At 46.2% G+C, this 72089-nt stretch overlaps 2 protein-coding genes across 2 annotated transcripts; both read right to left on the bottom strand.

The window, feature by feature from the left end:
* Nucleotides 1-3763: 3763 nt before the first annotated feature.
* Nucleotides 3764-12690, bottom strand: LOC123087478 (putative receptor-like protein kinase At4g00960). Its single transcript, XM_044509493.1, has 7 exons — nt 11831-12690; nt 10663-10791; nt 5554-5666; nt 5223-5427; nt 4893-5130; nt 4595-4748; nt 3764-4509 (listed from the first exon to the last, which is right to left on the bottom strand). The coding sequence occupies exons 1-7, from the start codon at nt 12660-12662 to the stop codon at nt 4156-4158; spliced, it is 2025 nt and encodes a 674-aa protein (XP_044365428.1). The 5' UTR covers nt 12663-12690; the 3' UTR covers nt 3764-4155.
* A 16682-nt stretch (nt 12691-29372) lies between these two features.
* Nucleotides 29373-48067, bottom strand: LOC123087477 (cysteine-rich receptor-like protein kinase 15). The gene is made up of 7 exons (XM_044509492.1): nt 47151-48067; nt 31029-31157; nt 30835-30947; nt 30512-30716; nt 30163-30400; nt 29901-30054; nt 29373-29818 (listed from the first exon to the last, which is right to left on the bottom strand). The coding sequence occupies exons 1-7, from the start codon at nt 47965-47967 to the stop codon at nt 29495-29497; spliced, it is 1980 nt and encodes a 659-aa protein (XP_044365427.1). The 5' UTR covers nt 47968-48067; the 3' UTR covers nt 29373-29494.
* Between the last annotated feature and the right edge of the window lie 24022 nt (nt 48068-72089).

Raw genomic sequence — 72089 nt, 5'->3', positions numbered from 1 at the left:
GAATAATTTTTTTCTTCCGTCGTAGCCGGTCTTATTAGTTAAATTTATGGTCAAAATTGGACTTTGGGAAGCACGAGCGCACTATATTCTGAAATGGAGGGAGTATATCCGAATACCCATGTAGCTATAGAGCCAGCCAATGAGATGAGTACCAGATATAGATCTGAGTTTAAACGTTAAACTAAGTATACTTATCATATATTAGCTTGCATGTAATTATTTCATAAATTATTGTTTATCTCAAAATAGATAGTAATCACAAGAATGGTTTTTTCGAGAGTACGCCTAGGCATTGTCCGCAGCGAGTGCTACTTTTCTTGTAATCACAAGGATAGTCATTTGGATAATTAGTCAGACTGACAGCCAGGTCCCACATGAAATCACCCGGAACCCAACGGTCCGACGCGTCTCCTCCAATGGACCGATGGCGCCACGTGTTGGCGCTCTGGTGCCTGTGCAAGGCCCCTAGCCCAGCTATTTAAGGCGAGCGCTGGCACCGAAACCCTATCCATCCACATTTCTCCTCTCCCGTCCACCTCTATATTTCACTCGCCATCACTCGCCGTCCGCCACCACAATCAAGTAGTCACGCCACCACGCCGACGGGTTAGGAGCTACCCTTATCTAGCGTCGGAGCGTCGGTTGTAGCTCCTTGATCAGATCCGAGTAATGTGCAAAGTCTGGATCACCGTGGGCTTACCTTCAGACGCGGCGGATCCGGAGGAAGAGGGGGACACTGTCCGCGAACGCGCCTGGTCGCGTCCGCGGGCGTTTGTGGGGCCGGATTTGGTGTTCGCGTCTGCATGCACTAGTTGATTTATTGATCAGCGTGCATGTACATGCATGTCAAAGGTGTTTACTTTTTCACAATAGTTGCATGTCAATCGCCTGAATTTCGAATTTGAGTTAATCGATTTTGGTTGAAGAAAGAAATTTCTGGAGGGGAGGAAGAAGCTCGTTGGGCAAGCTACCACATTATCTATCCTAGGGTTGAGGGTGGGGCGGTGGTGGACGGCGGTAGTGGGGGGCTGTGGTGTCGTGCTTCGCCGAAGAAAAAACTCGGTGTGTGTGTGGGAGGGGGGGGGTAGAGGGATGGCCGAGGGCGGCGGAAGACCGGGGGGGGGTGGTTTCTGGGAGGGCTGGTCGGCGCTGGTGATGGCCGGCGGTTCGGTCGGTGGAACGCTGGGAGGAGGAGGAAGAAGGAGGGCTGCGAGCTGTTAGATCTCCATCCAACGTCCAGAATGAATTGACCAACCTAATTTGAAAAATCAGTCGAGCTACCGATAGCCACTCCCACTTTTTACTAAGTTTGAGTTGCTTAGCACATGTGTCAAAGGTGTGTACTCACTCCCGCCGTCGCCCCCGCAGTTGCCCCATGAGTCGCCTCCATGGTCCCCCCCCCTCCCGCAGTCGCCCCCAGAGTCGGCGGAGGGATAGGCTCGACGGTCCAGTACATCATGCAAGTGAAGGGCCTGTTCTTTCGGAGGGTCAAATTCCTGGTTGGCAATGGGATGTCAACAAGGTTTTGGAAGGATACGTGGTTAGGAGAGACGCCCCCTGGCCGTACAATATCCCACCTTGTATAACATTGTGCAACGTAAGGAGGGTTACGTAGGCACAATTTTACATACGATCCCCTTAAATATTCAATTCAGACGAGCTCTAGTTGGTGAGCGATGGAATGCATGGATGCACCTGGTTCGGAGATTGATAGATGTTCAACTCTCCGACCAACCGGACTCCACACAATGGAAACTAGCTAAGAATGGGATTTTTATGGTAAAATCTTTCTATTTGGATTTGATTAATTCTGGCCCAGTCTCGAGATCATTGCATATTTGGAAGATTAAGTTTCCTTTGCGCATTAAAATCTTTATGTGGTTTGTCCACAAATAAGAAATTCTTACAAAGGACAACTTAATCAAGAGGCGATGGGTAGGTAGTCCACGATGTTGCTTTTGTGATCATGACGAAACAATACAACATTTATTTCTTGAATGCCCACTAGCCAAATTGCTTTGGAGAACGATTCATATAGCCTTCAACATTACTCCTCTAGTTGACATTGCATCGTTGTTTTGAATGTGGTTAACTGGGGTCGAACAGACTACGGTGGCTCGTATTCGGATTGGAATATGTGCGCTCTTGTGGGCTATATGAAATTGTAGGAATGATTTGATATTTAACAGACAATACAATTTAACTTTCTTGCAGGTCATCTTCAGAGCTACCGCTTGTATCTGTATGTGGTCCTTACTCACTCCTATGGAATCCAGGAAGCCTTTGGTTACTGGGTGCAATGAGTAAGAAATGGTAGCACGGGTTATATTCAACCGATTCGGATGGCAGTCGCATAACATGATAGGAGTCTAGGGAGCTTATCCTTCTTATTGCCATTCCGGTTGTGATTGTCAGCATGAACTTTCATTTATTTTTATTTTTTGCTCCACTTGTGAGCTGTAATACTTTGACGACTTTGTGATACTTTGTGATCTCTTAATAAGATGGCTGCATGCATCATTATGATGCAGAAGCCGGGGGTAAGCCTCCATTTTCAAAAAAAAAACATCAAGATGATGGAGTGCTATGTATGACAATGAATGCATGCAATGAGACACACTTGCAATCGAATAGAAGCCTACCGCCACTGTGGCTGGCGGTATGCTACAACTAGCTACCGCCACCAGCTATGGCGGTAGGCTTCGCGCAGTCAGCAAACAGTTGTTTAAACGTTGATCAAAACCTATCGCCAAAGTCAATGGCGATAGGCAGTGTAAACCTACCGCCAAAGACGGCGGCGATAGAAAAAAGGTCAGATTCAAAAAAGATTTTAAAACAGGGTCAAGTCGTATTAAAGTTTGACAAAAGGGTCAGAGCAGTGAATATGGCTCATGGTGGTGGGAGCACACAAGAGGATGATGAAGGAAACACGGGAGACGGGGATCTTCTCCTCTTGTCCTTCTCATCTTGCTCTTATTCATGTCTCCTCTTCTTTTTCTTCCTCAAACTCAGGTCTAGTCTGCATTAGGAGGTGGGGGGAGGACAAGCAAGGGCATCGCAAATGAGGGAAATGGAGTAGGTGAGGCGTTGGTGGGGGCTGCTCGTGAGAGGGAGTGCTGCAAGGGTCCCATTGCATGGAAGATAGACAAGGGATGGAGGTGCTTAGGCCATGTAGGGGAGCACGGTGTGAGGAGGAAGAAGGGAGTGAGGACACGATGTGGGAGGAAGGGGGTTGCTATGGGGTTATCCAAACCAGGCCACCAATTCATTTCAATTAAAACATTTTTGGAGTACCAAATAAATCTAGCCACTGAATTAGAATAAACCATGGAAGATGCTTCCGGAGTGCGATTCGCGAAAATGAGTAGTGAATTTTGACTAGCTCAACAAGCCTGGCGGAGCCATGGTCTCAGATCTTTCGAGAAGAAGCTTTGTTTTGAAATGTTACATGAAGGTGACTACGACAGGGGGAATGACGAAGCCGTGGAATCAATTTCACGGTACCGTGTTTGATATGAATAAAAGAGTACTCCAAGATTCAATGCCTCTCAGAGTTGCCCCCACGGCCGTCTCTGATTTGAAAATCAATAAGGGCAAAAAAAATGGCCGTCAGTGGCAATGAGAAGAACCGTTGATGTATGAGAACACCTGTTAAAATTACAGGGTGTTACATCGTCTTACTCATGGGGCAATTGTGGATTTGAATCTTCAACCTTGCTCGGATATCAAATAAAAAATATCACAAACACGCGCACGCAAAAGGTTTGCCAAAGAGACCTGACATGCATTGTTTTCTTTATTTACAATCTCTCGAATACCAAGACGTTACAATACTCACGCACCTCCCCATGCTTATATACACAGGCAGCCGATAGAAACAACCTGGGCCTACACAGACATGACAACCGGTCTCAGCTTGCTCCATATGATATGCAAGCCAACAATAATCACTCGGCTACCTTGATCACTATTAGCTTAAACATTATTGAATACGACTAGTATCACTAGACCCACGTATGTATCTATCGACTCACTCTTGATCAGCTAGCTAAAGAAGCATGAACGAGCATCTTGTACATTTCCGGACATGACTAAAGGCAATTATTTTTAACAGTTGGTATTCGCCTTACTGATGCAAACTTGTTTGAAATCATCCTACCTAGGCTCGACATCAGAAATCGTCACGTCATTGCCTGAAACGGGGGTAGGCAGTTGTTGGCTGGTGATAGCACCCCGCGGCCGGCTGCTTTGGTAACTGAGCGTGGGGTTGCTGACTCCAGGTTGTGTGAAGCAGAACGCTGGCCTGGTCGGAGTCCGCATAGTCATGGACATGGAGGGGCTGTCGAGCATGAGGACGACCTCCCACGCGGCCGGCCTGGCGCTGGGATCCTCCTGGAGACACAGCAGCCCGATCTGCACGCACTTTAGCACATCGTTCTTGGGGTAACCTCTGCCCAGGGAAGGATCCACCACCTCTTCCATCGAGCCTGCGCTCCACGCTTCCCATACCTGTACGTAAAAGATAAATAAGTAGCAGCTAGTCGGCAAGTTATCTCCACAAATGAGTGAGGTACATTATGTGTGCGGATCTTACCTGGCTGAGCAGAGATCTGGAGGCAGTATCATCGTCGAGTGATGCATTGTTCCTCCTACCAGTCACAATCTCTACAACTACGACTCCGAAGCTATACATGTCTGACTTGGTAGAGACTTGGCCGTGGTACGCATATTCCGGAGCCATGTATCCGCTGCATGAATTAGTTCCAAAATAAGCACTCTTGCTCAGTGTTGCATTTACCATTTGATATCGTATCACTCAAACGGTCATCTTCCGTTAATTTGGCTAGAACAGTGTGCATTTGCAAAGTACGTACACAGAAGCAAAGACTTACAGTGTACCAACAGCACGTTTTGTTACATCCATCGATTGATCTCCACCGAAAGCCCTAGAAAGACCAAAATCTGAGATCTTGGGGTTCATATCCAGGTCCAGTAAGACGTTGCTTGGCTTCAGGTCACGGTGGATGACTTTTAGACGAGACTCCTGGTGGAGATACAGTAGACCTCGAGCAATCCCAGAGATGATCATGCTTCTTTTCATCCAATCGAGTTGGTGTGCCTTCTCCGAATCTGCGACACACATGCACCACTCAAACTAAAAACAGCAGAATAGCAGACTAGTGGTGTACTAAAGTTTTGACAAGATGAGATGGGAGAATTACTGAAAATAATCGTGTCTAGGCTTCCATTAGGCATATATTCGTACACCAGCAGTTTCTCTTGCAAGCAAACACCGAGAAGCTGCACCAGATTCTTGTGCTTAAGTTTGTTAGCTAGCACTAGCTCATTTTTCAGCTCACCAAACCCTTGAACAGAGTCCTTTGACAGCCTTTTGACGGCTATTTTCATTCCGTCCTGCATTTCCCCCTATGTAGACAGTAGAGGCAAGTTTGCTCTTGGATTAAATTAAATAATTCACCAAATATTGTCTCTGGTACATTTAGTATAGATTTGTATTCTCATGTAATATTCATACCAAAGCACAATACACACCTTAAAAACCTCTCCGAATCCTCCCTCTCCCAGTTTGTTGTTTATAGAAAAATTGGATGTGGCAACCCTCAACACTTGGAGACTAATATAGTTCAAGCCCTCTCCTGCATTATCTGCAATAAGAAACATGCGATTTAGCTATACCTTACCTTGAGTTTATCTGTATACAAGAGACAAAAAAGAAGGATCTTATTGATTCCTGGCTGGCTACAGTTATTTGGTTCTGGCAGCCTTCTGATGGGGCTTTTGGATGTTCACTTATGGGTGTTAGACATGATCTGTTCCAGGTAGATACATGTATGGCCGAGAGGTTTATGACTAGAATGGTCATAATGAACAAGTGATCAGGATTCAAGTGAATCCTAATCAATGTGTACGGGGATGAGTTTTAAAGAGCTTGTGATGTCATGTCCGAGCTACACATGGTCTAATAACCAGATGGACCCTCTGTTTGTTAAATTACATACAATTTTGGTTAGCCCCTCCTGGGAGCAAAGGTTTCCTTTGGTTACTGTCAGAATCCTGGTTAGAGGGGTTTCTAACCATGCTGCTCTTCTTTTACATACTGTGATAATCCTGTTGCGATAAATGCATCTTTTAGGTTTGAATTAAGCTGGTGGACTATGAAAGATCTCTCCGATATAGTTAACAATGCCTGGTCGTCTATTGTTCGCTCGCAGAGGCAGTACCTTGCATTGACTATGAAACCTTTCAAGACAAGCCTCAAGGGCTAGAATCTTAATGGTGAGGAGGCTTATAGGAGGGATAGAGAATGCATTACTAATTGGCTGGATGTTGTGGATAAGAAATGTGAGCTTTTTGGTGCCTTAGAAGCTGACTATGGCTTAAGAGATAAACTGGAAAATGACTGAAATAAAATTCTTAGGGAGGAGGAATTTAAATGGTACTAACAGTATAAAGAGAGAGATATAAGACATGGAGATAGTAATTCTAAGTATTTTATGATTAATGCTAGTGGTACAAAATGTAAGAATAAGATTTTTCAGATTCAATCAAGATGAGCGCATCATTCAAGGAGGCGAACAACTCATCAAATATGCTACTACCTTTTATAAGAAGCTTTTTGGAAGGACGATCTTCTTCCTTTCTCTCTTATTATTCCTTTGCCCGGTTGCCTTTCCGATGTAGATAACAGTAGGTTGAATGACAAGTTTACACATGACGAGATTAAAACTGCAGTTTCCCCACGAGTCACAATAGAGCAGCGAGCTAGATGGCATGCTTGTTGAGTTTTACCTAATCTTTTGGCGTCTTGTCTCTGGTGATTTTCTTAAAATTTTCCAGGATTTTTATGATCGCGTTATTGACATTTCTAGACTAAACTATGATATAGTAACTCTGACCGCTAAAGGTCAAGGGGCTGATAAAACAGATGTATAGGCCCATCTTCATCCTTATTGTTCGATTTAAAATTGTTACTGAAGTTCTCAATAGTAGAGCCATGTTGACTGTAGACAAGAGTGTTCACAAAGCTCAATCTGCTTTTACCAAAGGTCAGTTTATGTTAGATAATGTAGTTGTTTTACATGAGACTTTATATTCATTGCATACTCTGCTGCCCTTTTTAAACTAGATTTTGAGAAAGCATACAATAAATTCATTTTGGAATTTGTGCATGATGCGTTAAGCATGAAAGGATTCCTGGTTAAATTTGTACGGTGGCCTAATTGTTTTTTTAGCGATGGTAAAGCAACTATTACCTTGAATGACATGTCAGGCTCTTAGTTTGTTACTAGGAAAGGCTTGAGGCAGGGGGAGTCCTTTCCCCACTCTCCTCTTTAATTTAACTATTGATGTTATTGCTTCCTTGGTATAACCGAGGTTTCACCATTCTACAATACGCAGACGATACCATCTTTTATTTGGAAGATGACCTTGAAGGTTATCTTATATGTTTATGAGCATTGAACATGGCTAAAATTAAGTTCTGAAGAGCAAGATCCACTGTTTTAGCGATGCGTTGCTGGAATAGAATGATTATGCTCAAATTTTTACTTACATAGTAGGTGATTTTCCTTTTAGATATTTAGGGATTTCTCTACATTTTCAAAAGTTATGTAATCTTGATTGGGAGCCACCTGAGGACAAATATGAAAAATGGCAGCTTCATGGCAAGGGATCTTTCACTCCATGGGGCCTCGTTTATTCTCTGTGATACTTGTGTCAGTAATATTCCTATTCTCTTATTGTCCCTTTTTCGTTGGCCTAGAGGTGTTGGTAAGAGACTTGATTTCTTTCGTGCTTGTATAGTTTGTTGGCAAGAGAAGGATGGAGTGTAAAAGTATCGGTTGGTTATCTGGTTGGATGTTTGTCGTCCTAGAGATCGAGGGGGTTGGGAGTTACTAATCTTGAAGCTAGGAATATTAGTCTCCTGTGTCAATGGAATGTGGTTTCTGGGGCATTGGGTAACCCCATTTTTTTTAGAAAAGGAGGATGACCCTGGCCTCTGCATCTGGAAGATGCATGCGGTCATTTTATTGATTATTCTCGAGGACCTTACAAAGTAGTATAACAACAATATGCCTAAATCCACCATCTTGACAACATTTGCCGCTACTCCTATCCATATGATGAAGGGGTGCAAGCTGGGCCACAAACCCAGACCTCTCACCTAAGCCTAACATCTAAAGCCGGAGGCCCCAACCCAGCCATCTACCGGGTTCGGGGCACAAACCGGTCTGAAGCACTCACATGTGTCGTCGCTGTCATCTTCCACTAGTCCATCTTCAGAGTAGATTGAGGTGTCAACCTTAGCAGGTCCTTCGCCATCGATGCTACCACGACGCCAAACGACGACCTCCACCTACGCAAGCCTTGGAAGGTCTTCCGCCATGGACGCCACCACGACGCCAAACGACGACCTCCACCTACGCGAGTCCATCTCCAAGCAACAGACGTAGATCCATGCTAGGATAGGTCCGCGCCACCACCGTCGCCCACCACCCACAAGCGCTACCCAACCCCAAGGTTCCCAAAGCGGCGCCTTCAAGGAGGTAACGGCGCCGTGAGTGCCGCCGCCGCCCAATAAAGTTAGGGCTTTCACCCGGGAGACCTAGGGGAAGGGGAAGTGAGGAGATCAGTCCATACCGACGCCTCCAAGGAGGGGAACGGCGCCCTAGGCGTCATCGTCGGCGCGGCCGGGCATGGCCGGCCAGGGTTTTCGCCCGAATAGATCCCCGCCACCACCAGCGCCTCCTGTACAGAACCGGCGACCACGGGAAGCGCGGCCCGACCAGGCTGGCCCACACGCCGAACAGGGGAGGAGGGGAGGCGCCAGATCGCGCGCACCGACCGCCGCAGAAGCCGCTGCCAGCCACCAACGACCACCGGGATCCCGCCACCCACACGGCCAGGACGCCAGATCCACCGCCCACACGGCTGCTCACCGGAGCTTGCCGTGCCTCGCCAAAAGGAGCCGCCGCTCCAGATCTGAGACTCCCCACGCAGAGGCAGGGCAGCCGAGACCCCGCCGCCACCATCCTTGGCGCCCCGGGCTTGCCCGGTGGCGGCCTCAGGCGGCGGCGAGGAGGTGGGATGAGGTGGGGAGGGTGCCAAGGCAGTGCGGCTAGGGTTCCCCCGCCGCCGCCGGGGGAGGCGACGCGGGGGTTAGAAACCATATATTGTACTTGAGGTATAGTCAACGCCCACATCCTTCTTTGGTCTCTATCAAAATTGGCTGCCGACCTATACTAGCAAAGAGTAGAGCCGTTGTATCTATTGGTTCTGGTGCTTTATTATGGACTGTTTGCAAAACAAGGAATATATCCTATTTTTTCCATATGCGTCCTGCTCAACCTACTAATGTAGTTTTCTACTTTGTGTGCACTACTGGTCTCGTAAATTATGCCTTAAGGAAGCAGCTGAAAGGCTCACCTAAGTAGCATATGATATCTTCAGAAGGGCACATGGCTGGGGACGTAAATATCAAAGACTGTGCCAATGATGCCTGCTTAGCCTCTGTTTGTCCTGGATTTGAGCCATTTTGCTTATAATCTCTAGATGTTTACCAGATTGCCGGTTACTGAAGTGCTATGGTTGCATTTCTTAGATGTGGTCCAAATGTCTAGGAATGTAGCTATTTTTCCTTCCCTGATGCATGGTATGCATCGATGCGCGGGGGGGGGGGGGGGGGGGGGCTTCTGCAAATGATGTGATGCTATGTTAAGAGCATCTCCAACAGATGCTCAAAAAAGCGACGCGCTAAAATAATTTTACAGCGCTATTTTAGTAATTTTAGCGCTTCGTGGCCGATTCAGTCCAGCAGACGCACAAAAAGATAACGCGTAGCGAACGGCGCGCAGCAGTCCAGCAGATGCACTAAAAAAAGTGTCACAAATATATCACAAACAGGTCCCTAACATTTACAGATAAATTCATCTGACCAAAACAAAAACGCAATTAGCTTCCCAATTGTTGGATCGTTGAAATCGCCGGCCACCGTACGCGAGCTAGCTTGATGCACAAACACGAGCTAGCTAGCTTGGCTTCCCTATCAGCTGGCTTGCAATCGATCGGAAACCGCAAGCTCCGCATGCAACGCTAGCCTTCGGCCACAGGGAGGCTGCGAACAGAGAGGCAACGGCGGCTCCCGGCCGGCGAACTCGAGGCGGCAAGCTCCAGCCGGTGAGCAGAAGGGCAGTGGCGGCTCCGCCCCATGCCAGGAAGAGCAGATGACGAGCACACAGAGGAGTGGCGGCGGCCGGCGGCCGGCGGCGGCGAGCTGCAGGAAATGGCGGAACGAGCAGAGGGAGCGAAGCGGAGCGGAGCAGCTGGTCTTCGCGCGTCATTGTCCAGCGCGCTGTACGCCGCGCAGCAAATATCTCGCGTGTGATGCAGAAATTCCCAGCGCGCCGGTTGGATTTTACAGCGTGTTGGCTTTTGCAGCGTCTGCTGGAGATGCTCCGTGCGCTAAATTAGCGATTTTTACAACGCGGACTACTTTTAGCACCTCTGTTGGAGATGCTCTCATGACTCTATTTTCATATAAAAATGGGGGCCATGTTGCCCCTATGATCGAAAAAAAAACTATTTCTCGCCTTCTCTTGTTCCGTATGACCCATGTGCTCTTCTGTAGGAATTATTACATACCTTGTTGTTCCTTGTCTGCCTTGATCCTTTTCCTCTGCCGACGAACACAAGCAAGCACAACGACTAGGACAAATAGTGTCCCAACAGAAATGGCGACAGCAAGGATGACATGCTGTAATCTTGTGTTTCCTGCATGTTTTTAAGAAATTTATCACCATCAGCATTGGTCATTGCACAAGACAATTAGTCGATCATTAACAACTGAACTGCCGTGCACTAGCTTCCGTCATGAGAGCCAGAAATGGCAGCAAGGGCAATAGTAGCAGGGGCGTCCGCATGTGTTCTTGTGGGTCGCAAGGTTGCGCAACATGAATCATTTGGGGGCATAACTGAAAGCTAGCTTGTATGAGGTTAAACGCGGCTTGCTAGATATATAGTTTTTTGGCCGGTACTGAGCGTCCCTCACAAAGGACAGCCAAATAAACTCTGTCTATTCTTAAATTTTTTCATGATAAATATCCTAAAAAAGAATTTACACGATAAAAACCTGATTTTTTTTGTTTTTAGAATTTACACGATTTGTAGAAAAGTAAAAAGGGAGACGATATTTCTTATGATAGGCAAGCATGTCATCTCATCATGTAACATGCATGAAAAAAAACCCACGTAACCTGTAACCATGCATTGGAAAAATTCCACCTTAACACCCAAATATGCATGACAATTTCCATTCTAATAAGTTATTTATAATTAGTAAATATTTTGTAACTATACAATAATCAAACAAAACAAGTCATATGTATTATCAATTGTTTTTACTTCTAATATTAATGTTTCATGCAATTGAATCCAATTAAACTATATTGCAAAAGATTCCCGCAATAACGTGTAGGGCATCCTCTAGTTCTAGAGACACTGCATCCCACTAGATATTCCTGGTTCTTATGAATTGGTTGGCTGCAGATTAAGGTTGTGTCAGAGACATATTTTAGGGTAACGCATAGCCAAATAAACGTGTACCGAAAAAATAAATCCAATAGGCCTGTGGTCTCTTCTAAAGGAGAGGTGGGGGAGAGGGAAAGCTAGAATTTTGACGAAGACATCATGGCCCCTGCCCTGGCACACAGGGCACCTTCATTTTGGGTAAATTCAAACACCCCTGCAGTCCTGCACACACGGCGAAAAATACGGAGGATGAGGTTAGGCAATGATGGTCCGGGTTACTCACGGCGTGTTTCGTCGGGGGATCCCGGTGTTGGAGCAGCCGGAGGCGGAGCATCGAGCGCCAGGTCGTAGAAGGTATATATTTGAATCCGAAGCAGGCAGTTGAAGTTTCGCGCCACCCCTCCCTGATATCCGTAGCAGCACGTCGGCAGCACTGGTACCAAGGACTGCAGGCACCAGTCGCACTGCGAGGCGCTGAGGTCCCTCATGCACTGCACGAGACCGTACATCGTCCCTTTGGGATCGCTTGGTGCGTACACCGCCTCCCCGGTGGCGAACATCGCCGAGGTGTTGCCTCCTTCGCTGGCCGCCCGCGCCACCAGGCGCTTCATCAGCACGTTGTACGTCCGGTCGAAGCTTTCTGGGTCGGACACTGTGAGGACGTCGTACAGCGCGTTAAGCGAGCGCTTCTCGTAGTAGAGGTTGATCGTGTCGTTGGTGTCGGCGAAGGTGATGTAGGCCTTGTCGTAATAGGCTGCCGCGCTCCGGTTTGACGCGCACCTGCCGCGTAAGTCGATGACGCTTGCTTGCATGTCAGCGAGGCACTGAGACGGCGTGGTATCGCCGCGGCAGAGGCCGCGGACGAAGGCACGGTCGCGGCCGGTGCCCAAGGAGAGGGAGGCGAAGCCCGTTGGCGCTACGGCCTGGGGGAGGGCGTTCAGGAGCGTGAGGACGTTGGTGCGGAACGCGCTGCTGTTGGTAGTGTTGGACGTTGGTGGCGCTGGTGCTGCGGCGGAAGAAGGACGGGGGTCTATGCATACCCCCTGGGAAGCTGCTTTGCTTGCTGCGAGAAGGAGGAGCACGAGGGCCAGCGCATGGGATGGCATGGTCGGCATGGCAATGGCTAATGGCTGTGTTCTGACTTCTGAGTGCCGCGTGAATGGCGGGTCTGGTCACTCGTGATATTTGTAGGCAGTTCGATGGGTAGCCAACGTAGGACACTTGGGGCGATAATACTACACACACGCGCAAAACAGACGGACTTTCACGAACCCTGCCGCCTGGCCATCACTAATTGGCCCCCCTGATTTTAAGTGGTGGGCCCGTCTCACTCTATCAAATCTAAGCCAATCATATCCTAACCACCCCGTAAAACCAAGTAAACCCTCCGTGTGTTTGGTTTGTATCATGGAGTGGAACGTAACGGGTCTGTGCCATGACTGGGCCTCGTTCTTGTGTTTGGTAGCAACCGAGGACAGGAACTCACCCATTCCCCCGAGCGGCATATTCCCTTGAGATGCGGAATGTGCTCGTACCTCCGAATCGAAGGAATTACACGAAACGCCTCGCTCTCCCACCTTTCCTTCCCCGACTCTCTCACCCCGCGACCCCTTCCCATCTGCGCCGCCAGTCCATCTCGATCCGTCACCTCGTCTCTCCCTCACGAACGGCATATATCTTCATTACCTAATATGTATTATAATTACAGATGTAAAATGATATATGTGATATGTAATCTCATCATTCATGTGTCAAATGGTGAGTTGAATCAAATTCATTACATTTGGTCTCTCTAAGCAAACATCAAAATAGAACCGTTCCATTTCACAAAATTTCTCTACCAAACACATGAACGAAACCGACCAATTCTAGTGAAATAGAATGTCATGGAACCATGACATTTCATCCCATTTTGTTCTCGAACCAAACACACCCTTGAATGCCTTTGGTCCTTCCGCTGAGTAAATATACGAGAGCGAACTAGCCAATGTGGGACAGTCAAACCGTGTCCGGCTTTTTTTTTTGAATTTTCAGGAGTTCCTACGTGCGTAGACCGCACATGCACAAGCGTGCCCGTGGGGAAGGATGTGCTCTCTTGTGGCACACACCGCTCGTCCGGCTAACGAGTGTGACTTAATGTTTGGCCTTCTGCGGAGAAAAATCTTCCAAGACCAGACCATCACAAAACAGTTTCAAATAGCAAACTACGATAAATAATTAAATATACAAAGTCTTACAAGACTGGACTGGCCGATGTGGGACAGTAGTACGTGTGGTTGGGGCAGCTACACCGTGCGTCACCTTATGGCTAAGGAGCGTGACTTCCTTTGGCCTTCTGTGAAAGAAACTCGTATAGAGAATGGACTAACGACCGTGACTTATTCTGTGACCTTTGGCCTATTGCAGAGATAATTCTTTCGTTCGTACTATTATAGAGAGAAGAATGATGGAATTGTTTTTATATTGCTTAAGCCTCGTGGGCATATATATACAAGTAGATGATCAATTTGAAGTACAAGATAAGGTAGAAATAAATCCTAATCTATTCTATACTTCCTCCTAATCAGGATGCTTAACATCCACCCGCAGTCATAACCGTAGCCACCCAAACATTGACACTAGACCGTTCCGGTGCCTAGACCGTTCCCTTGGTGATCATGTGTCTGGCCTAGTATGTGTCATGTCTATTTTGGCATACTCCACGATGCATTTATATATTTGGCAATGGATTATACGTGTTCGACTCAAACATCTAATCTTTCACATACTCCAAGTCCAATTGTCACACTGTAGCCCTATACACTTATTCGGCAGAATACGAACTGTCGTTTTTCTAGGCCCAGGCCTGCAGGGCACAAGGTGTACAACCAAAGAGGCTCGACATGTCGAGATGTAGATTGTCATCGATTTTAGAGTTACTGCAAACTTTAGGCCAAAGTCCAGTCCTCACTACCCCGTCACCCGCGCCTTATTGGTAGAGTCTTTTTAACGGCATTCTTTACTCTTTTTTTTGGAAATTTTCTATCTATTCATTTTCAATCAATCATGGCAGTACATCGAATATCAGAAATACTAAAATTACATCCATATTCATAGACCACATAGCGATGACTACAAGCCGAAGGCACGCCGTTGCCGTCGCCCCTCCCTAATACGGATTAATTGTCCACTGTGCCGATCTGACGATCTAGATTTAGTTGTACTAATACATGATCGTAGCAGATTGGGCATATCTTAGTTAGAGGGGTCATCTCATAAAACGGCCGGCTTTACATTACCATTTGCCACAAAATACACATTTACTTTGACATGTATATTATACCCCGCTCTACTTTGCCCATTTGATAAGAATTTCATGTTTCAGCCTTTTATATGTTAAAAACATTTACCCAAGGAAAAAAAAGAAAGAGAAGAAAAGAGGAAAAAAAGAGAGGAAAGAAACAAAGAAATGCTCCCTCCGTCCCAAAATAAGTGTCTCAACTTTAGTACAATTTTGTTTCAAAGTTAGTACAATATTTTTTTACGGGAAAAAATTAGTACAAAGTTGAGACGCTTATTTTAAGACGACGAGTCGGTGACAGTACTAAACAATTGAAATACCAAGCGTTACTGCACCAGCCCATGTGGGGCGCCACACGTGAGCGAGCTCGCTCGCAATAAGCGATGCATTGCATAGTGTGCATGCGAAGTCAAAAAATCAGTCATTTTATATCTAAAAAGCTAAAAGAAATAGCTAGTCCACTAACATATAATTTATTGGGATAATTATATTCGTATATGATTAAGGGCTACTTTTGGGGTTTATTGGTGGCTCTGTTTAAATATTTTGGTTCGGCTTCTAAAATAAAAATTTAGGTACGGAACAAACCAGGTCTTTATGAGATATTCTTTCACCGTACCTAATATACAAAGCTGGAAAAAAGCCAAACATAAAAGGATTGGACCCAATTGAAATCTAAAGGAGAGGTGGGGGAAAGGGAAAGCTAGAATTTTGACGAAGACACCTTGGCCCCTGCCCTGGCACACAGGGCACCTTCATTTTGGGTAAATTCAAACACCCCTGCACACACGGCGAAAAATACGGTATACTTCTAGGCAGTTCGATGGGTAGCCAACGTGGGACACCTGAATGTGTGGCTGGACTACAACGGTCGTCTGCATAACGACCGTGACGTAATGTTTGGCCTTCTGCGGAGAAAAACCATAGACATCGGACTGACAACCGTGACACATACTGTGGTCCTTCTCCTGAGTAAATATAGAGTTTTACGTACGAGACCGAACTAGTCAAGGGAAACGTTTTCCGTCGGCGCACCGGCCGAACCGTTCCGCCGGTTCGCACGCCACGCTGCCAACGCGCCCGCGCGATCCCCGTGCTCCTTCCTTACATGCCTCCATCCCCTACCTTCAGCCTACGTGCGCGCACCTCCCCTCCCCCGAGCTGCGACTGGGCCTCCACGAACTCCATCGCCGGCGGCCAGGCGCTCCCTCGCCGGCGGCCAGGAGCTCCCTCGCCGGCCGCCATGGCTGCCTGCTGCCATGGCCAGATCCATCCCTAACCTACAGCCTTCAAGGGCGCGCATCCCCTCCCCTCCTCCTCCTCCCGGGCAGCGACTGGGCCACCACAAGCTCCATCGCCGACGGCCAGGGCGCTCCCTCGCCGCCCACCATAACTGCCTGCCCGCCATGCCCGGATCCACCCCCGCGTATAGAAGTGTTGCAACCATCACCTAAAAAAGCTTCAACGGCCATTCAAAAAAGCTTCAACCATAGACATAGAAAGCTTCAATGGCACTGCACAACAAGGGGGAAGCTGCAACCATAGTTGAATTTTGCTACCACCGGCGAAGCTTTTTGCTACATCCATCAGGCGGAGCTCGGACCCTCGCGACGACGACAACGATGTTTTGCTGCAACCGTAGCAGGATTTTGCTACAACTAGCATCGTTTTTTGCTACCACGGCAACCGGCGGAAGCAGCGACCAGCAATGCTTTTCCAGCAAATGATTTTTGTCCCGGCAAAACCCAGAGCTGGAACCAGCTTTTGTTTTTGCTACAACCTGCAAATCGAGAGCTGGAACCAACAACATTTTTTGTTGGAATCAAAAGAAGCAGGGGCTTCAACGGATGTACGTCAGAGCTGCAACCAGTGCTGAAAAATGCTACATCCGGTAGCCACGAAAGCTACAACCAGCTTGAAAAATGCTTCAACTGGATATGAGGTAGTTGGGGGTCGGCATCTCGCAGCGACAAAAAGCTGCAACCGGCTTGGAGGAAAGCTACAACGCGCTTCTAAAAAAGCTTCAAACCGAGAACGGCTAGCTAACAATGGTGAGCGGCGGCGACGGAGCTGCATGGGCGCGCGGTGCTGCGACGGGCACGCGGCGAGCTATGATGGCGGACTGCGACAATGCTGGAACCCTCACCCGGCGGTGCTGCAACCAGAGGGAGGGAGACACGCCCGGCCCGACGGAGCTGCATACGGCGAACCCCCCAGGTGAGCTACGACGGCGAGCTGCGACGGCGAGCGGCCCCGGTGAGCTGCGACGCGGCGTCCAAGGGCGAGCACGAGGAGGCTGACCCGCGGAGATCCGTTTTTTTCCTGCGTTTACGCGTGCGTGCGGGAGGAAGAAGAAGCCGGGGGCGATTCGTTTTTTTTCCTGGATCCAACGACCCGCGCGGCTCACATCCAACGGCCTGGGCTAGACCGGCCGAAACTTTCGGCCGGCGCACCGGCGCCTACCAGCGCCCACTAGTCAATGTGGGATAGGAAATCGTGGTTTGCCTACATCGTCCATCTGGCCTTTTCTTTACCCGCAAAAGAAAAAAGAAACCAATTCTTTAAATTTTCAGGCAGTTGCTACGTGTGCAGACCGCACATACATGAGCGTACCCGTGGGGAAGGATGTGCTATCCTCTGGCACACATCGCTCGTCTGGCTAACGAGTGCGATTTAATGTTTGGTCGTCTGCGGAGAAAATCTTGGGAGATCAAACCACAAGGAAAAGAAGTTTCAAATAGCAAACTACGATAAGAGCAACTCCAATGAGAGGACTCATTTTGTCTGTTTGGGTCATCCGAACAGAAAACTTGGCCCAACGGGGCGACCCAAACGGACGTCCGTGTCCGCCTGCTGTCCGTCCCCGACCCAAACCTGACCCAAATCTGGGAACAAATGGGTACGAAGCGGATGAAAGCGGACGCTCTCGTCCACCGCTGTCGCCCGCTCGTGTCCGCCCCTGGTCCCATATGTCAGCGACTGCAACGCCCGCAGCAAGGCCACCGGTGCTGGTCTCCACCGCGCGCTCGGCTGCTCCTCCGCACCGCAGCAAGGCCGTCGGCACAGGTCGCCGACGCGCGCTTGGCCGCTCCTCCGCACCGCCGCGAGGCACTACTAGGGAAAACCTTATACACAGAATCTTAGCAGCAGCGCGGTCTAAAAACAGACGCTACTGCTAATTAGCAGCAACGAGCTTTAGAAAAGAGCGCTGCTAATGACTGAGTAGCAGTAGCGCTCTAGGTGAAAAGAGCGCTACTACTATAATTGCCACGGTGTTGCCTCCAGAAAAGATATAGTAGTAGCGCCCTTCCCGTGGACGCGCTACTGCTAAAGAACTTAGTAGCAGCGGTTTTGCTCAAAACTCGCTGCTGCTAAGTATGACCGCAACTAATTAAGTTTAGTCCCATACTGCTAAGCGAACAAGGTGTTTACCACCTTAAATATGTTGCTTCTCAACCTATCTCGAGCACTTGGTCTTCATTGAACTATATGTGTATGATTTGTGGTTGCAATATAAATCCTCGCCTGTACCTATACAGGTACAGTGAGGATTCATGTTGACTATTTAGATTATACACAAAAAGATCAATGATGATCAATGTATATTTTTGATGTTTTTACTAAACAAAAGAAATAACTGCTTCCATTAGCAGTAGCGGTTTTCCCCAAAACACGTTGTAGATAAGTTAGCTATAGCGCGTCTGTACGTGCGCTACTGCTAGTTCGAGTTAACCACCCCCCGCATCAAAATTTCGCTAAGTCCTCCTTTCCCCCTTCCCCCACCAGCCTGTTCCCCTACTCCCTGTCGCCGCCGCCCGAGCCCGAGCGCGCCTGCGGCCTCACCGCCGCCGCCCGCCCTCAACCTCACCGCCGCCGCTCTCGACCACACTGTCGCCGCCCTCGACCTCACCGCCGCCGCCCTCGACCGAGCCCGCCGAGCCCGCCGCCCAGGACCGCCGCCCTCCCGATCCCGAGCCTGCCCTCGCCGCCCCTCCGTCGCCGAGCACCTCCCCGCCACCGTCTCTCCCTCTGTAAGCCCCCCACCCCTCCCCAACCCCCTCTCTCTTTGCTTAGTTAGTAGATGATTTTAGTAGTAGTAGATGTTAATTTAGGGTTCATAGATAATGATTTTTAGAAGTAGTGGATATTAATTACTAGTAGTGATGGTAAACTAGTTGTATAATTAGCAGTAGTACATGTTAATTAGTAGTAGATGTAGTAGTTAGATGTTAATTAGTAGTAGTAGATGTGCTAGTTTCTTTCTGTTTATAGTAAGTTTATATTTAGTAAGAACTAGTTGAATTAATAGAACTACTTTAGTTTTAGTTGAACTAGTTAAGTTTTAGTTGAACTAGTATAGTAAGTAAATAAATAACTAGTTGAACTACTTCATTTTTAGAAAGAACTAGTTTTTTCTTTTTATACTAAGTTTATATTTAGTAAGAACTAGTTGAATTAATAGAACTAGTTGAATTAATAGAACTAGTTGAACATGCCATATTTGGTGTTATTTTTTAGTTTAAGCAATTATTTCATGTTTTGGTTACACCTCCGAGTGGCCTAAGTTTTGCCGGAGTGTTGATTAATTTTCGTTCCGGCAAATTTCAGGCGCTCCATATGTCCTTTTTTAGCAAAGGTCATGCCAGATTTTTTCGTGAATTCTGGCATGACTTGTGCTAGAATATGTACAAGTTTAATCTTTGAATTATGAACGTAGGAAATGTCGTACTCGAACGACGACAGTCTCTCGGAGGAGTGCAGTTGGTGCCACGATGATCGAGGTATGTGCGACAGGTTCGTTCAGCTGGATGAAGATCGGCGCTTCAGCATTAAGCTCGAGGAGACCTTCGATGTTGAAATGGTACGCAACAACGACAAGTGTTTTTTTCGTAATTAAGCATGACTTCGACTATTTCAACGTTTAATTTTCATCTTTTACAATTCGACTAGCTTATCCCATGCCATGCAAGACGCTATGTCTTGGAGAGGATGGGTTTTGAAGACCATGAAAATTTTCAAACAAAGAAAATACACCTAAGGACCCATCATGATATCGATTTTGAAGTAAATATGTACAATTCTCAGAGCGTAACCCATTTTGATTGCCAAAATTGGGAAGCACTTTGCAAAATGTATGATTTTTATGAGGGTATGATTGTCAGCATGGATCTTGGTGATCCTGACATCGAGCAAGACAATATGGACATTTGGGTTCTTGTTGATACACTTCCGATTCTACCGCAATGTGAGTTTCTCAAATATAGTTATTAACTAATTTATATTGTTTATTTCAAAATAGTTGACAGCTTATTTCCATTGACAGCTTATTTTGAATCTTCAAAGAATGTGCAGAAGATGGTAGACAAAACCCACTACACTGATGGCTCCGAATTAACTTATAAGGAGAAAAATCATCTGATTGCTTATTGTACTTTTTTTGAGAATTACAATACCTATTATCGAACTCCTCCAAATTATGGTGAATACATACCACTAGTGCACGTGTTGAACCACGATAACTTCTATGGAGATACCCTGTTAAGATATTTTACTATTACGACATCCGTGCATCTTTTGCGTACTTCTAAAACTAGTACATCATTGCTAACTACGAAGTTATTACTATGTTTTTCAACAGAAAATCCCGATGGATTGTGTGCCTCATCTGATGTATTACAATGGTCGCCTTGAAGTTCTGAACCTACAGCCAGGTCTGTGCATATCGAATTTCTGAAACCGGTGAACACATGCTAATCAAAAAGTGGAAAAAATGTTTGGACATTCGTAAGGAGGTTCTTGGAAGCAACATTAAGCGAAAGGCAAGAATTGGAGACAGGATAATCTGCATTCTCCATAATGGAGAGCGAGGGGCTATCTTGTTTTTTTGCTATTTTACCTTAGATAATATAGTAGGTCCTAAGAGAATGTAGTAGGTCCTATGAGGTACAATATGTTTATTATGTGATACAATGTGTTAGAGTTGAAGATGTGAGGAGTACTTGTGATTACGACTAGTGACCAATGATATGATGATGATGATGATAAGTTGTTAATGATATGATGATGATGATGATATTTATTATATCATTGGGTGAAAGAACCGCGGATTAGTTTCAAGTGGATGTCCGTCCACTTGAAACTAGTCCACACGGTTCTTTCACCCCGTGATGTAATAACTCATTATGATGTAAAAACAATTTGTAAATTCCTGTTGTATGAAAATTTGTGTAAAGGTGTACGAATACAACATGAAATAAAAAAGAAATAAAATATGAAATAATAGTAGCAGCGCGGGCAGAGAGAAGCGCTACTACTAATTACCAGCAGCGCTCTTCCTGGAACTCGCTGCTACTAAGTCGATTTAGCCGTAGCGTGGGTGGAGGCACGCTACTGCTATTCGTTAGCTGTAGCGCCTTATCAGTAGCGCACCACCCCGCGCTACTGATAGGTCTAAAACCCGCGCTGCTGCTAGCCTTTTCCCTAGTAGTGAGGCCACTGGAGCAGGTCGCCACGGCGCGCTCGGCCGCTCCTCCACGCCCCAGCGAGGCCACCGGTGCAGGGCTCCTCCGTGCGCTCCTGCTGGGGCTCGAGGCCCGGAGGGCGGCGCGAGCAGAAGGTGGCTGCAGCAGAGGCGCGAGCAGAGAAAAATCTTGTGGGGGAGGGGATCCGCGAGGAGGAGAGGAGAGGCGGCGTGAGGGAGAGAGAGAAGGGGGCGGGCGGCGCGAGGGAGAGAGGAGGGGGCAGGCGGCGCGAGGGAGAAAGGAGGGGGCGGGCGGCGCGAGGGAGGGAGGAGGGGGCGGACGGCACAGAGAGTTTGGGTCGTCGTGCGTTGGATATAAGGCTTGTCCGCCCCATGTCCACTAGGCGGACAGGTGATCCAAACGGACACGAAACGGACAAAATCGATGTCTGTTTGGGTCCTTGCGTTGGAGTTGCTCTAAATAATCAAATATATAAAGTTTTACAAGACCAGACTAGCCAACGTTGGACAATAGAGCGTGTGGTTGTGCTAGCTACAGCGGCGTCACCTTATGGCTACCGTGGCTTGACTTTTCGATACAGTGGTTATTCACATGTGTATATTTAGTGAAAAATAGTTATGCTCATGTGTTTATGTTCGGTGAAGAGAGTGTAATTAGATCCTAACAGCCGCACTGTCACTCGTACACCCTGCACAAACTTAACTATCTTCATAGGTTTTACAAACCTGCTTGAGCGGGCCATCTAAGAGGATGAGAAGTGGTAAACGTTGAACGTACTTGAGATGAAGATGATCCCTCTGGTTGTCGAACGACATGACCTTCACCATAACGCGGAAACAAGAACTTCAATGTCACAACGGATTACACCAACGATATCAATAACGAAAAAAGAAAAAGAAAAACCACACTGACTCATCAGATCATTAGAAATGAATCAGTAACGGCATGAACCTAAAATCCATAAGATTGGACACACCAAATCTCCATAACTACGTTACACTACCTGTCCAATGAGACACCGCCAAAGCATGAAAAGAACCAGAGTACCAGAAAGTCCTTTCTCAGCTCGAGCTCAAATGAGCTCGGGTGAACAGTAAAATCAAAAAACATTTTTAAAATATTCAAAAGATTCTGAATTTTTTGTGGTAAACTTTGACAAATATTCTAACTGCTTGCAAAATTTCATTTTCAAATAACATTCGTACAAGGGTTTCTCGTCAGCACTGCGCTAATCCTAAATCGGTAGGGGATGTGGGTGGGGTGTGCGGCATCGCGACGAACCTCGTGATGCGAGCCGCCGTCCCCCACCTCTTTACATAGTGCAGGTGACAGGGGCCCGTCATCCATAGTGGGCTGAGCGCCCCCGATCAGGGCGCGGATCTAAGGGCCCGGTGGGCCGTTGGACCCACACGGTGGAGATCATCCTAACATTCTCCCCCTTGATCTCAACTTTTACTTTTGACCTTATACTTTTACTTTACTCGTTTCATAACAGATCAATATATAGAACATGTTTCATCACCACAACCCAATTGCCGATGGAATCAGACAGCCACAATGTACCTCTGTTTTGAAACAAATTCTTTATCCTTGGGCCCTTTTATTGTCCGGAAATCTTAGACTATACCATAAAACCCATGTCGACTGTGTGTTCTCCGAACACACTGGGCGGTAAGCCTTTAATAATCAGTTCTGCAAATACTTGTCTATTGCTTTTATGCTTCAAGCATTTCTACATAATTCCGGACTTTCTCCTTTACAACGCATAACTCTGTGTCAGTGTGTTTGGCATCAATACTTGACTCGTTGTCATAGGAGAGAAAAACTTAAAATGGTTATCGCTGTTGTCAACCATTATCAACTCCGGGTACCGGTCTCCTTAACCATTTTGCCTATCCCTCAACCTTATATCAAGCTATAAAATATCTTTGCATCACATTCATGATAATTGTTTCATTCTTTGGAGCTTTTCCACACAAAAACCTCCAAGTATGAAAGTTAGCGACAATTGTGAATTTCGTTATACATTTCGCAACTCATGTCTCTGTACTCACAATCTTTTGAGAGCACTTATTTCTTTCAGCATGAGGCCGATGTCTTTGACTCCATTCCAGTGATCTATATATGGACTGGACATTGCCAAAACAACCCGGATATGTGAACTGTGTCAGGGTAATGTAACGAGCTTCCAACAACTGAAGCATATGGTACCATATCCGTTTTCAATCTTTTCTCATCAACTCTTGGAACACCATAGTTTCCATTTCCATTACCCTTGACTATAAGAACAAGTGTAGGTTTTCTCGCATGCATACTTTAGAGACCTTTCTTAGCATGTCTATTTGACATCCCTAATACCCCCTTTTATTCTTTTCTTCGTGAATCTCGATACTTATAACGAGAGACACTCTACCGAGAACATTCTTTTGAACTTTGAGGACAAGAACTTATTTTCTCCTCCTGCAGTAGGTTGACATCACCACTAGCAAGTAGGATGTCATCCACATGCACAGGATTAGAAAATGAATTTCCCATTCTATAACTTTGCACGAATACAATTGTCCTCTCATTTTCTTTAACCCAAAATAACATATGATTCTTTTAACTTTAAATGCCACTGTCTAGAGACTTGCTCTAGTCCATAAAAAACTTCTTGAAGCAGTATCCCTTGTGTTCTTTACTTTCATCTGATGTAACTCAGATCATGCACAAAACTTTCAATTTAAGTCGTGCTTTACAGCTTTACATATTTCCTTTGGAGTCACATTGACCTTGTAGACCCTTTACAGCCTACTGTTTTGGTTCCATTGGAAATTACTCATGAGTCTCAAAACTCGATTGAGCGCTTTAAATGAGGCGGGATCAACCTCCATTTGAATTTCACTAACATAGACTTTATAGTAATCAGAAGTATCTGACCTTCTCATTCCTTAAGACCATCTGTGTCTTAGGTACTAGCACTTCTTTCATATGGGGCTGTTGTTGCTCTGTCGTTGCCAAGAGGCAAATTAATTCTATAGTCTTTGATATTTTCATACCATGCTCCCCCAGATTTACTCCATCTTCACTAAAATGGGGTATCTTTAAACTTTATTATTTGGGTTTATTCTGTTAAAACTTTCTTCTTTATGGCACTTTTAAGCACCGTCTTAGTATTCCTTAGTCTACTGTTGAAACTATAAAAGATCCAGGAATACAACTATTTCTGTTCTTTAGAGGTATTATTATGACCATCGTACTCCCCCAGACGATCACATTCTTCATCAATGGATCACTTTAGATGCATAATATGCATCACATTATCTAAAGTATAGGGGAGTTTCATCATTCTTAATTTGTCTAATATTTCTTTCTCCCCCTCGAAATGTGGCAAGAAATTTTCTGCCACAATTTCGAAAACCATTCATGACTTTTGTGAAATGAGGAAACTTCAATTATCTATTTCATTCATCTGATTACTTCATGCGAAATGAAGTTATCTGTTAACTGGTATGGGAGTACTTTCTCCTCATTCCATTTCAGAAACTCAAGAGAGTTCTGTATTATTAGTACTTTTGCAAGTCACACTTGCATATCAATCTTATCTTTAGGTTCGTCTTTCACTTTTATTCTCTTTGGATTTATTGAATGCTTAATGACCGTCACACATAAGGTGTACGGTCGATACTAGGAAAGCATAATAGCTACTCCATACCTTTCTCCCAGAGTGGGACACATTAAACGCACATGAGTCATCATATCTTTGTGCTGTCATACATGATAAGTTCTTTGCCAAAATTTCTCCTGCCATATAGGATTTTTGACATAATACTATGTCAACTTTACCCAGTGACGCAGGTATTTTCCCAGACTTTCCCCGCCATGCGGGTATTATCATAATCCTCTTTTCCCGCTATGCTGGTAATTCCCTGTAAGGAACATAAATGCCAGAATTGGCTCTTTTGACTGCATACGCAATCATCAAATTCAAAAATAAATCCGAACACTCTTTGACACACATGCTTAATCCGACGTTGGTTAAACATGCATGTTGCTTGTCTCATCTCAAATCATGTTGACCGAAAAAACTTCTTCATATAGAATACATGAAAGCCATTCGTCAACCAAGACTCTCAATGTTCTATCTATTTTCTTTTCTTGGATTAATATCCAATAATTCTTTTCTTTTGAAGCCATTCTTTAGAGAGAACATACTCCCTCACGTTATGACCTTTCTTGGTCATCTTTCGGGTCACAAGTACCCAACCATTCGCTTTCACGAATGAAAGCATGTAAAACTTTTAGTCTGAGAAAACTTAGCCAATATTCAACAATAATGAGCATAAAAAATAACCCCATGTTGGTTTGATTAAAAAAAATATGCACATTAAACTTTGAAAAACTTTCTTTTATATTCGAAATCACCGTTGGGCAGAATTAGAATAAAACATCATCCTTCTACATTAATTCCATATCACCGTTGAGCGGAAATGAGAATAATGCATATAACTCTTAAACAATGTGATGATAGTATTTCTATTGAACAACTTTGATAAGAAATCATCATCATCATCAACTTTATTACAGCAGGAACAAGAAATATACATTTCTCCAGCTTAAGAGCTTTTATTGATCTTTATCTGTTCTCTGAAAATTGATCACTTTGATACAAAATTTATCAGAGATTTAAGCTTTGAACATAGGACTCATAGAACTATAATACTGTTATCATCAACGTTGGTCAGAAAATAACAATACCATATTTTCACTTTAAAACAAATAGCTTTCTTTTGTCATATCGAAAACTATCTGCATCTTATTTCACCCACAGGGGAAAAACATTGCTAAAAACAATTCTTCCAATTAAATTTTCCCGTTGGTTCCAATTTAACTGGAGGACAAAACTTTTACTTTGCAGCGGAAACTTTATAATATCCTATTCAGAAACAATTTTGTACTATTTTAATCTCTAAGCAACTCTAACCGATTGGTTCGAAAAAGCATTAGAGAAGCAACGATTTTAATCTTTTACTTTAGTTCTATTCACTTTTAAAAAGAGCACTTTTATTTTTATTTGCAGCGGAAAACATGAAAAAAAATTCATGATCTTTTTATTTTCCGAAACATTACTTTTACGTTTCTATTTTCTAAACGAAATTTTTTCTTTGAATAATTTTGTATAGCCAAACTGTATTAAATTTGTCCAAAACCTGGACAAAAACAGAAGACAGTTGCGCGCTCTGGGCAACAACAGCTGCGCCTCCTCTCCTTTTGGCCCAAAAGGCCCGGCGCGGGCGCGCGCCTCTCTAGCCTGGTCCGCCGGCCAACGGCCCATCAGGCTTTCAGCCCAAAAGCCTGCAACCGTTCTAGGGTTTCGATATGTGCCGTTCAACCTGATCGTGTGGTCTACCTCTTTTTTCGCTTGAAGAAAACCTGGGAGCGAGACCCTTCGAACGAAACCTAGCCCCAATTCTTTCTCTCCCGTCGTGCTCTCTCTCTCGATGGTGGAAGCACCGGGCGGCGCCCAGGCCGCCCGCTCCGGCAGCTGGCGACGGCACCAAGTGGCCACCGCACCGCGTTCGGCCGCCGGCTCTTTCTCCTTCCCCGTTCCTTTCTTCATCCGCGCCGCTCGCTCCTCTCTCTGCTGCGGCTGGGGCTTGAGGCCATCGGCGACGGCAACGATAGAAACCACGCCGCGCGCGCCACCCTTTCCTTCCCCCTTTTCCTCCTGTCCTCTCCTCTCTGTCTCCACCACCAGCGCATCCTCTTTCTCGATCTGGACGACGACTGCGGCGGAGATTCTGACGGCGGCAACGTGGCCTTCCCCCTCGCCAGATGCACATCCACCTCGCGGTGAGCGCGCCACCGCCGAGCGGTTTGGCGGCGGTGCCCCCCTTCTCCTTTTCCGGCGAGCCCTTGGGCTAACTCCGGTGGTTCTTCTTCCGGACAGCTCGGCGTGCCGATGCCCGTCCGGATCGAGAGGAACGGCGCGTCCTTGCGGCGACGCTCTTTGCCGGCGAGGCTGGAGGCCCTTCGCCGGTGAGGTGTTTTATTTACCCTGTAGATTAGGGTTCTGTGGGAAGGGCTTGATTCTTTTGATTTCCACCGAAAAAACTCAAACCTAATCTGGCTGATACCATTGATAGAACTCTGGATCGATGTAGGCTAGATCAATCGGTGATTTACCTTCTCCTTGGCTCGGCGAGCTCGAGCCAGCAGCCATGGTGGTGTTGTGGCGGCGGTGATTGCAGTGAGATGGCAATGTGGTGGCGGTGCTTCCCGTCAGCACTGCACTAACCCTAGATCGGTAGGGGATGTAGGTGGGGTGTGCGGCATCGCGACGAACCTCGTGATGCGAGCCGCCTTCCCCCACCTCTTTATATAGTGCAGGTGACAGGGGCCCGTCACCCATAGTGGGCTGAGCGCCCCCGATCAGGGCGCGGATCTAAGGGCCCGGTGGGCCGTTGAGCCCACACGGTGGAGATCATCCTAACAGACCGTACATAGGAGGCATGCTTCGGACCTTTGGGCACAAATCTGTTCACTGAACAAGCTTCATTCTTTTGCTATTGCATCCCTACGACAGCTAGTCGAGCGTAGGACATCTGGATGGTGCATATGCCGATGTGGTTACAGATTCATAAATTACCTATTGTAGTAAGGAGACCGTTGAGAAGCTCGATCATCAATAACCCTAGCAAGGTTATAGATATGAGGCAATCCGGCAATCATCGGGGTGATTGCATTAGCACTACTGTAGGAATGCCTAACAATGATGGGTGCAAAAAGCCCATTAGTGACAGCTTTGCTCTCAGGGCCGCTCGCCATTGATCTCCCGGCACTGCAAACATGTCATTAGTGGCGGGCGTCCCGCCCGTCACTAGTAAAGGCCAATTAGTGGCGGGCTTTGTGTAGCACTCGCCATTGACGGTGTACATTACCAATGCCAAGTGCCAATATTGGCCCGCCACTGGCAGGGAAACATACTTGTGGCGGCCTTTTTTCATCCGCCGCTGGTATGATTTTTACAAATTTAAAAATATGCACCTCCCATGAGTGTGGCAGCGGCTCTCCATGGTGGGGCCGTGTCCCAGCTCGGGAAGCTAGCACACACACACAAAATCCACGGCCCAGCGCCGCTCCACCTCCACGGCGTCGATGCTGATCCCGTGGTCGAGCAGGTTGCACGTGACCTCAGCTCTGCCATTGCAGCATTATCACTTGCACAGACCAAGGCCCGCAGTTGAGCTCGCATACATGGACCGGAGCATCATCACATCTGCATGGACAAAGCAGTGTCGATGGGGAAGACAGAGGACAGCAAGGAGGCGTTGGAGCATGCTTGGCTCCAAAGAAGATGGCCGGAGCAGGCCGGAATTGATCGATGACGATGGAGGTGAAAAGATGGTCGGTGCTGAGAGGACCTGATTGGCTCCTCTCCTCTCCACCATTTAGAAGAAGCACACATGGGTGTGGAAGCGCGGATGCTAACCACGTCATCAATCATGGGAGGGTCGTTTTGACCAATTAGAAGGAATCATTTTTTCCACGCCAGATCGCGGAAGTAAATATGGCGGGCTCTAGTTCAGCCCGCCACTGGTAACTACTAGTGGCGTTAAGCCAGTCTATCCTCCACTGCAATATTTTAGCCTGTTTTTCTATTATTTATTTTGTAATGCAATATATTACTTAGGGCCAGTTTTTTTTTGTAGCTTCTAGAATAAGCTGCCCCCTACCCAGCTTACTCTAGTAGCAACCAAATTTAAATTTTAAGAAGCCTACTAGTCAAGTTTTAATTAGGAGGCTTTTAAAACAATATATTAATTTGGTTGGGCTTCTAGAATAAGCCGGGTAGGGGAGCTTATTCTGGAAGCCAGCAAAAGAATTTGCCCTCTGCAACTTTTTCATGGTTACCATTTTCCCACTCTTGCGATTATTTGATGAGCTTTTGTACGCACTAAGCTTAATTATTTGTGTGAGCTGTGGCGGACCGGCATACATATATGTAAGTTCAGGCTATGGCCTGCCGGAAATCGTTGATCTATGTAAGAAAGACTGTAAGGTTGATGGTTGACTAATTAAAATTTTACCCGCAAAAGAATAATAATAATTCATTTTCAAACATCTCCGAAAAATAAGTATGATGCTCTCGCATTTGTGAGAGCCATTTTAGTTGTAGTTACTTATACAAACTTCTGAATTCGTCCTACCTAGGCTGCACATCGGATATCGTCACGTCATTGCTTGAACCGGGGGCATCCAGGTTGCTGTGGTAACTGAGTGATGGACTGATGATGCCAGGTTGTGCGAAGCAGAACGCTGGCCTGGGGGGAGTCCGCATAGTCATCGACATGGAATGGCTGTCGAGCATGACGACCACTTCCGACGCGGTCGGCCGGGCGCTGGGATTCCTCTGGACACACAGCAGCCCGATTTGCACGCAGTTTCGCACCTCGCTGTCAGGGTAACGTCCGGCCAGGGAAGGATCTACCACCCCTTCCATCGAGCCTGCGCTCCACTTCTCCCATACCTGTACGTCAAAGATAAACAGCAGCTCGTTGAGTGAGGTAGGTTATACGTACACATGTATTACATATCTGTGCGGATCTTACGTAGCTGAGCAGAGATCTGCAGGCAGTATCATCTTCAACCGACCTATTGTTCCTCCTACCAGTCACAATCTCTAGAACTATGACTCCGAAGCTGTACATGTCGGACTTGGTAGAGACTTGGCCGCAGTACGCATACTCCGGAGACATGTATCCACTGCATGAATTAGTTCCAAAAATAAACAGTCGTCTTCAGTTAATTTGACTAGTACTTTGTGCAATCAACATGTATATTTGCAGAGAAAGTATAGAAGTACAGACTTACATTGTACCGACAGGACGTTTTGTTATATCCATTGATTGATCTCCACCGAAAGCCCTAGACAGACCAAAGTCCGAGATCTTGGGTGTCATATCCAGGTCCAGTAAGATGTTGCTTGGCTTCAGGTCGCGGTGTATGACTTTTAGACGAGACTCCTGGTGGAGATACAATAGACCTCGAGCAATCCCAGAGATGACCATGCTTCTTTTCGTCCAATCCAGCTGGTGTGCCTTCTCTGAACCTGTGACATACATGCACCACTCGAACTAAAAACAGCAGAATATGCGGACTAGGGGTGTATAGCTAGCTGTACTAAAGTTTTAACAAGATGAGTTGGGACAGGGAGGATTACTGAAAAGGCTCGTGTGTAGGCTTCCATTAGGCATGTATTCGTACACCATCAATTTCTCTCGCAAGCAAACGCCGAGAAGCTGCACCAGATTCTTGTGCTTAAGTCTGTTAGCTAACATTAGCTCATTTTTCAACTCATCGAGCCCTTGAGCAGAGTCCTTTAAGAGCCTTTTGACGGCTATTTTGGTTCCATCCTGCAATTCGCCCTATGTAGAAGCAAGTTTGCTCTTGGATTAAAATAAACAATTTACCTAATTATTGCCTGGTATTACTAGTATGGATTTGTATTCTCATGTGATATTCATAACAACATATTAAGCGTACCTTAAACACCTCTCCGAATCCTCCTTCTCCCAGTTTATTGTTTATAGAAAAATTGGATGTTGCAGCTCTTAACGCTTCCAGACTAATATAGTTCATGCCATCCCCTGCATTATCTGCAATAAGAAACACACAATTCAACTATGCCTCGCTTTCTCTTTGTTCCCCTTTGAACCCTGTGCTCTTCTGTGGCATACCTTGGTTTTCCTTGTTGGCCTTGATCCTTCTCCTCTGCCGGAAAACACAAGCGAGCACAACCACTAGGACTAATAAAGTTCCAACAGAAATACCAACATCAAGGATGACTTGTTGTAATCTCCTCTTTCCTACATGTTTTAAGCGGTTTATCACTATCGGCACTGGTCATTGCACAAGACAATTATTCGATCCTTAACATCTTCGAACCGTAGTGCAACGGCTGCCAACATGAGAGACGGAAATGGGAGGAGGAGCATTCACAATGTCGTGCTGCATGAATCATTTGGTGCTTAACTGGAAGCTCGTACGATGTTAAACTTGGGCCTCAGATATATTGTTTTATATGTTAGGTGCCTGTGTGGCCCCCTTGGTTAGGTTCACAAGGTACTCAAAGAATCCCTCACCTAGGCCAGCCAAGGAAACCTGAATCGGATGTTGTTACAATTTACATGACTGGACCTTTACAGAAAGCAGACATGGAGATGATATTGGTTAATTAGAGTCAGTGATCAATTGATATAATAGAATCGACTACAAAGCGACGCCAAGATCATTAGACACATTTTGACTATCACGCCAGGGCCGGTCCATTCACCATGCCACGGGCGCCCGCAACGTTCCATTTGTGATTATCCATCTAGCCTAGATTTATTTTGTCTATTTTGACTACCGCCACGATGCATTAATTTATTAGCCCGCGTTACACATGTTTGACTCAAGCATCTAACCTTTAACATACTCAAGTCCCAACCATAGACATATACACAATCCAATACCAATGCCAATTCCAAAAGTTGTTTATGTATAGCTAGTCCTGCTGCGCGCAAGGTGTGTGGCAAGAGAGGCTCGGCAGGTCAAAGATGTACACTGTCGGGGATTTTAGAGTTACCACAACACTTTTGGTGCAAGTCCAATCCTCACTACCCCATCACCTCCACCTTGGTGGCAGAGCACCTCCACAAGGTCTCCCTCATCATATGGCCCAAGTCACAATGTTCCTTCATGTTACTGGTCATAACCAAAGGTTTAGAGTGATTTGCAACACCTCCAGAAGGATTGTAGAGGCAACCGTCGATATTTCAAGCAAGTGCTGCATGCAATTGGTGATCTTAGGCGTAAATGATCACGTCACACATTGATGATACACCTTTGAATATAAAAAAGTGCAAAATGGCAATCATATTTGAAGGTAACCACTTAAAAAATGGTCTTAGTTATGTTCCAAATATTAGAAGCTAGATTAGCCACATTTTTTCATATTAACATAGGATTGTGTACATGTGGATGTGACTGATGATGCACATGATGTGCTGCTAGAGTACCGGCAGTAGTTTCTACATCCTTCGGTGGTAGAAAGCACTGCAATAACCTAAATTTTCTTGTGTTACACATATTGTGATCTAAAATTCACCTATGTCCTAGCCGGTTGAGAAGGGTCAGTACATGATGTGTTGGAAATATGCCCTAGAGGCAATAATAAAAGTATTATTATATTTCATTGTTCATGATAATTGTCTTGTATTCATGCTATAACTGTATTATCCGGAAATCATAATACACGTGTGAATACTTAGACCACACTATGTCCCTGGTAAGCCTCTAGTTGACCAGCTCGTTGTGATCAACAGATAGTCATGGTTTCCTGACTATGGACATTGGATGTCATTGATAACGGGATCACATCATTAGGAGAATGATATGATGGACAAGACCCAATCCTAAGCATAGCATAAAAGATCGTGTAGTTCGTTTTGCTAGAGCTTTGCAAGTGTCAAGTATCTCTTCCTTCGACCATGAGATCGTGTAACTCCCGGATACCGTAAGAATGCCTTGGGTGTACCAAACGTCACAACGTAACTGGGTGACTATAAAGGTGCATTACAGGTATCTCCGAAAGTAGCTGTTGGGTTGACACGGATCGAGACTGGGATTTGTCACTCCGTATGACGGAGAGGTATCTCTGGGCCCACTCGGTAATGCATCATCATATTAAGCTCAATGTGACCAAGGTGTTGGACACGGGATCATGCATTACGGTACGAGTAAAGTGACTTGCCGGTAACGAGACTGAACAAGGTATTGGGATACCGACGATCAAGTCTCGGGCAAGTAACGTACCGATTGACAAAGGGAATTGTATACAGGGTTTGATCGAATCCTCGACATAGTGGTTCATCCGATGACAACATCGAGGAGCATGTGGGAGCCATCATGGGTATCCAGATCCCGCTGATGGTTATTGACTAAGAGAGTCTCGGTCATGTCTACATGTCTCCCGAACCCGTAGGGTCTACACACTTAAGGTTCAGTCACGCTAGGGTTGTAGGGATATGTATATGCAGTAACCCGAATGTTGTTCGGAATCCCGGATGAGCTCCCGGACGTCACGAGGAGTTCCGGAATGGTCCGGAGGTAAAGATTTATATATGGGAAGTCCTGTTTCGGGCATCGGGACAAGTTTCGGGGTTATCGGTATTGTACCGGGACCACCGGAGGGGTCCCGGGGGCCCACCGGGTGGGGCCACCCATCCCCGGGGGCCAGATGGGCTGTAGGGGGTGCGCCTTGGCCTACATGGGCCAAGGGCACCAGCCCCACAAGGCCCATGCGCCTAGGGTTTCCAAGGGGGAGGAGTCCTACTAGTGGAAGGCACCTCCTAGGTGCCTTGGGGGGGAGGGAAACCTCCCTAGGCCGCCGCACCCCCTAGGAGATTGGATCTCCTAGGGCCGGCCACCCCCCCTTGGCACCCCTATATATAGTGGGGGGAGAGGAGGGACTTCATACCTGGTGCCCTGGCCTTTGGTTGCCTCCTTCTCCCTCCCCAACACCTCCTCCAACTCCATAGCGCTTAGCGAAGCTCTGCCGGAGTACTGCAGCTCCACCAACACCACGCCGTCGTGCTGCTGCTGGTGCCATCTCCCTCAACCTCTCCTCCCTTCCTTGCTGGATCAAGAAGGAGGAGACGTGGCTGTTCCGTACGTGTGTTGAACGCGGAGGTGCCGTCCGTTCGGCGCAGGTCATCGGTGATTTGAATCACGTCGAGTACGACTACATCATCACCTTGCAAGCTTCCGCACGCGATCTACAAGTGGTATGTAGATGCAAACTCTCTCCCTAGACTCGTTGCTTAGATGAACTCATAGATGGATCTTGGTGAAACCGTAGGAAAAATTTTAATTTTCCGCAACGTTCCCCAACAGTGGCATCATGAGCTAGGTCTATGCGTAGTTCTCTTTGCACTAGTAGAACACAATTTTGTTGTGGGCGTGGATTTGTCATCTTACTTGCCTCTACTAGTCTTTTCTTGCTTCGACGGTATTGTGGGATGAAGCGGCCCGGACCAACCTTACACGTACGCTTACGTGAGACCGGTTCCACCGACTGACATGCACTAGTTGCATAAGGTGGCTGGCGGGTGTCTGTCTCTCCCACTTTAGTTGGAGCGGAATCGATGAACAGGGCCCTTATGAAGGGTAAATAGAAGTTGACAAAATCACGTTGTGGTGATTCGTAGGTAAGAAAACGTTCTTGCTAGAACCCAATTGCAGCCACGTAAAAGATGCAACAACAATTAGAAGACGTCTAACTTGTTTTTGCAGCGATTGATCATGTGATGTGATATGGCCAAAAGTTGTGATGAATGATGAATTGTGATGTATGAGATCATGTTCTTTGTAATAGGATTCACGACTTGCATGTCGATGAGTATGACAACCGGCAGGAGCCATAGGAGTTGTCATTATTTTTGTATGACCTGCGTGTCATTGAATTACGTCATGTAAACTACTTTACTTTATTGCTAAACGTTAGTCATAGAAGTAGAAGTAGTCGTTGGCGTGACAACTTCATGAAGACACGATGATGGAGATCATGATGATGGAGATCATGGTGTCAAGCCGGTGACGAGATGATCATGGAGCCCCGAAGATGAAGATCAATGGAGCTATATGATATTGGCCATATCATGTCACAACTATAATTGCATGTGATGTTTATTATGTATTATGCATCTTGTTTACTTAGGACGACGGTAGTAAATAAGATGATCCCTTATAAAATTTCAAGAAGTGTTCTCCCCTAACTGTGCACCGTTGCTACAGTTCGTCGTTTCTAAGCACCACGTGATGATCGGGTGTGATGGATTCTTACGTTCACATACAACGGGTGTAAGACAGTTTTACACAGCAAAAACACTTAGGGTTAACTTGACGAGCCTAGCATGTGCAGACATGGCCTCGGAACACGGAGACCGAAAGGTCGAACACGAGTCGTATGGAAGATACGATCAACATGAAAATGTTCACCGACGATGACTAGTCCGTCTCACGTGATGATCGGACACGGGCTAGTCGACTCGGATCGTGTAACACTTAGATGACTAAAGGGATGTCTAATCTATGTGGGAGTTCATAATTTGATTAGAACTTTATTATCATGAACTTAGTCTAAAACCTTTGCAAATATGTCTTGTAGATCAATGGCCAACGCTAATGTCAACATGAACTTCAACGCGTTCCTAGAGAAAACCAAGCTGAAAGATGATGGCAGCAACTATACGGACTGGGTCCGGAACCTGAGGATCATCCTCATAGCTGCCAGGAAACAATATGTCCTAGAAGGACCGCTAGGTGACGCTCCCGTCCCAGAGAACCAAGACATTATGAATGCTTGACAGTCTCGCGCTGATGATTACTCCCTCGTTCAGTGCGGCATGCTTTACAGCTTAGAACCGGGGCTCCAAAAACGTTTTGAGCATCACGGAGCATATGAGATGTTCGAAGAGCTGAAACTAGTTTTTCAAGCTCATGCCCGGGTCGAGAGATATGATGTCTCCGACAAGTTCTACAGTTGTAAGATGGAGGAAAACAGTTCTGTCAGTGAGCACATCCTGAAGATGTCTGGGTTGCACAATCGTATGACCCAGCTGAACATTAACCTCCCAGATGAGGCGGTCATTGACAGAATCCTCCAGTCGCTCCCACCAAGCTACAAGAGCTTTGTGATGAACTACAACATGCAAGGAATGGAAAAGACCATTCCTGAATTGTTCTCGATGCTGAAGTCAGCAGAGGCTGAAATCAAGAAAGAACATCAAGTGTTGATGGTCAATAAGACCACTAAGTTCAAGAAGGGCAAGGGTAAGAAGAACTTCAAGAAGGACGGCAAAGATGTTGCCGCGCCTGGTAAGCCAGTTACCGGGAAGAAGTCAAAGAATGGACCCAAGCCTGAGACTGAGTGCTTTTATTGCAAGGGGAAGGGTCACTGGAAGCGGAACTGCCCCAAATACTTAGCGGATAAGAAGGCCGGCAACACCAAAGGTATATTTGATATACATGTGATTGATGTGTACCTTACCAGTAATCGTAGTAACTCCTGGGTATTTGATACCGGTGCCGTTGCTCATATTTGTAACTCACAGCAGGAGCTGCGGAATAAACGGAGACTGGCAAAGGACGAGGTGACGATGCGCGTCGGGAATGGTTCCAAAGTCGATGTGATCGCCGTCGGCACGCTGCCTCTACATTTACCTACGGGATTAGTTTTGAACCTTAATAATTGTTATTTAGTGCCAAGTTTGAGCATGAACATTGTATCTGGATCTCGTTTAATACGAGATGGCTACTCATTTAAGTCTGAGAATAATGGTTGTTCGATTTATATGAGAGATATGTTTTATGGTCATGCTCCGATGGTCAATGGTTTATTCTTAATGAATCTCGAGCGTAATATTACACATGTTCATAGTGTAGATGCCAAAAGATTTAAAGTTGATAACGATAGTCCCACATACTTGTGGCACTGCCGCCTTGGTCACATTGGTGTCAAGCGCATGAAGAAGCTCCATGCTGATGGACTTTTAGAGTCTCTTGATTATGAATCGTTTGACGCGTGCGAACCATGCCTCTTAGGTAAAATGACCAAGACTCCGTTCTCCGGAACAATGGAGCGAGCAACCAACTTATTGGAAATCATACATACCGATGTATGCGGTCCAATGAGCGTTGAGGCTCGCGGAGGATATCGTTATGTTCTCACTCTCACAGATGACTTGAGTAGATATGGGTATGTCTACTTAATGAAACACAAGTCTGAGACTTTTGAAAAGTTCAAGGAATTTCAGAATGAGGTGGAGAATCAACGTGACCGAAAGATAAAATTCTTACGATCAGATCGTGGAGGAGAATACTTAAGTCACGAATTTGGTACACACTTAAAGAAATGTGGAATCGTTTCACAGCTCACGCCGCCTGGAACACCTCAGCGAAACGGTGTGTCCGAACGTCGTAATCGCACTCTATTGGATATGGTGCGGTCTATGATGTCTCTTACCGATTTACCGCTATCATTTTGGGGATACGCTCTAGAGACAGCTACATTCACTGTAAATAGGGCACCGTCTAAATCCGTTGAGACGACACCGTATGAATTATGGTTTGGAAAGAAACCTAAGCTGTCGTTTCTAAAAGTTTGGGGATGCGAAGCTTATGTCAAGAAACTTCAACCTGAAAAGCTCGAACCCAAGTCGGAAAAATGCGTATTCATAGGATACCCTAAGGAAACTATAGGGTATACCTTCTACTTAAGATCCGAAGGCAAGATCTTTGTTGCCAAGAACGGATGCTTTCTGGAAAAAGAGTTTCTCTCGAAAGAAGTAAGTGGGAGGAAAGTATAACTCGATGAAGTACTACCTCTTGAGCGGGATAGTGACGCAGCACAGGAAACCATTCCTGTGATGCCCACACCAACTGAAGAGGAAAACCATGATAATGATCAAGGTACTTCGGATCAAGTTACTACTGAACTTCGTAGGTCCACAAGGACACGTTCCGCACCAGAGTGGTACGGCAACCCTATCCTGGAAATCATGTTGTTAGACAACAATGAACCTTCGAACTATGAAGAAGCAATGACGGGCCCGGATTCCAACAAATGGCTTGAAGCCATGAAATCCGAGATAGAATCCATGTATGAAAACAAAGTATGGACTTTGACAGACTTGCCCGATGATCGGCGAGCGACAGAAAACAAATGGATCTTTAAGAAGAAGACGGACGCGGATGGTAATGTTACCATCTATAAAGCTCGACTTGTCGCTAAGGGTTATCGACAGGTTCAAGGGATTGACTACGACGAGACATTCTCTCCCGTAGCGAAGCTAAAGTCCGTCCGAATCATGTTAGCAATTGCCGCATACTATGATTATGAGATATGGCAGATGGACGTCAAAACAGCATTCCTTAACGGGCATCTTAAGGAAGAACTGTATATGATGCAGCCGGAAGGTTTTGTCGATCCTCAGAACGCTAACAAAGTATGCAAGCTCCAGCGATCCATTTATGGACTGGTGCAAGCATCTCGGAGTTGGAACATTCGCTTTGATGAGATGATCAAAGCGTTTGGGTTTATGCAGACTTATGGAGAAGCCTGCGTTTACAAGAAAGTGAGTGGGAGCTCTGTAGCATTTCTCATATTATATGTAGATGACATACTCCTGATGGGAAATGATATAGAATTTCTGGACAGCATTAAGGCCTACTTGAATAAGTGTTTTTCAATGAAGGACCTTGGAGAAGCTGCTTATATATTAGGCATCAAGATCTATAGAGATAGATCGAGACGCCTCATAGGTCTTTCACAAAGTACATACCTTGAAAAGATTTTGAAGAGATTCAGAATGGATCAGTCCAAGAAGGGGTTCTTGCCTATGTTACAAGGTATGAGACTGAGCTCAGCTCAGTCACCGACCACGGCAAAAGATAAAGAAGAGATGAGTGTCATCCCCTATGCTTCAGCCATAGGATCTATTATGTATGCCATGCTGTGTACCAGACCCGATGTAAACCTTGCCGTGAGTTTGGTAGCAAGATACCAAAGTAATCCCGGCAAGGAACACTGGACAGCGGTCAAGAATATCCTGAAGTACCTGAAAAGGACAAAGGACATGTTTCTCGTTTATGGAGGAGACGAAGAGCTCGTCGTAAAGGGTTACGTCGACGCTAGCTTCGACTCAGATCCGGATGACTCTAAGTCACAAACCGGATACGTGTATATGTTGAATGGTGGAGCAGTAAGCTGGTGCAGCTGCAAGCAGAGCGTCGTGGCGGGATCTACGTGTGAAGCGGAGTACATGGCAGCCTCGGAGGCAGCACATGAAGCAATTTGGGTGAAGGAGTTCATCACCGACCTAGGAGTCATACCCAATGTGTCGGGGCCGATCAAACTCTTCTGTGACAACACTGGAGCTATTGCCCTCGCAAAGGAGCCCAGGTTTCACAAGAAGACCAGGCACATCAAGCGTCGTTTCAACTCCATCCGTGAAAATGTTCAAGATGGAGACATAGAGATTTGCAAAGTGCACACGGATCTGAATGTCGCAGATCCGCTGACTAAACCTCTCTCGCGTGCAAAACATGATCAACACCAGAACTCTATGGGTGTTCGATTCATCACAATGTAACTAGATTAGTGACTCTAGTGCAAGTGGGAGACTGTTGGAAATATGCCCTAGAGGCAATAATAAAAGTATTATTATATTTCATTGTTCATGATAATTGTCTTGTATTCATGCTATAACTGTATTATCCGGAAATCATAATACACGTGTGAATACTTAGACCACACTATGTCCCTGGTAAGCCTCTAGTTGACCAGCTCGTTGTGATCAACAGATAGTCATGGTTTCCTGACTATGGACATTGGATGTCATTGATAACGGGATCACATCATTAGGAGAATGATATGATGGACAAGACTCAATCCTAAGCATAGCATAAAAGATCGTGTAGTTCGTTTTGCTAGAGCTTTGCAAGTGTCAAGTATCTCTTCCTTCGACCATGAGATCGTGTAACTCCCGGATACCGTAAGAATGCCTTGGGTGTACCAAACGTCACAACGTAACTGGGTGACTATAAAGGTGCATTACAGGTATCTCCGAAAGTAGCTGTTGGGTTGACACGGATCGAGACTGGGATTTGTCACTCCGTATGACGGAGAGGTATCTCTGGGCCCACTCGGTAATGCATCATCATATTGAGCTCAATGTGACCAAGGTGTTGGACACGGGATCATGCATTACGGTACGAGTAAAGTGACTTGCCGGTAACGAGACTGAACAAGGTATTGGGATACCGACGATCAAGTCTCGGGCAAGTAACGTACCGATTGACAAAGGGAATTGTATACAGGGTTTGATCGAATCCTCGACATAGTGGTTCATCCGATGACAACATCGAGGAGCATGTGGGAGCCATCATGGGTATCCAGATCCCGCTGATGGTTATTGACTAAGAGAGTCTCGGTCATGTCTACATGTCTCCCGAACCCGTAGGGTCTACACACTTAAGGTTCAGTCACGCTAGGGTTGTAGGGATATGTATATGCAGTAACCCGAATGTTGTTCGGAGTCCCGGATGAGATCCCGGACGTCACGAGGAGTTCCGGAATGGTCCGGAGGTAAAGATTTATATATGGGAAGTCCTGTTTCGGGCATCGGGACAAGTTTCGGGGTTATCGGTATTGTACCGGGACCACCGGAGGGGTCCCGGGGGCCCACCGGGTGGGGCCACCCATCCCCGGGGGCCACATGGGCTGTAGGGGGTGCGCCTTGGCCTACATGGGCCAAGGGCACCAGCCCCACAAGGCCCATGCGCCTAGGGTTTCCAAGGGGGAGGAGTCCTACTAGTGGAAGGCACCTCCTAGGTGCCTTGGGGGGGAGGGAAACCTCCCTAGGCCGCCGCACCCCCTAGGAGATTGGATCTCCTAGGGCCGGCCACCCTCCCTTGGCACCCCTATATATAGTGGGGGGAGAGGAGGGACTTCATACCTGGTGCCCTGGCCTTTGGTTGCCTCCTTCTCCCTCCCCAACACCTCCTCCAACTCCATAGCGCTTAGCGAAGCTCTGCCGAAGTACTGCAGCTCCACCAACACCACGCCGTCGTGCTGCTGCTGGTGCCATCTCCCTCAACCTCTCCTCCCTTCCTTGCTGGATCAAGAAGGAGGAGACGTGGCTGTTCCGTACGTGTGTTGAACGCGGAGGTGCCGTCCGTTCGGCGCAGGTCATCGGTGATTTGAATCACGTCGAGTACGACTACATCATCACCTTGCAAGCTTCCGCACGCGATCTACAAGTGGTATGTAGATGCAAACTCTCTCCCTAGACTCGTTGCTTAGATGAACTCATAGATGGATCTTGGTGAAACCGTAGGAAAAATTTTAATTTTCCGCAACGTTCCCCAACATGATGCTCTCATACTTTACTGACAAGACAAAGAGAGGCGATGTTACATTGTTCCTCTAGGTAATGTTACCTTATTATGATTGTTATATTGCATTACAGTGCTTGGCTATTGTATATTATCTTATTGTTGTACTTAGTAGGTGTTGGATATGCTTGTCACGATGGCATAGTAGGGAAGGTATCTTGGACACTTGGAGACTTAGTTGCATAGTAGGGAAGATATTTTGGACATGAAGATATTGGGTATTTTGGATATGGAGGAATAAATTTGGATACTAGACAATAAATAATTTCACCCATACCCTACACAAGTTAAGCTTGTTCTTGCATGTTGCATCAAGAAAAAGGGACCTTCACATTTGTGCCCCTAACTCGAACCCACTACTCAAATTTACCCCTAACTTTTTGATGTGCTCAAAGTTGCCCCTAAAAGGCATTTTAGGTCGCAAGAATGCCCTTTCATCTGGTCAAAGTTGTTTGACCCAAACTTTGAAAATTCATAACAAATTCATATGAACTTAGGAGAATGCAAAATAAGATATCAAAATGTTCAGAAAACATCACCTATATGCATATGTCATTTACATTCATTACAAAAGAACTCATTAAAGCTTTTTAGGGTTTATAACATTAAAAAACTATTTAGGGTGAATGCAAATAAATGCACGTGTAGGTGATGAGAGTAAATGACATGCGCGTACAGGTGATACTTTATGAACATTTTGATATCTTCTTTTGCATTCTTCTGAGTTCATATGAATTTGTTATGAATTTTCCATGTATCGGTCATGCACCATTGACCAGCTGGAAGGGAATTCTCGTGACCTAAAATGCTTTCTAGGGGCAAATTTGAGCACATAAAAAAAATTTATAGGTAAATATGAAAGTGGGCGCAAATTAGGGGCATGAATATAAATGTCCCTAAGAAAAGTATGGTTCTAGCTCTGATACTGATGAGATTGTGTTCATTAAGCCAAAAGTGGTCGTAGTCACCAACAACCAAGCCAAGGGGTTTCACTACATGTAAGAGGACAAAGCAGGCCCATCAGTTTCGGTAGATACAGTAACGTAGGTGACTTGGTCATGTCACTTTCTAAATTTGTTTGTCATGTTTATATTGTGTGGACCAATGGATAACACTATTTTTCGATCCTAGAAGGTGACCAGCAATAGTTCGACTTGGTCTAGATAATCTTAGTTGCAACATTTGTGTATGCACTACTATGCATCTAAGGGCTCCTTTGGTTCAAACGAAAAGTGGAGGAAAGTCATAGGAATAGGAAAATTTCCCATGGTGATACTATTCATGCCTTTGATTCAAAGGAACCGAGGAACTATTTCTTTGATCCTAGTTTCAAAGGGAAAATGCAGGAATTATAAAATTCACTTGGAACTCTCTTTCAAATTCATTTCCCCAAAATACGAGACTAACATCCTTACTGGCAAAATAACTTTCTAAATAAACATTTTCATGTGGTTTGACTTGAACTGACCATGTTTTATTAGAATTCCTGTGTTTTTCCAAATTCCTTTGAACCAAACACCAAAATTGACAAAATTCTTGTGTTTAGCAATCCTTTGTTTCGCACGTGTATTCCTACACCATGCATATGTTTTTTTTATTCCTGCATTTTTTAAATCTTTTGAACCAAAGCAGCCCTTATCTTGATTGGATTACATTCGGTTGCAATTTTGTGTGTTTTGGAATGTCCATCATTCAAGAAAAGAGGTAGAGGTACATACGAACATATTGAGCAGCTAACAAAATAAAATGTACTACTTGTGACCAGACATAATGTTGATGCATGCAGTAAACACACAGGCCCAAGCTGGACGATGTAGACACAGAGAGAAAGAGAAGTGAAAAGGAGGAAACAATAAAAAGAAGAAGAAATAACTGACATTACTCACAATGAGTGATACATAGTTTATCCGAGGGCAGAAGCAGAGGCGAATAATTCTGCAGTTCTTTTTTCCTTTTAGGGAGCATAATTCAATCATCCCCGATATACTACATCCCAGTAGAAATTGTTGTTTCTCATGAAAAAAAGTTCATTCAAAGACATTTTCTAGCGAAGCAACAACATATCTGAGCATGAAGATTTGGCTATCGGGATCTAGAGACCCTCCTTTTTAGGCTGATACATCCCACTCAAAAAATCCAATTTACTCCCTTTATTCCATTATATAAGGTGTATTTGTTTTTTTCAAAAGTCAAACGAGTGTACGTTTGATCTAGTTTTTAGGAAAGTGTATGAATATCCACAATTTGAAATTTATATCATTTGGTCCATCATGAAAAGTAGTTTCATATTTTATATATTAGGTATTTCATATGCTGTTTTTTTATTCTATAATCTTGGTCAAACATTCAAATGATTGACTTGCACAGAAATCAATACACCTTATATTCTGGTACGGACGGAGTATAAGTTAAAATTTCCAACTTTTTACGGACGGATAGCTATTGATATCTCCTACAAATCTATAAAGTTTCCTTAAAATGGACCCTTTTCATATATTCCCTCTTAAGTCCCCTAGCCCAGATGGTTTCCCTACAAAATTCTTTCAGCACCACCTGGATGTATGTGGTCCGGATGTTACAACAATTGTATTGAGAATTATAGGACCGATCAGCATCGACTAGTTCAAGTCGGCTCATGTAGGGGAGTGATGACAGTGGCGCGCCGCCGACACATTCTGTTGGCAGTACTGGTCATTTAGAGGTCTTGAAATCTCGATCTAATTTTTATTATATTTTAGATGTTTATATTTCCGATGAACTTCTATAATAGATTCTGATCCTGTTTGCAAAAAAAGTTCCTTCATTTTTCTTAGGGCCAAAAAGTTTCCATAAATAATTCGATGATTTGTAGTCTATGCAAAAAAGGAAAAAAATGGCCCCAAAAAAACAAAAGGTAAGCCCATTTTTAAACAAATTTTTGTCTTTCTTAGAGGTGTCTAAAATGAAGTTTCCAATTTCATATGGTAAACATAATGCTATCTGGTACCCGTCCTCCAAAACATATATCATAGAAGATCTGCCATTTATGAGGAAGCAAGTAAAGAAACGAGTACTCATTGCGCGGCTCCCTTAAGGGTCACTTTTTGGTGGGCTGGGAGGACGTCACTTGGCTTGCTCTCCGTCGTAGCCACATGTATTGTGTTGGGCACTCTCTCGGGATCTTTTTTTAGTACATGTTTTTGGGTTTTAGATGATTTTTCTTTTAGTTTTTCAGCTTTATGGCTTTTGCCCAGTTTTCCACTAGGTTTTGGACAAAAATAAAAATCCAAAAAACAAAATTTTGCCCAAAAAACTCGTTTCTTTTGCTAACGTGAGAGACACGGGTTTGCTATTCGGGGAGGCACGGATTTGCTTTCGCGACATGCATAGCTATGCCTCTCAGAAAAAGAAAAAAAATGTGTTTTCTCTTTTTCACAAGACGCAAAGGTTTGCTTCTCATGGAGGCACACGTTTGCTTCCCTCAGAAGCACAACAGTACTGCCTCTCGGAAAAGGATAAAATTTGTTTTCTTTTTTTTGTTTTGGCGAAAGGTGCAAGTTTGCTTCTCCTGGAGGCACGGGTTTGCTTCGTGAGAGGCACAATTGTGCCTCTTGGAAAGTGAAAAAAATGTGTTTTTTGCTTCCGTGAGAGAGAACATATTTGCTTCTCGTTGAGGCACATATTTGCCTCCACTAGAGCCATAGCTATGCCACTTCAGAAAGGGAAAAAGTGGAAACAAAATTGTGCTTTTGGCTCGGTTTTCGTCCGGCTTTTCTAGTTTTTTGTGAAAATAAAAGTTTGTCAAAACCTATAACAGAGGATCTAATTTTAAAGATCCCGATGGGAGGAGAAATCGGTTTGAAATTTGAGCACACGGTTTAAGAGAAAAAATGTTTTGAATAAATGAGTCTACAAAAAAAAGAAAAAGTACCAGTTGCGACAAGTGGCTCACATGCAGTGTGGCACTTATCGCATCCTGGGGAGGTGGGAGTGACCTTTGCAGGGAAGTCTTGCTAAGTCTCAGTCGACTGAGACTTCATTATGTCTCGGTCGATGCTATATTTGTGAGTTCTTACATTAAGATTTGGGCAATTTTTTTAGTTTTTTTCCTTTTTTATTTCTTACATGTTATATCACTTAACTGAGACTTTTTTCCGAGACTCGACTGAGAATTGGCTAAATCTCAATGGACTGAAACCTAGCCACACTCTACTCGTTAATTAATGATCTTGTTTTTATGATGGAAGAAAGAGAAAAGGATTGGAACGAGAGATGGGGGCCCATAGGTTCCTTCTATTTTGTTTAATTCAAACACGCCTTTATCTGATATTTTCTTCGTGTTGCTAAAAAAAAGATAGTTTCTTCTCGAGCAATGCTACATCTATGTGTTTGTTTTGTAACCTTCAGTCTATTCCCCCCCTCCCTAAATTCCCCCGGGATGGGCTCCTCCTTCCCCTCTATTTCTAGTCACAAACTGCTAACTAGCCAGGCACGTAGATGTAGCATTTCCCTTTATTCCCTCCCTCGAATGTGTTTTCTCTTTTTCAAGAGACGCAAAGGTTTGCTTCCCATGGAGGCACACGTTTGCTTCCGCCAGAAGCACAACGGCTGTGCCTCTCGGAAAAGGATAAATTATGTTTTCTTTTCTTTTTCCATGAAAGGTGCAAGTTTGCCTCTCCTGGAGGCACGGATTTGCTTCGCGAGAGGTACAATTGTGCCTCGTGGAAAGTGAAAAAAAAACTTTTTTTGCTTCCGTGAGAGAGCACATATTTTCTTCTCGTGTGCCTCCACTAGAGCCATGGCTATGCCTCTTTAGAAAAGGAAAACGGGGAAAACAAAATTGTGCTTCTGGCTCTGTTTTTTGTCCGACTTTTCTAGTTTTTGTGAAAATAAAAGATTGTCAAAACCTATAACAGAGGATCTAATTTCAAAGACCCCGATGCGACAGTGAAATCGGGTTGAAATTTGAACACGCGGTCTAAGAGAAAAAAATGTTTTGAATAAATGAGTCTACGAAAAAAGAAAATGTACCAGGTTGCGACAAGTGGCTCACCTGCAGTGTGGCACTTGTCGCATCCTGGGGAGGTGGGAGTGACCTTTGCAGGGAATACTCGTTACAATCTTACTAAGTCTCAGTTGATTGAGTCTCAGTCGTGTTATATTCGTGAGTTCTTACATTAAGATTTGTGCAAAAAAATATAATTTTCTTTTGTCTTTCTTACATGTTATATCACTAGACTAAGACTTTTTTTCTTACGGGATTTGACCGAGACTTGGCTAAATCTCAGTTAACTGAAACCTAGCCACACTCTACTCGTTAATTAATGATCTTGCTTTTATGATGGAAGAAAAAGAAAAGGATTGGAACGAGAGATGGGGGCCTGCCCTGGGCCATAGGTTCCTTCAATTTTGTTTAATTCAAACACGCCTGCATCAGATATTTTCTTCCGGCTGCTAAAAAAACGGATAGTTTCTTCATCAGCAATGCTACATCTACGTGTCTGTTTCGTAACCTTCCCTCTAATTCTCTCCCGCTAAATTCCCTCGGGATGGGCTCGCCCTTCCCCTCTATTTCCAGTCACAAATTGCTAACTGGCCAGGCACGTAAAGCATATGTAACATGCACGTAGATGTAGCATTTCTCTTTCTTCCCTCTCTCAGCATAAACAATAATGCTCCATCTACGAACAGCCTACATAAAGTAACGTAATCTTCCTAACTATAATCCTCTCCCCCTCTGATTTCAAGTGAGATGGGCCCCAGCCACTAATCTTCATCCAATTAACTACCTCCACATCAACTTTTACGTAAAAACTTCACGTAAGTTTACGTGGGTCTAGCATTACTCCGGCATAAAATCGGGAGTAATTTTATTTACTCACCGAGCGAGGAGATGGGCCCGGGCGGTGCGGCAGCCGAAGGCGGAGCGTCGAGCGCCAGGTCATAGTAGGCATATGCTTGAACCCGAAGTCGGCAGTTGAAGTTTTGCACCGTCCCTCCCTGATATCCGTTGCAGCAGGACGGCATAGGGGTCAACAATAATTGCAGACACTGATTGCACTCCTCGCCGCTAAGGTCCCTCATGCACTCCGCGAGACCGTACATCGTCCCATTGGGTGCGTACACGGCCTCCCCGGTGGCGAACTTCGCCTCCCCAGTGCCTCCGGCGCTTGCCGCCCGTGCCACCAGGCGATCTAACAGCGAGTAGAACTCCTGGTCGTGGCTACTCCGGTCAAAAGATGTCGGGATGTCGCTCAGCACATCAAGCGAGCGCACCTCGTAGTTGTAGTTGTTCGTGGCGTTTGTGTCGGCGTAGGTGATGTAGCACTTGTCGTACCAGGATGCGACGCTCCGGTTGGACGCGCACTTGCCGCGGGAGTCCAGGACGCCTGCTTGCAGGCTCGCGAGGCACTCGGACGGTGTGGTATCGCCGCGGCAGAGGCCGCGGACGAAGGCACGGTCGCGGCCGGTGCCCAAGGAGAGGGAGGCGAAACCCGTTGGCGCCGCCGCCCGGGGGAGGGCGTTCAGGAGCGTGAGGACGTTGGCCTGGAACGCGCTGCTGTTGGTAGTGTTGGACGTCGGTGGTGCTGGTGCGGCGGAGGGAGAAGCAACGGAGTCTAGGCACTTGGTCTCCGCCTGGGAAGCTGCTATGCTTGCGGCTAGGAGGAGGAGCGCGAGGGCCAGCGCCGGGGACGGCATGGCAATGGCTAATGGCGCGCGTGAATGTCGGCTCTGGTCACTCGGGATATACTTGTGCACAATTCGGTGGATAGCCAATGTGGAACACTCGAATGTGTGGTTGGGCTACAGCGTGCGTCTCCGTAACGAGCCTGACTTCCGTTGGCCTTTTGGGCAGAAAAATTGTAGAGAGACGACAGTGACTTACTGTTTAGTGTAGAGTAAATAGCATAAAACCACTACTTTATAGGCTATGGTTCTAAAAAACTACCAATTTTTAATTTTTCTCATATAATTATCAAATGGGTGGTCGGCTGTTTCGAAAAACCCAAATCATCGAGTGATTATCAATTGATCATGATTATGACAATTAGGGCCCACATGCAAGATAGCCGTTTGTTTGACCGTTAACTTACAGGTGGGTCCCACAATAAGTTTTGTAAAAAGCAATCGGGTCCTTACAAGTTTTTTGAAAAAGCAATCAGGTCCCTGTGAGTTTTCTAAAAAAAGCAATCGGGTCCCTGAGCAGCCAGGAGCTCGATCCCGCTCGGCAGGGCCGCGCTGCCTCCTCCGGCCGGCGAGCCGCACCATGCCTTGCCTGCCCCGCGGCCGCCGCCATGTCGTGCCTCGCCCGCGGACGTCGCCACGCCGTGCCTCGCCTGCCCCGCGCCACTCCATGCCTCGCCTGCCTGCGGCCGCCGTCACATTGTGCCTTGCCTGTCCCGTGGCCGTCGCCGCGCCATGCCTCGCCGCCACGCCGTGCCTCGCCTGCTCCGCGGCCGCTGTCACGCCGCGCCTCGCCCGCGTCGTTGCCACGCTGTGCCTCGCCGCCACGTCGTGCGTTGCCCGCAGCCGCCGCCATCCCATGCCCCGAGCTCCTCAGGCTCAACGCGGACGCCATGCGCACCTCCTGTCGCCATGGATGAGGCCGGCCTCGTCGCCACCAGGAGCTCCGGCGAGCACCTACCATGATAGTCGGGGCGGTGGGGAGGAGAGGGAGTGTCGTCGCCGGCTCACATGTGGGCAGGGAGAGGAAGAGAAGAGATAGAGAGGAAGAAGATAGAGAAGAGGGAAGATGAAACTTACATGTGGGCCCCACATGTAATTTAACGGTGAAAGTAAACGGTCAAACTAACGGTTTGTTTAGGTGTGGGCCCAACCTGTCATAATCATGATCAACTGATAAATACTCAATGATTTGGGCTTTTTGAAATAATCGACCAGCCATTTGGTAGTTATATGAGAAAAATTAAAAATCGGTAGTTTTTTGAAACCCTAGCCTATAAAGTAGTAGTTTTATGCTATTTACTCTGGTGTATGGCCGTCCTCCGTCGAGAAAAGTCTTATGAGACCGGAGACGCTGTTTTACTAGACGACAAGATCGATATGGTAACAAATACACAAAGTTACTTTTTGACGGGAACAAATACACAAAGTTTTACGAGACTGAACTGGCAAATGTGTGGTTGGGTGATGATTGATTAAAAAGTAGCCATTTTGGCTCCGGAGCCCGCCGGAGCCACTAACCCCCTCCTCATCCTGTTCCCCTTCTCCTCCCCCACCCCTCCCCACCACCCCTCTACGGCCCCGTACCCCCGCATCGCCTCCCTGAGCGAGGCGGCCGGGAGGCCTTCCACCGCACGCCTCCAGCCCCTCCTCGCGCCCCTCCCTCCTCCCGCCGCCGTTAGCCTGCGCCGCTGGCCCTCGGCCGCGTGATGCTGGCGGCGGTGGGCTTGCCCTTCCCCACGCGTGGTCCTCCCTTGCTCGGGCGGTGATGGCCAGCGGCGGTGCGCTTCGGCCGGTGGCGGTCCGGCATCCTGGTGTGGAGCCCGGAGGTGCTTGTCGTGGTGGTGTCGTCTCTTGGCAGCGGGATGGTCCGGTGGTGCTGGTCGGCTGGTGGCACGTCCCCGGCCCAGATCTGGGCCCGTATGGTCCCTTCTGGGTCCTTGCGGGTCGGCTCCGGCGCGACCGCGACGCTCTCTGTATGGGGAGGCAGGGGAGCGGCTTGGACTGGGACAGCAACGTCGACGGCGTGCCAGCTGTTGCACGGAGGCGGGAGCTGTCCGGGCCTTTGAGGGCCCGGCCGGGCCTGTGGGGCCACGGGCCCGGTAGGCTCCTGCCATGGCGTCCGGTCGGCTACCATCGTGGACAGTGAAGGTGGGGCCCTCCCGTACGCCGACGGTGATGTTGGCCTAGTCCCGGCTTCTCTTCTTCGTTGTGCAGACCACCTTCGCGGTGCCGTGGTGAGACAGCATGGGAAGCTTTGTGTCCATGTTGGCGCTGGGTGGTGGTCGGTCTGGTGGCGACTAGTGGAGTGCCTGAGGTAGAGGCTGGGATCGGGAGAAATCTCTGTTGGCTTGGACGACACCGAAGCGGTGGCATCTGAGGATGCTGCCAGACCTTCCTGGAGGGCGACGGGGCTACCCTTCCTCTCTCCTCGCCGTGTACTGGGGGAAACCCTTGGTAGCAGCGTCGCCATCGTCACGTCTCTTCTTGGAGGTGTTGTTGGGTAGCGGCACTTCGGAGTCTCGGAGCTTGGTGGGCGATCTCCGGTGGTCGCAGCCGTCACGAGGCTTCGTCGTTTTGTCGATCCGCCGTTATCGGCATTTGTTTATTTTCTTTTTTTTTCTCTTTTCTTTCTTTTGGGCTTGTTTGTGCTGCTTCAGCCCCAGCTCATTGGTTGTATCGAATGGTTACTTTGTAATACAAAGCAGGGGGAAATTTCTTTCTTAAATGTGTGGTTGGGTTTACAGCGTCGTCTGGTTAACGATTGTGACATAATGTTTGCCCTTCTGCGAACTAAAAAACGTGAATTTTCTTTTGCGAGGCTAACAACTGTCAGTTACTGGTTGGCCATTGGTCAGAAAAATCTTACGAGGCCAATAGTTTTTTTATATAGTACAAATACAGATACTCATATACATGCGTATATACTCAATCCTATGAATGCATGCATGCATGCACATCCTATTTCTAGTATCGTTGGTGAGTGTGTGAATGTGTGTCTTCAACGGATTTATCTGTGGTGGATTTGTTTGGATCTCGTCGTTATTCGTCTACGTTCGTGTGTCTTTGGGTTGAATCCTTCCAACCTACGTTATTCTTCATCTGCGTCGGTTGCTGTTCTGGTGCGCTGGTCATATGGGGCCTTAGCACGACGATTTCCTGACTGTCTACTAAACAAGTTGTGCCTGACTCCGGCGATCGAGGGGTGATGACTACGGCGCGCCTTCGGCTTGCTTCAGTGCTTGTAGTCATCGCTAGATGGTCTACGAATCTTGATGTAATTTTTATTTTTGATATTCATTGTACTGCCATGATTAAAGATGAATAGATTGGAGGTTTTTCGAAAAAAATACATCGACGAAAGGCCTAAAATAAATTCAGAAAAATACAAGCATCAATAATAAGTCTAAAAGTTGAATTCTAGTGGATTCTTTCCACCACAAGAAATCTGACCATCTGATTACACAATTAGCTGGATATATAGTAATTATATGAAGTTTTAGGAATTCAGACTAGCCAACATGGAACACTTGCGCGTGTCTTTGTTTCCTGGATATTCTTGAACGTGTGGTTGGTTACAGCGTGCGTGATAATTAGGAGCGTGGGTCCCAGTGGCACACCCTGCGTCCACGGTTCAACTCCCGTTGGGAATGGTTTCTAAGACCGGCCACAATGAATAGTAATATAGACTAGTAACATGCACATATTACTAATCTATGTTACTATCTCTATAATGGGAGTAATGTATGTGTGGTAACATGTAACACTTTATTTATGAAGCTATAGACTCATTTAGTCTTAATAAGTGTGTGATGTTACTCATACTATTAGTAACTAGCTATGTTATCATTTTTCTTTATTTCTTTATTTATTGCTTGCCACATCATCTATTTAACCTAGATATGTGTGATGTTACTACCTATATATGTTAGAGCATGGCTAATAGAAGAGCCTGCTGCTGGCTGTATATGGGTGCCACATCATCCAAAGGCTTGATAAAAGACTACTAGTATAATAGGCTGGCTGTAGGCTGGCTATTAGATGGACTATACTATTCAATGTTTGCATGTAAAGAAGGTCAAACAGGCTCACATGATTGGCAGGAAAGACGGAGCTCTTGTGTTTAGCACTCACGCCGGCTGCATGTTGGCTGTATTGCATTGAAGATTGAGCTGCAGCCGGGCGATACACGGAGCGCCGGCTCTTCTCTCTCTCTTCGTTTCTCACTCCTCCAGCAAGGATTTTTGCTGACATGTAAAACCTTATAGCCAGCTGACTAGGCTTATTATACTTGCTCTTAGGACATCTCCAATGGTTGTAAGATAATTGTCGGTAGACTTTGCCACATAGGATTTTTGATGAGGTGTCATACAATAAATGAGGGAAGATAGCAATGTTGTATCTACATGAACCAACACCCCTTGCACAAGCTCCAATGTAGAATGAGGGAACACCTTATTTATTATCTCACGTCCTACTGGGCAAACTAGATACTATCCATTGGAGTTGTTGTATATTAGGCTGGTCATAGTGGGAGTAACATAGGTAGTAACATAGATGCCACATAAGCAAAATTGGTGATGTGGCAAGTAGTTAATGAGGAGAGAGGCAAATAGAGTAACATAATATGTTACCATCACATAGCGGTTTCCAATGCATAATGAGTCTACAAAGTAATAAATGAAGGCAACTATATTACCACACCTATGACACTAACCACTATGAAGGTAGTAACATAGACTAGTAACATATGTATGTTACTAGTCTAAGTTACTCTCCACTATGACCAGCCTTAAGGTGTTGGTTGATGACATGACATATTTTACCAACAAGCTAACATACAAACTGTTGGAGATATCTTATTCCCACTGTGGGTGGTCTGACATGCAATAAATGAAGAAAGAGATAAAAATGGTAACATAACTACTTATTACTAGTATGAGTAACATCACACACATATATATTAAGGCAAGATGTGTCTATAGCCTAATAAATAAAGTGTTGCATGTTATCACACACATGTTACTCCCCATTATAGAGATAGTAACATAAACTAGTAACATGGACATGGGATACGGATTAAGAGCACTCGGCGGCGCACTCCTCCGAAATCTCGGCCGCTCCAATGATCTATTGGGATCCATGCCACTTTCGTCGAAATGATACTTGGGTGTGAATACCCACCGGTGGCGTACGAGGCAGCGGTTCGTACCTGTTCTGAGTCATTTATTAAAGTTTCACGTGAACAGTATGAAACAGAACAGTGGCCTGGGACCAATTAATTCAATCCACCTTCGCCTACCTTTATGAGTCTTCTCCGAGCACGTAAAGGCTGCATTGCCACATCTGAAAAGGAGGCAGTGCCTCGTACTGTTCTTCTTCCAATCAATCTAGAAAGTGACACAAAGGATACTGAGTGCGCTACTCGTCCAAGGGTTCCCTTGGTTAGCAATAATCTGAACCTGCCTAGTTAATCTTGCTGACGGAGATGATTCGTTCACCAGATCTGCATATCGAGTTGGTCCACGGCATCGACGGAAGGTAACTTGTTTCTCAAACATTCCTACTGAATATTACTTCTCCAGTTGTTCATTATGGTTTTGCTATCTCTAAGTTTTAGCTCGAATGAAGAAGAAGATCTGAGAGCCGATGAGTGCACGGCTGCCATAGCAGAAATGGTCGTCACAGAGATGTGCACACTCTCAACCGTAGCTGAAGCGGACGAGCTCGATTCTTCGAATGCATGCACCGAGAAGCATGTGTCTACTGTGCTAGATGGAGACCTTCGGTCAAAATCAAGATACACTAGTAGAAAAAGGACCTAATGTGAGACACATTAGTACCGGTTTGATTTTAGCCCGGTACTAATGGTACCATTAGTGCCGGTTCGAACGGCTATGCATTAATGTCGGTTCGTGTTGAACATTTAGTACCGGTTCGTGCCACGAACCGGTACTAAAGGGGTGATGGCAGGCTGGCGTCAGGCCGGGGCCCCACGATCACCTTTAGTACCGGTTTGTGTCACAAACCGGTACTAAAGGGTCTGACCTATATTACCGGTTTGTGACACAAACTGGCACTATAGGACAATTTTCAAACTCTACCCCCCCTTATCGCCTTTTCAGTTCTGAAAAAATCAAAAGAAAATGATAAAAACTTCAAAAAATAAAATCCTTCGAGAGGTAGTTATATTACTACATCTACTAGTTAGGAAAATTTGAAAACTTAAATTTGGACATGTTTTGCAAAAAGTGTAGCAAAAATATAAAACGGCTATAACTTTTGCATACGATATCGGAAAAAAACGTATAATATATCAATAAATTCAGCACGAAAATCCGTATCCGATGGAGACAGCCTACGACCTGTTTGCAATTTTTTAGAATCCTCAAATTTCAAAAGGAAAAAAAGATATGGTCAAATTTCAGTTTTTTTTAAAAAAATTGGTTAAATCTGGTCAAACTACTTATTCAAGAAGTATTAATGTTACTACATAATTATTCAAGAATATTAGTGTTACTAAATAATTATTTTAATTTTTTAAATTTTGGTCAAATCTGGTCAAACTATGGTCAAATTTATTCAAGAAATATTAGTGTTACTAAATAATTACTGTTTTTTTAGAATAATAGTTTCAAACTCAAACGGTGAAACGTGTGACCTAATGCTCAAGCTAAACTGCTGAGGGTTAATAGGATTGACAGCTTACATTTGTCAGAAAAACAACAAGTGCAGACTTGGAATGTAGGGGGAATAGAACTCCAAAGTTAAGTGTGCTCAGGCTGGGGGAGTGAGAGGATGGGTGACCGGCCGGGAAGTTAGGCGATTTGGAATGAGTGATCCACACTTGAGCAGTTAAGAGAGGTGATTAGAGACTAAATCATCAAATAATTCAGAAAAATAAAAAATAAAAAAAATCAAAATTTTTTTTCCAAAATTTTCAAAAAAATATATAAAAAAAACATTTAGTACCGGTTGGTAACACCAACCGATACTAAAGGTCCCCCATACCAGGGCGCGAGCTCACGCCACGTGGTGGCACTTTAGCGCCGGTTCGTGCCGAACCGGTACTAGGGGGGGGGGGCTTTAGTGCCCACCCTTTAGTGCCGGTTATGGAACCGGCACTAAAGGCCCTTACGAATCGGCGCCAAAGCTCCGTTTTCTACTAGTGATAACGATAGCCAATTTTTCGAGCATCTTAATGTATGAGCATCTGCATGGTGACTCTTAATGTATGAGCATCTGTCCTATGTATGGTGAAACTATGTATGAGAATAAAAATAGACAATTTACCGGATGGCGTGGCAATTAAATTTTTTGGGATTTTAAAAGGTCGTTTTTTATGTTGTTTTCGATCACAAGATGGACCAATTTTTTTTGTTACTTTCGACTATATGTAAACTTCTATCTGGCCACCTTACTTAGTATACCATAGTTTTCCCGCAAAAAAAAGGTATACCATAGTTCAAAACTGAAATCATATATTCTTCCCATTTATTAATCATATTTTTAAAATCGGCAACACAACTTATCCAGTTATGTGTCCGTATGCGATGAAGTTCTTCAAAATAATTTTGCCACAACCTGGGGTCGTCGGATATGGTTTAAGGCTGCAGGGCTTTAAATTCGGTGTATTTACAAAGTTGACGTGTGGACAGCAGCCAGATGCATGCATGGTGCCACAAAGTCTGATGTCGTACAAAGAAGCAGTGACATGGAGTAATTGTGCCAGCCGATGGATTTTTTGAACATCTCGTTCTTTACAAACATATAAATTCCCTCCGCAAAAAAAATACAAACATATAAATTCAAAAAATAACACAATGCATGGACGTGGCAACGTAAAAAATCATAGGTGAAAAAGTGAAGTTGATTAATACATAGGTAGACAGTAATAAATGAAGCTCTTAATAGACTGGCAAGGTAAGTTCAACAGGTGGGTTGGAATATTTTATTTCATTGCAAATGGAAATTCGCAAGAAGTTTCCTTCACGTCAATGGACACCGGCCTACTAGTAAAGCGTTTCCAGGGTCGTAGCGCTTTGCTCAAGAGACTAGCTTGAAACGGGGGTGCTTGAGCTTGACATGACAATGAGAACCATCTAACACTGAGAGCGAAGGTGGGAGAGCAAGCTTGAAGGTAAGGGCATCTCCAGCCGTTGCCCCCCCCCCCAGGACGCATAAAAGTCGCCCCCTGGGGGGCGAGCCGGCGATACAATCGGCGCTGGGGGCGGTTTTGCGTCCAGTCGTCACCCCCAGCTCGCCCCCAGGCGCCGAAATTGGCCCACTTTGGAGTCCAATTTCGACGAATAAAGGGGCCATATGGGCGAGAATAGGCCCATATTTGGCGTGGTTTCGCCGTGTCTCGGCGTTCAATTATCAACACAATTATTTCTTATCACATATTTCATCACAGAAAAATCAAATACTTCAACAAAATAGTACAACAACAAATAGTTCAATACAAATTATATTGTTCAACAAATAAAAACTCGTATTTCATCACACGGCGTCCCCCTTGAGCCTCCATAGGTGCTCAATCAGATCTTTCTGCAGTTGATGATGCACCTGTGGGTCTCGGATCTCCTGACGCATACTGAGATAGGCAGTCCAAGTTGCCGGTAGATGGTGATCAACTTCGGCTAGAGGACCCTGCCTGTAGTATGGTTCAGTGTCAAATACTGGGTCTTCTTGCTCGCTCTCGATGATCATGTTGTGCAAGATGACATAGCAAATCATAATCTCCCACATTTGATCTTTGGACCAGGTCTGAGCGGGGTACCGAACAACAGCGAATCGAGATTGGAGCACACCAAATGCCCGCTCGACATCCTTCCTGCAAGCCTCCTGAACTTTTGCAAACCAGGCGTTCTTGCCTCCTGCCGCAGGGTTTGAGATCGTCTTCACAAATGTCGACCATCTCGGATATATGCCATCTGCTAGGTAGTACCCCTTGTTGTATTGGTGCCCATTGATCTCGAAGTTCACCTGAGGAGAATGGCCCTCAACGAGCTTGGAAAAAACAGGAGAGCACTGCAGCACATTGATGTCATTGTGAGTTCCTGGCATACCAAAGGAGTGCCAAATCCAGAGGTCCTGTGTGGCTACCACCTCAAGCACCACACTGCAACCGCCTATGGTGCCTTTGTACATCCCCTGCCAACCAAATGGGCAATTCTTCCATTTCCAATGCATGCAGTCGATGCTTCCAAGCATCCCAGGAAATCATCTTGCTGCATTCTGGGCTAGGATCCGAGCAGTGTCTTCCGCATTGGGTGTTCTCAAGTATTATGGCCCAAACACTGCCACCACTGCCCGACAGAACTTGTAGAAACACTCTATGCTGGTGGACTCGGCCATGCGCCCATAGTCGTCGAGTGAATCACTGGGAGCTCCATATGCAAGCATCCTCATCGCTGTCGTGCACTTCTGGATGGAGGTGAATCCAAGAGCGCCAGTGCAATCCATCTTGCACTTGAAGTAGTTGTTGAACTCCCGGATGGAATTCACAATCCTAAGGAAGAGCTTTCGGCTCATCCGATAACGGCTCTGAAATGTTTTCTCGCCATGAACTGGAGCATCGGCGAAGTAGTCGGAGTAGAGCATGCAGTAGCCTTCGAGACGATGCCGGCTCTTTGCTTTCACCCGCCCCGGCGCCGAGCCACCTTGCTGCGGGTTTTCATTGCTCGCCAGCAGCTGGGCGAGGGCGGCGAGCACCATGAGATGCTCTTCTTCCTAGACGTCGGCCGCGGCTTCCTCCTCCAGCAGCGCGGTGAGCTCTTCCTCGTCATCCGAGTCCATCGCCGAGACAGGCAAAACACCGAACACCTTGCGCTCGGTGGGCGTGTACCCGCCGCTAAACCGCGCCTCCGCGGATGGAAACGGCGGCCGGAAACGCCCAGCTGCTGTGGGAGGGGCTGCCGCGGTGAAGCGCTGCTATTTTCTGGCGGGGAATGGCTATCTAGTGGAGTAGGGCGGCGGCCGTCGCCGGGATATAGCTAGTGGTGGCCGAGGGCGCGGGGGGTGCGAGGCGAGTCGGGTGAAGAAAACCTTGACTTTTCCCCTGTCGGTGTGGGCCAGGCGTGCTTTTCCCTAGCGCCGGAGCCCCCAACTGCTCCCCAGCGCGCCGGGTTCGGCCTGTGACCGCCGGGCGGAGAAAAGGTCCGAACCGGCGATTTTCGGTGTCCTGGGGGCGTGACTGGGCCGTTTTTTCGGCGCCGGCGCCGAAAAAGTGACCTGGGGGGGGAGGGCTGTTGGGGGCGCGGCTAGACATGCTCTAAGAATGGATCGGAATGGTATAATATGCAGTTGTAAGGAGGATCCATGTTTTTAAGAACTGTCCAGAGGAGGAAGATGACTGTTACAGTGAGGAGGAGAATGCCGTTGTGGGGAAGAGAGGAGTGTGCACATTTACTTCAGTTGGGTGGTTGGAAGTTGGAAGGTGAGGACAGAAACTCGTCTGGACAAGGACAAAAAACGTGTGCACTGTTAGGCTGATATATGAACTAGTGAGAAATGAATACTAAATGAGAAAAGGTGTGAATACGAAGCAGCTAATATAGTGAGTGAGAATCTCGATGCTAGTGGATGGGAGCGATTGCAGTGAGCGTAGTCACCGAGTGCTCCTATACAATTTCGCATGGACATGTTACTAGTCTATGTTACTAATCATTGTGGCTAGTCTAACGCCTCATCTTGTTGGGTGGGTTACTTCTATAAAAATATATCGTGTGTGTGCGTGGATCTCATTTTCTTTTACCAAGGAGCGTGACATCCCACTACTAGAAAAAACCTTATACACAGAACTTTAGCAGTAGCGCGGGTCAAAGAAGCACGCTGGTGCTAAGACTTCCATCCTGATTTCCACAACATGCACAACTACACGTAAGTGTCCAAAAAATGGACTATCGCACTATCAACATTTTTTTGCCAAAACAAGTAAGTTGTTTTTAAATTACTTGAAAATAGCAAGGTTTCTGTTAAATTATAATTTCATTAATTACACATTATAACATGCATTTGTTGTCCCTCAAAAAGGGGTGCATTCCTTTTTGTAAACCCATAAAATTACTTCTTTTCCCTCGAAAAAACGAATCCTTCTTCACCCTCTCATGATCACGTTCACGGTGGCCTCGCCCTATAATCTAGGAGCCCTGTTCAAAAATTCATCCGATTAACCAGTTAACTTGCCGATTAATCCCTACTCATAGGGTCACCGAGTAGCCGATAAACCAAAAAATCGTCTGATTAATTGATTAAATGGCCGATTAACTTGCCGATTAGCCGATTAATCCCCTACTCGCCAACCAACCGAGCAGCTACCAGTTAACGATTTCCTCAACAATGTCTAGGAGTGGTCGTTCCAATCTCCCCACGGGGGACAACTTCCACGCACTATCTATCTTGGTTGGTTGCAACCATCTCGCCATCACGGTTTTTATGGGAAAATCACATTCTTTTGTTTTTCCTTCCAAAGATATGTGGCGAAAAAACATGGAACAAAAATTGTGGAAGGCATGGTGGGATACGTGCACATATTGTCTTTTGTACTACAAGTGCACTTGTTGGCAAGTTGCATATGCACGTGTCATGTTTCATTTTTTTATTGAAAATTATGTTGTACACCTTTACATAGACACTTGAATTATTGTTTTCGTATGTTAATAATTTCTAAATATTGAAATTCAGCATGCACATAACACATGGTTTCCAAGCTTCGTCAGCGACCGCTTGGATTCATCTGGTATATGCCCGCTGTCTGGTATTGGGCAGGGGAATGTGGATCCATGCGATGCCATGCGTTTCATATGGACCCATGTCATGCACCCCCAACCAATCGGGCCGACATCATGTGCCGCTAGGCTTCTCGATCCTAACCATGCGCTAGTGTGCATCATGGGTAGAGATGCTCAGGTGCACAGTTTTGGCTGGCACTAGTGAATGACGTCGTATCTCGGTGTGCAATATGTGTAGTTGCGTGTTGCTTTGACATACCTGAAATGCCGAGGGAAGGGACTCGTGTCGGAGGTCCAACGAACCGAGGAGGGGTCAATAATGGATGGATAGTGTGGGTGAACCTGGCAAACGGTTCACGGTTTGAGTGAAGCTGGCTAGGTGTGCATGGCTGGGTGCTAGATGGCTAATGAGTGCGCATGCGTCTTGTGTACATTGTCAAGGTTGATCGGTGAGTGTCTACTTGGCCACGCGTGCATGTATGGTGTGGGTCCAATTGGTGTGCGGCGCACGGGATGAGCCTTGGTTGCTAGGGTCCACATCTTGCGGCACGGAGTTTTGAAGCAGATGAAGGGGCAGGCCCCGCACACCGTTCATAGGCCAGACTCGTTTCCTCTCAATGGACAATGGCTCCGAGGCGGCCCTTCTCTTTGGTGGCACATGGCCCATATATATGGACCAAAGAGCTTAGCATGTGATTGTTACCCCATTCCCTGCTATGATTTCATGTGGCCGCGGTATAGATCGTGAATTCCCGATGATACTACCCTAGAAATGCGGCAACTGTCCCGAATATGGCACGCGGGACCCAAGAAAGGCTGGGACCTAGCATGCGCGTTTGGATTGTTCTCCGTTGACCCGAGAGAAAGCACCGATGATAACGGAGGAACGGGCCTGCACTCAGTGCTCAAACCGGATGCGTTACCTCAAGGTAGCTAGATCCAAACCATGCACCCCCGCCGTCTAGACTCACGTGGCGCACCACTTACGCAGTAGACCAACACCACTTACACCGGCCCCCAAGCCCAAGCATTTCCCCCGGGTGGACTCATATGTCGCACACCACAAAATAGAATTAGCACAAGACTTCCACCCCGATTCACCAGGTTACTACCTTGTGCACCCCTAGCCAGCATGATACACTGCATGCACCTAGAGCCACCTGAGCCCACAGCATGCACCACTACATGTACGTGTCCACAAAACGAACTAACCCATAATCAACTTTTTTGCCAAAACAATTTAGTTATTTTTATAATGGCTTGAAAATAGCAAGGTTTCTGTTAAATAATAATTTCCTTAATTACAGTAAGGTCCATTTTGTAACCACACAAAATTCCTACCTTCTCTTGAAAAAAGATTTCTTCTCTCACGATCACGATGGCCTCACCCTATAATCTAGGAGTCGATCCAATCTCCCCACGGGGGCCAAGTTGCACGCAGTAGATATTTTTGGTTGCAAATTTCTCTCCAAAACGGTTTATTATGAGAAAATCACCTTATATTTTTTTTACTTCCAAAGACATGTGGCGACAAAAGCATGGAACAAAATCGTAGGAGGCACGGTTGGATACGTGCACATGCTGTCTTTTTCTACTACAACTGGACCTGTTGGCAAATTACATGTGCACGTGTCATGTTTCAATTTATCTTGAAAATTATGTTGTACACATTTACATAGGCGATCGAATTGTTGTTTTCATATGTTAATAATCCCTACATATTGACCACGTGACACATGTGGTAAGCAATCCAAACAATTCAAAAAAAAATCCCTAAATATTGAATTTAAGAATGCTCCTAGAAATTATCAGTCATAGAACCAACATCTCTTTCGTAGAGATTAAGATACTTCCACATTCAATCTAATACAATAAATTCAAAGGATCAACTTAATACATTAACAGCACATAGGGATGTGGCCCAGGAATCCAACGAGTAGAGAGAAAAGGAGGAACAAAAACTGGAAGAAGAAGGATCAGCCAGCAGCAGCGCCATCAGCCTCCTAGCCTCGCAACTCCAGGTCTCCAGCCTTGTGAACTCTAGTTTTTTTCCTGCGAAACACGAATGGCAAAGTTGCTGTTACAGGTTAGGACTTAGTGAAAATTACATTTATGTTGAAACAATTATAATGACAAACAGTGTTGACATGATGGTTACAACAAGCAAACAAAACCAAGCTCACAAGTGCAACTTACTTTTACATCAAACAATTATATTAACATGGCCACTTTAGAGCAAGATTTTACCATGCAACATAAACTTGTCATAGCAACAAAAGGCATGGCATGAAATTATTGACAACATAATGCAAATAAATTTTAGGAAGCATGGCCATAGAAGTTATATTTTTAGTGGCAACCTTCAAGCAAAGTTGCATAGCTTTATAACAGAAAGGGCTGCTGTTATTGGTAGAGGCACACCAAGGTTGGCTAGCCATCGAGGATGACCAGTGGGCCAGGGGCCACATGACTGGGAGCATTTGTGTGTGCGTGAGTGCCGTGGGACCCGAATGTCAGTGGCTTACTTTGAAAACAAAAGGGGGGTTTATAGTTTAGTGGGAACCATCAAGCAAATTTGCAAAGTTTTATAGCTGACAGATTTATACTTGCTGAGACGCACATAGTAAAATGATGGCATGTTGGAGGCAATAAATAAATATGCTACATGGCTTGTCATGGCATCTAGTTGCACAGAATGCTAAGTACAAATAATGGAGAACAAGACATACAACATGAGCATCTCCATAAGAGCTGGTAGCTCTACCAAAAAGAAATCAACAACTCAAAAAAGGTTCAAATATAGTATCAAGCACTTAATAATAGAAAGACACATAACAAATTTTTGGAGTATAAGTGCAGGTGAACATCAAATACTACCACTACAACAGTACAAATTTAGCCTAGGGTTCATATACATCATAATCTAGCCCCCAAAAGCATGTACTCAATCACTACCACTGCAACTGTAAGCACGAGCAGTGGGAAGATTAGGAGTGGGAAAGTTTACCCTAAACAACGGTACCGCCGCCGTTCAGACGAGGGGAGCGGCGAGGGAAGCGTGGAGAATGGCGGGGAAGCGATGTCGCGACCACTGTCCTCCTCCTCTTGCGCTTCAGAGTCATCTCCAACTCGGTTGGAGGCTCCACAATCTGCTACGGCACCTCATGCACCGTGGGTTCCTGATCCAGTGGATGTTCTACCCTGGATCTGAATGCCCACCACCTGCGCCTGTCCCATGGGCTTGACGAATTGTCCTGCTCCATCGCCCACAGGAGGATCTCGATGTCGTGCCTCGATTGTGCGGGCGGGGGGAAAAGCTTTTTCTTCTCCCTGGATGTCATTTCCCTCAAAGTGGCCCTTGCCGTCTAGTGCAACTGCTTTATGTTGTTAAACCAAGAACGGATCTCCATCAACATGGCCATCTTTACCTGGTCGCCGCCGGCGATCTCCACGAAGTCGGCGTTCTCGCCGCCGGTGATCTGCTCCTCCATCGAGGTTCTTGCGTGGATGGAAGAAGGGGGTGGGATGTGGAAGAGGATACGAGCAAAGTTGCGGCCTCGAGAAGGAGGAGAAGGAGAGGGAGGAGATGTCGCGGTTATAATGGCGATGGGTGAGGGGAAGGACGATGGCGGCGGCGGTTCTGCATTGGATGAGAGGGGCGGCGCGTGATTGTGTTCTTCCTATGACTCTTTTTTGAGACAATTTTTTCCTATGACTAAAATGCCAGAGATTAAAATGGTTCCAAAAAAGCCCAACCACTGTAAAACTTTGTATAATAAATATAGATAATTCGGGCCAACCAAAGCCCACAACATGAATTAATAGTATGCTTACAACTTAAATAACACCAAGTCAAATATAGATAGATAGATTTTTTAGCTAAAAAAGATAGATAGATAGATGGCCGCCGCTTCTCCACCAGGCTCCTCCTTGCTCCTCCTCCGGGCGCCCTTCACTGCTCCTCCGCGGTGTTGTTGATGGGGTATGGCAGAGTGTGCATGCGCTCGTCGGTGGGGAAGACATTGTCGTAGTCCGTGAAGATGTTATGGGTGGTGAAAGCTATGAACTCCCAGCCACACCAGAACACGCGGTCTAGGAGATAGAATGCATCGAAGGGGTTAGTGAAGTGGGCAAGGATAGCAACCACAACCCCGTTGTGGATGACCTCCTCGACTCGGTACATCCTTGGAGATCCCCGAGGGAGGTGCCCGTAGCCGGCCCGAAGGAAGAAGTCAGTGAGCCCCCTTGCGCCCCTTCACCTTGACATCGCCCACACACGAAGGGTGCTCTCGACGTACACCTCGGCGGGGTAGAGCATCTCTGGCACGGTGGGGGGAAGCGGTAGGTTGGCCCGGTGTACTGCATGGCTGCGGCGGGCTGGTTCTTGGGGCTGTTTGTGGTGAAGAAGAAGAAGGGCAGGCGCAAAATGCAGGTGGGAGAGTATGGGAGATGGATGAAGGGTGTGAGAGGAAGAGGAACATGATAGGTGGCTTAAATAGCCACCGTGGCAGTAATGGGGTCAAATGTGAACAAATTTTCCACCCACCGCGGCATCGGGAGTGTACACGCGTGGGAAACTGTAGTGTGAATCAAAATGCGAAGTTTAAGTGCTGGCCTATGCGCCGTCGGTCGGGTCAGCCGGGGACGGCTCTGCGGCGCGTGCTCCTTCGCGTATGTGCACGCATGCAACGTAGGCTGAAGCGGACGCATGCATGCAACCGCATGCAACGTAGGCTCGCTCGGGCGCATGCAACGGCGGCGGACATCGCTCAGTCCAACGGGTGGGCTTATTTACACATCCCAACAACACGATGCATGGCAGCCCACCCTCAAGCGCAGAAAAAAAACAGGCGCAGAAAAAAAAGTATGTATTAGTATGATTTATCAACGCGAAAGCCCTAGATAATCCTTACAATGTCAAAAAGCTACGAAACTTGGCGATGATGCTAGTCATGTTGGTACAAGGTTGTTGGTCCACTTCAAGGATGTCGACAAAAATATGCTTTGAGACGGAACCTTCCCGTCCCGAAAGGCCTCCCATGAAGCAGGTTCAGAATGACACCGAATTTTGCCAGGATGTAAGTCCAATGAGATCAACACTTGTTCATGTTGGCCAATGTGGGACTGACCATCGAAGGAGATAAAGATTGATACTTGTTCATGTGGGCCCATATTTTTTTACATTTGGTGTCGATAGAACACAAAAAACAAACATGACTATATGCTTTTAGGTCTTCACCCTCCCCAATTTGTTGGCCAACTCAGCAGGTTTTGCCTTAAGATGCCACCTCTTTCTGTAAGCTGCAATTGCTGTGGTTTTGGAATGCTAGTTCTCTTTCCTGCAGAACGGGCATTTATAGAGACCGTTACGCCGGTACACAATCTTTGCAGCCATGAGCCACTTGAAGATTTTCTTTCTGAAAGCTCCCCTCAGCTGTAGGTAGTTCTTCCATTCTTCCAAATCTGCAATCTGGTATTAGAAGAAAAAAATCTCATGCCAGCGAATTGTACATTATATCAAAGGCAGGTAATAGATTGTTTTTTCTTTGTATTGATTTCCTAAAACTTTGGTTATATGAAAGACAGGCATAAAATGGAATACAAATGATCGATTCATCTAAATTTGCAAACCCTAGGACTTATAACCGTACGATTAATCAAAAAAAGGCGAACAGTACGATTGTCTATACGAATAGCAAGGAATAACAAGAGAGCAATTTCTAGGGTTAACCTCGAGAAGGCAAATTTTAGGGTTAATATCTGCAGACACTAACCGATTCGTCGACGTTGGTGTTGTGTTGGACCAGCTGCGGCTGCGAATCGGCGGCGACGACGTCCTTGTCGACCAGTTCCTTCATGGGGTCCACATCCGCCGCACGGAGTGCACCAGCCACGCACCCTCTCCCGGCAGGTAGGATCATCCTCGCCGGCAAGAATGTGGGATTTTTGGCGGCGACGAGTAGTGGGCAGCGACGAAGACGTGGGTGGATAGGCAGAGGCGATCGAGCGCTGGAGGTGGGAGCGAGATTTGGGGAGTGAAAATTCAATTTGATTGGTAGAGAGAGGTCAAGGCCGCGCACAATTCGTCACTTTTGAAATTTAGGTACAAACATGCACGTATACGGCATTGTGCACACCCAGAGATTTGCCCGAACCAACCAATCAACCAACCAAGTAAAATAAAAAGTGCACAATGTCGGTCCACAAATGTGGCAACATAAACCGAACACCAAAATAGTGTGTTAAAAACAGCAAAATAGGAGGAACACTAAATATTAGAAGGGAGAACTACTGAAAAAAATACTAGAAGGGACAGTTGGCACATTTAATTTCACATGGCATCTACTAGCTTTTTTGTTCATCGCTGGCTATGTTATACCGGTTAGGTAAAATGAATGGATAATTATTAAACCCTAGCTATTGTCAAGGTTTATCGGTGTGTGTCTATGTGGCCAAGTGTGCTTGCACGGTGTGGGTCCAGGTGAGTGTGATGCACGAGACGGGCCTTTGTGGTTAGGGACCACATGAAGCGGCACCGAAGTTTGAGGAAAGTGAAGGGACGAGCCCCACACACCGTCCGCATGCCGGACTTGTTCCCTCCCATTGGCTATATCCAACATGCGATATGGCCTCGTTTACACTTACCCCGCGTGAGGGTTTATGCATGCCCCTCTCGGTGTTTGACCATACCCTTCATGGGTCATATGATGAGACCACGCCAACCCCGTGATGCACCGCCTAGGCACAAACCGGGCGCGTTACCTCTCGGTAGCTAGATCCAAACCATGCACCCCCGCTGTTTAGACCCAAGTGGAGTAGCACCTAGACACATGAGCCGCGACACTTGTGCCAGCCCCAGAACCATGCATTCCCGCCGTGTAGACTCATATGTGGCCATGTGTGCATGCATGTTGTGGTTCCAGCTGAGTGCGATGCACGGGACGGTCCTTGGTTACTAGGTCTAACATCACGCGGCACCGAGATTTGAGGCAAATGAAGGAACGGGCCCTGCACTCCCTTCACAGGACGGACGCATTCCCACCCTGTGGCTTGATCCAGCATGGGATATGGCCCCAGTTTCCCACAGCCTACATGAGGGCCTACGCATGCCGCTCTCGATGTTTTAGCACACCCTCTAGGGGTCGTATGATTACACTTGCGCTAGGTCCCGTGAATTTTCGGCCCCTCGATAATTTGCATGGATTATAATGGCAGCTGATGAGCATCATAGCCTAGAGAACGGCGTCGAGGCCACCCCTCCCTTTGGTAGCATATGGTGCATATATGGACCAAAGAGCTTAACATGGGGCTTTCATCCCAATCCTTGCTATGATTTCATGTGGCCGCCGTAGATCTTGAACTTTCGATGTTACAACCCTAGAAATGCGGTAAATGTCCCGAATATGGGAGGGAGGGGGGGGGAGGGGGAAGGCCACGCAATAAACGATCCCCATAATTTTATGTTTGTTTTATCTCGCTAGAGAAACAAGTTTTTTAAAATAAGGGTTTTTAGCATGTTTTAATAAGGATTTTATAATTTCACATTATAAGGTGCTTATTTTTTCCTAAAACGAATGTGTTGTAAACGCACAAAGCTCCACATTGAGCCTCTCACCATCACGTTCACGTTGAACTCACCCCAAAATGAAGGAGAGGTAGATCGAATCTCCCCACGGGGGGCAACCTCCAGCTAGTAGCTAAATATGGTTAGTTGAGAATTTCTCCCCAAGTCGTTTTTTGAGGCAAAATCAGTTTCTTTTTTTTCCTCCAATATTGTGGCGAAATACATGGAAGAAAAATCGTGGGAGTCACGGTGGAACGAGTGCACCTGTTTTTCCCGTCCAAAAGTGCACTAGTTGCCATATTATGTGAATGTGTCACATGTACAAACAATTGAATTGTCATTTTTATTTTGTTAACAATTCCTAAATATTGAATTTCAGCATGCACCTACCCCATGTCATTTAGGTGAAATTTGTTTTATCCAAGCTCTGCCAGCGACCGTGCAGATTCTTGTACCATGCATGTGCTGCTCTGGGCCTCTGGCGTCCGGTACCGGATAGGGGAATCTAGATGTGATGCAATACAATTCATGTTGACCCATATCATGCACCCTTAGCCAACCAAGCCGACAACATGCACCGCTAGCCACCTCGATGTAGACCATGCGGTAGTGTCCACGATGGGCAAAGATGCTCAGTTGGACATGTTTGCTGGCACTAGTGCATGATGCCCAATCTCGGTGTCCAAGACGGGTAGCCGTGTGTCGCTTTGACATGCTTGGCTTACGGAGGGAGGGACTGGTTGGATAATTAACGAACCGAGGTGGGGTCAAGGGTGAATGGATGGTGTGGGTCAACTTGGGTAAAGGGGAACGGTTTGAGGCCATTTGAACAATGGATACCATGTCTATGGTCATGAGCTACCTCACTTGCCTTACCACGAAAATTTTCATAAGGGGACAGTGTAAACCTAAAAATTTTGAGTTTTATTTTTGGATATCCTGTTTGTTACATTTATGGCATCGTGTACAAAAAATTTGGGGGTATTTTGGAGATGGTAAAAAAATCACTTCATTACAAACGGACCGTTTGGTCTCACTTAAGGGAGTTTTTCTAACAAGGTCTTTTCATACACATGAAATTTTGTACACATGATCTTTTCATAAACATAGATGGAATTTGAAAGTTTTCCATTTTTTAGAATTTTATATAATTTATAGTGGCTCAGTGAAACTCAGGTACATACCTCTGACTTTACCCTAAGGGGACAGTGTAAACTTCATTATTGCTGAATTTTCTTTGATAATCATGTTTATTACATGGATGTGACTATGCTAAAAAAATTGGGTGATTTGGAAAAGAAAAAACCCACCAACTAACAGGAGATATCAAACCCCACGGCCTGCATACGACTAGAAACCCAACAACCATATGGGCCAGGATGCAGGCCCGTGGGACGTTGATTTCACCTGCTAGTAGGCCCCACAGGGCATACACAGAAGTGGATAGGGAACTTGTTGTTTCAGTGAGAGAGGCTCATGCAATTGGTATCTCAGCCGCGTATATAAGTAGGTGCGTGCGCGTCTCGCTTGGCGAGGTGGGACTAAACTCCCACCACCCGTGAGTTGCGCCCGGTGCGTCTCAGCGTTGGGCCAAATTTTGTTGGGCTGTCCCAGGTGAACCTCACCCGCATGCTGGACCACGCGTCCCTGTAGATGGTTGGGCTGGCCCATCATGTACGCATATCCTTTTCTTTTTTGTTTTTCACATATTCTCTTTCATTTATTATTATATAGTTCTAAAACAAAGGTTGTTATAAACGCACAAAACTCCTTCTTCAGCCTCTCACCATCACGTTCACATTGAACTCACCCTAAAATCAAGGAGAGGTAGATCGAATCTCCCCACGGGGGACAACCTCCACGGAGTAGCTAAATATGGTTACTTCAGATTTTCTTCCCAAGTCGTTTTTTGAGGGGAAAATACATTTTTATTTTTTCCTCCAATATTTGTGGAGAAATACATGGAACAAAAATCGTGGGAGGCATGGGGGCTACCTGTTTTCCCCCTCCAAAAGTGCACTTGTTGCCAAAATGCATGTGAACGTGTCATATTCCACATTTGTCAGGACCCCGATTCCAAGTCACATCGATCTAGCCGGTAACACCTCATATCACTTTGCGGCCTCACGTACGGTATTCCCACGGGTGTCGCCTTACCATGGCCCGGGACCGTATGCGCCTTTTGGCTCACGTATATGACAGTGTCGCTAGCATCCATATGACAGAGAACCCGAGCCGACATGGCTAGCCGTGAACCCAAAGCGGCACCAACCTATGGGGACAGGCATACATGAATCACATCGAGCATGTCGGTCAGCAGCGTGTGAATTCAGGCTGTAGCAATGGGCTAATAGGACTCCGGGAACCCGGGCTGTAGCAGGCTAGGCAGGACTCCGGATGTCACCGCGTGACATTTCCCGGAAGGGACAGACACAGGAACGAAGTGAAACACATGCCGGCCAGTCAAGTGTCCTGAGCAGTAGTGCTGGGCTAGCAGGACTCCGGTGAACCGGGCTGTAGCGGACTACTACGGCTCATTGAAGCACTAGACTACATTTCCCCATAAGAGAGGCTGCCAAGGATAAACAACTAGATTGTCGGATCCCACACATACCAAGCATTTCAATCATACACACAATATGCTCGATATGTGTAAATACAACATGGCATCACAACATAACTCTACGACTCAAGTATTTATTCATTAGGCTCCGAGGAGCGAGATATTACAAACATGGGTCTCATGACCCAACAATCATAGCATACAAATCAAAGCACATGCGGAAGCTTAACATGTCTGGGGACAGACATCTACAAATGAAAAGGGCTGAGAAGCCTGATTATCTACCAGATCCTACCGAGGCACAAGATCGTAGCTGAGGTAGCAAGCTAAACGTCGAAGTCCACATGGAACTACTAGCGAGACTGACGTCTCTCTGCAAAACATAAAATAGGCAAACGTGAGTACAAATGTACCCAGCAAGACTTACATCAGAACTATCTACATATGCATCAGTATCAATAAAGGGGGTGGTGGAGTTTAACTGCAGCAAGCCAGCTTTGACTTAGTGGCTAACCTGAACTATGACTGCAAGCAACTCTTTTGAGGTGGCGCACACGAGTCCACATATTCACCATTCAATACACCACTATGGATCCGCTCCCGTCTCCCTACGAGAAGGCCATCCATACACTCACACTTATCTTGCGAGTTTTAGAGTATCCACTTTCACTTGTCTATGAACTGTTATAGGCAAACCAGAAGTCCTTTACCGCGGACACGGCTATTCGAATAGATCATTTATAACCCTTCAGGGGTGTTGGGGATATCACTACTGGGCGTAAACCGGCCTATCTGGGCCGGGTTAACTTCGTCAGTATTTAAGTATGTTAAAGCCCAAGAAGGCAGATGAGGGCTCAAGGCCCATAGTCGGTTCAAGGCCTATAGCCATAAACTGGCGTTGGTATTTAACTTGTATTGTAAGTTAGGAATAAGTAGAGACCAAACCGGACACATCTATGAGCTGGTATTGGGACTCTGTGAACCGACGGGCGTCACCCGTGTATATAAGGGGACGACCCGGCGGCGGTTCAGGGACAATAGACAACAACTCGAGACATAGGCGAAGCTTGTTTGCTCCCTGGTCATCGAAACCCCATCAATTCCATCACAACTAGACGTAGGCTTTTACCTTCATCGAAGGGGCCGAACTAGTATAAACTCTCTTGCGTCCCTGTGTCCGCTTTAATCCCTTCAAGCTAACCCGTCGCGATGGCTCCACGACTAAGTCCTTTCTCTAGGACATCTGCCGTGACAAAACCACGACAGTTGGCACCCACCGTGGGGCTATCGCACGATGGTTTCAAGTTCTTGGAGGGCCGCTTTGAAGGACTCGAGGGCTACGCCGTAGGCCGGATGACTAAGAGTCGTCGCGGCAAGCTTTACATCGATGATGCAGGCTGGGGCCCCGAGGCCGGCTCAGTTGAGTACGGGTACCGGGTCCCCTTTGGTGGCATACACGTTTTCATCGGCAAGATCGGAGAACCGGACCCTGAGCCGGATATCTGCACCGACCTCATCGAAACGGCTCAGCGTGCGCAATCTGCCCGGGTTAAACCGGCCATGAAGCGTGCCTTCGTGGGAGTCATCCATGGAGGAGGTCATGAGGATGGATCGGGATTTGGCGGCGAGACCGTCATTTACTCCGGCGATGAGTCATCAACCGGAGAAACCGAATCTCTATATCAGCTACAAGATGGCCGGATTGGGGGCTGTTCCGACGGCGACAGTATTCCGGACCCCTCTGATCTGCCCAACCGAGTTGGAATATTCATGACCGGCACACAAGCAGCGCTTCATTCTTCGACCGCTGCGGCAACAACCTCCGGTTCAGCAGCGGCGACGGCTGCCGGGGCAGGAGGCCCTGTGCGCCCGCCGGCTCATGTTCTATCAAAGCTATTTGATGCATTGGCTGTGCTTTTGGCGAAAGCTAATCCGGCGGATCAGGACGTCCACAACGCAGAGATTGCAAAGGTAAGGGAACAGATCACCCAGGCCAAGGCGGACCTGGCAACTGAGGATACCAGGATGGCCACAGAGCGGGCCGCTCTAGACGCACAAGCCTATAGGCTCATGTTGGACCGGAACGCGTCGCATGAAGTCATGAGGAGGAAGTACCAATCCCGTTTGCCTCCGGTTTTCGAGGCCAGAGACCTTTTCAACACCCCGGGAGTAGGAACCAGTAATCTGCTGGAGGGAAACCAGGCGGAAGCTCCTGGGACCGGTGCGCCGGTTCAGCCTCGTTGGATGGATCCGCCTCGTCAAAACACCGTTATAC

Source organism: Triticum aestivum, chromosome 4A (genome assembly GCF_018294505.1).
Source record: "Triticum aestivum cultivar Chinese Spring chromosome 4A, IWGSC CS RefSeq v2.1, whole genome shotgun sequence".
NCBI classification, from domain to species: Eukaryota; Viridiplantae; Streptophyta; class Magnoliopsida; order Poales; family Poaceae; genus Triticum; species Triticum aestivum.
The sequence above is the reverse complement of the archived record's forward strand: the minus strand, read 5'-3'. Positions and strand labels throughout refer to the sequence as shown.

What these genes read in the sequence shown, in the direction of transcription:
- LOC123087477 (XM_044509492.1), bottom strand. Translation starts at nt 47,967, where the DNA reads ATGCCGTCCCCGGCGCTGGCCCTCGCGCTCCTCCTCCTAGCCGCAAGC. An exon ending in CGGGCCCATCTCCTCGCTCG is followed by an intron (nt 31,158 to 47,150) that starts GTGAGTAAATAA and finishes TAAAACATGTAG; the next exon opens with GAAAGAGGAGATTACAACAA. An exon ending in GCAGATCTCTGCTCAGCTAC is followed by an intron (nt 29,819 to 29,900) that starts GTAAGATCCGCA and finishes TTTGACGTACAG; the next exon opens with GTATGGGAGAAGTGGAGCGC.
- LOC123087478 (XM_044509493.1), bottom strand. Translation starts at nt 12,662, where the DNA reads ATGCCGACCATGCCATCCCATGCGCTGGCCCTCGTGCTCCTCCTTCTC. An exon ending in GGCAGACAAGGAACAACAAG is followed by an intron (nt 5,667 to 10,662) that starts GTATGTAATAAT and finishes TTCTTATTGCAG; the next exon opens with ATAATGCAGGAGAGGGCTTG. An exon ending in CCTAGACACGATTATTTTCA is followed by an intron (nt 5,131 to 5,222) that starts GTAATTCTCCCA and finishes TGTGTGTCGCAG; the next exon opens with ATTCGGAGAAGGCACACCAA.